This window comes from Camelina sativa, chromosome 9, assembly GCF_030686135.1.
Source record: "Camelina sativa cultivar CO46 ecotype springtype chromosome 9, ASM3068613v1".
Classification (NCBI taxonomy): domain Eukaryota; kingdom Viridiplantae; phylum Streptophyta; class Magnoliopsida; order Brassicales; family Brassicaceae; genus Camelina; species Camelina sativa.
This window is the reverse complement of record NC_141888.1, coordinates 8,684,685-8,756,596: the sequence shown is the minus strand read 5'-3', so window position 1 is coordinate 8,756,596 and position 71,912 is coordinate 8,684,685. Positions and strand designations below refer to the sequence as shown.

Genomic DNA, 71,912 nt, shown 5'->3' with positions numbered 1-71,912 from the left:
CCAAGAATCACACAAAATGAATTAAACTAAATGCAATGTTATTTACAAAGTTTGGATGAATGTGGTACCTCATGGGTTGGTGAAGAAGGAGGTTGCAGCAGCCTCCATACTTGCCAACGTATAGTCAGGGTCGTCTCCGGCTTCAGCAGGTGCTGATGTTTGCTCGTCAGAGAGCTCAGTAATGTGCACGGACAACTTACTCGGACCAGCATCCGAGGTGTTGATCGAGGGTGGGATCGCGTAGCGCATCGGGTAGGGCATCGGGTAGTAGGAAAGAAATGGCGGAAGAGGCCCAGAATGATCATCGGTGTATCCACTTGCAGGGTGCATCGTGTATGGCATCTGGTACGGTGGAGGAAAAAGTGCAGCATAATCACCCGATTGGGTGCTCGATGGGTGCATCGGATAGTGCATCGTGTACTCCATCGGATTGGGTGTCGGGTAAGCGTCAGAGTGGCTTCTCCTCGATGCTTTTGGTTGGGTAATGTCCTCCTCAGCTCGGGGCTCGTACGATGATGCTCTTTGAGGTTCAGGAGGTGGCAGTCCTCGAGTTCCTTCTAGTGGTCCGCTTCTCCCCATCCATGTAGGTGCTTGTGCCGAGGTAGGAGCTGAGGCACAGCTTGCCTTGTCTTGCAACTCCTTGATCTGACCTCCCATTACCTTCACTGAACCGGTAAGATCCTTCACCTTCTTCACTAAGAACTTGTTCATCTTTTTCAACCACCCGATCCTTTTGTGAGCTTCTCTTACTCCAACCGGTTGCTTTTGAGAGCATGCATACTCCTCAAAATCAAACTCCTCCGAGCTATCTCCTTGTCTCTGCCCGGTTTCTTCTCTCTTCTCAGCCTCGGACTCCTCCTCCGGGTTGTGGCAAGTCCTGAAATCCTAAACGTAGCAAAAGTAAACAACCAAATGGCAACGGCACCAAATTGATAGACTAGTTTTCACCAAGGGTATCAATTCCCTATGCAGTTGTAGTACAAAGGGTTATCAATCCAAATGGTTGTTGTGCTAACAGATAGGATGCAATCAGAATCAAGCAAGTCAAGCCAGGCAATAGAGGGGTTTGGTTCTAACAGTCCTAATATGAAAAAGTAAAAGAATATAAACAAGTAAACCACACGACCTAAGCACTCGATGCAAGCAATCGAGTACGGGATCGAGTGGGATGATCGAGTATGCAAGTGAACTATGAACAGCTCGAGGTATTACTCGATGCAAGCAATCGAGTACAGGATCGAGTGGGATGATCGAGTATGCAAGTGAACTATGAACAGCTCGAGGTATTACTCGATGCAGGTTATCGGGTAAGTGGTCGAGTAAGTAAGGAAAATGCAAGAAATGAAATACGAAAGTTCCTAAGGATGGGGGTAATCGAATCCTAAGTGTTCTAGACCAATACGGATGCCTTACATGCCTCAAGCAATTATTTCCTAGACAATGAACCTCTAAAACCTTGTCATCACACTGTCGCACTAGCAACAATCAACCTTGAACATACTACCACACTGTCGCACTAGCAATATGAACAAGCAGGCATTAAGAACAATTCATTTTTGTCAGCATACTTAGACTTATCTGATTTTTTCACTCAAAGTTAAGTATACCTCTAGCATTGACCTAATCAAGCAATTTACCTACTCCTTTCGGCTTGTAGCATTATAAATGCCCTACATCTAATCTCAACCTTTCGGTCTGTTGACCGCATTAAGAACATCAACCTAGAAGGAAATTTATCAATTATAACAATCAACTAAAGCATCCCAACCGATCAAGAACACCTAATCATCTATTCCATCCCTAGAAACTTTGCTACACTACTCGTACATAGAAACGAATGATAAAGCCATAGAAATAAACGAAAATGACATTATTAAAGAGATAGAGTAGAGTAGAAAAGAGTAGGGATAAAAGATCTATGAAAAACTACAAAATAAAAGTACAAAAACAAGAAAAATATGTTGAGTCGCTCAGTTCTCTCACAGAAGCTCTCGCTCTCTGGTTTGAGGGTATGCGGCGTGCTCGTTTGCGAGGTAGGGAAAGAGGGGGTTTATATATGGAAACCCATTTGACCTAGCTTCCCAGACCTGCCCGATGGTCTACTCGATGGGGTACACGAGGCTTGAGTCGGGTAAATCCTTGGGTGGCTCTTCGGGTTGCTCTTCGCGCTCTTGGATCTTCTTCGATCGTGTTGGGGTTCGGACTTGTTCTTGTAGCTCAATGGCTCCTTCGGGTACATGCTCGAGTTGTCCTTGTTTTCCCCCATTTTTGGCTCTTTAGCACCTGTTTTCATCCAATATATGCAAATGCAGAACTGCAACACCCTAAATGCTCTAAAACTTGATTCCTACAGTAAATGGTCTAAAAATGCTAAGTTAGAGGTATGAACAATGCAAAATATGGACAAAAAAAAATGCTAAAAACATGTAAATTAGAGTGTTATCAACCGACACCACCAATGGTGTCAATCGACACCCATCCCTAAAATGTACATTTTGGTTCGCGGATGTTACAAGTACAGATTGGAGAATCGTATCACTAAGTATTTGTTATAGTAATACTTATACAATTCTTTTTATTTTGTAGACTAAAAACGATGTGACCGTAAAATCATGGCAGAGAAAAGAAGATGATTTATAGTCTCGTTTTTTGTTTCCATTGGTTATTGTTTGGTTTAGTTTTGAATTGTCGTTAAAATGCATAATTCATAATTGGATAAGTGTTGGTTATTTCGTTTATTTTGATTCATTTATGATAATTAAAATAGGATTTATGTTGATTTTGAAATATTTTGAATAATCTGTTTATAAAACTGTTGGCAGTCGTATTGGTAAGCTATCATAAAAATGTTAAGCGAATTGAAAGTATGTAAAGAAAAATTGATAAATTAACCCTCGTAAAGATCATTTATATATAAATAAGTAAAGAAATAAAACTACTAAAGTATGTAAAAACCAAATATATGCGTGACTGAGTTTTTTTTATGTAAGATTTGTAATTTGCAAGTGGATTGTTTAGTTTGCTCGACCAGATCGTTTGTTTTCAAGATATGTTTTGTTTCCGAAGTTTTTTTTTTTACAACAAAAGAATCAGCTCAAATGAGTCTATTAGAAGAGAAAATGAGTACAAACAAAATGTGGAGATAGTCGCGCTTAGCGTACCAAAGAATCCGTATTTACATTCGCATTTCGGGAAACTAAAGATAGAGAAAAAAGTAAACTCCGCTTGATCTATCTTGATATCATCGAGGTAAGATGTTAAAGCTGGCCAGTCGTGAGGAGAAAACACCATCTTTACAAAGTCTGAACAGTCCGTATAGAAAGCCACGTCCTGGTAGTCGTGTCCGATCATGCACCGCATAGCCCAAATGAAAGCTTCTACTTCAACATGTAAATAATATTTGTTAACAATTTTTTTGTAAAAGTCCGAAATTTTTTTTGTAAATAATTTTTTTCTGTTTGAATTAACTGTCATGAAATTTTATTTTATTTAACGTATTTATATTTTTTAAAAATATTTAAAATGTTTTTTGCGACTATAATATGCTCCGTACTTAAAATGAATTGTTTAAATCACTCATTTCAATGAACTTAAATTCTTTTAAAATTCCACATAACCACGATTCAAAATTGAATTTTGTAATAGAAAGTTCATTTTGGAGTGAAACGCCAAACATCATATAATATTTTAATAAATCGATAGAACGTTATGGCTGAGGCTGACCATATAAAAAAACTATATATGCAGAAGGATGTTGAAAAATCATGATAACGTCATAAAGACACAATAAAAACTCTGTTGCACTTATTTTCTTCTTCTCTATATAAGAGACGCTAAAGATCCGAACTAATAACTCTTCAAACTTCAAAGGCACACTAAAATGGACATCATTTGGAACGTTTCAATATGTGTTACAGCTTTAGTTGTCGTAGTGATCAGCAGATGGTTGTACCGATGGTCAAACCCCAAGTGCAATGGCAAGTTACCTCCAGGATCCATGGGTTTCCCGATCATCGGAGAGACACTAGACTTCTTTAAATCTTATGGATTCAACGAGACCTCACCCTTTATAACCAAGAGGATGTCCAGGTAAAGTGTTAGAATACTTTAAGTATATCTGCAAATATATGTTTGTAATCTTGTGAACGTTTTAGGTACGGGACAATATTTCGGACCAACGTTTTTGGATCCAACACCGTGGTAGTGACAGATCCTGATGTAATGGTTGAGGTTTTTCGGCAAGAGAACACGGCTTTCATATTTAGCCTTCCGGGTGCGTTTGGCAAAGTCTTAGGAAAAGATGAAGCAATTATCAATCATGGGAAGACCCACAAGCATTTCAAACAAATCACTCTGAACTTTTTTGGCCCTGACGGTTTGAAGAAGAAGTTGCTCGGAAACATCGACCGAGGAACCTGCGAGGGTCTTAGATCAAAGGCTAGCTTGGGGAGCTTCGATATTAAGGAGGCAGCTGGAAACGTATGTAGATCAGTTTTTTATTATTTATTTTTTTGCTATTGATGAATTAAAATTATTTAACAATACTATTGTTGCTACGTTTGTAGTTGATAATAAAGCACTTGATTCCCAAGTTGATAAGTACCCTCGGAGCAGAGGCTGCAGAAAATCTGAAGAACATCTTCATGGCCTTCAATCTTGATTGGTATCAGTCATTCTTTAGTCTTTCTTCCTGGAAAGCGTTGTACAGATCCTGTATGGTAAGTAATTTGTCTTTGATTTTTTAAATATCTTTTATACAGTAAAACTTTAATAAATTAATAACATTAGAATCATGATATTTTCTAAATTTATAAAATTTCGAAATATATTAGTTGGTTCTCAGAAACAATTTAGTCACTAAAAATAATCATATCATATTAATTATCATGTTTAGAAAATATGAAGTCTAACTATTGGTTATTATTTAATAATTTATTTATTCATTATAATTATAGTCAATTTATTATTCTATTTTTGGTGTTTTAAACTTTTTTCTAATTATATATTACATTTAGTTTGATATTTTGTTTAATCTTAGCCGTACGCACTAATCAATCAATCTTAAATTTTCTGCAAGACACATTTCAACCTTTAAAAATCAGTCATTTAAAAATTCTAATACCGCTTAAAACCCTAAAGCATGTTTCGATAAACTATCGCAACCGCAACCGTTGCATTTAAACCCGTGAAACCTTTAATAACATCTTAGGCTTTTTATATATTAAATTACAGTTGGAAAAATACTGATTTTTAAGTGATTAATCAAATCAAATGTGTATTAATTGTTATAATTTTATTTGTTACATATTTTAACTTATGTGCCATAGGAGAGAAACTCCGTTTATTTTATTGTATTGATTAAAATGCAATCAGTTAAGATTTATACATTTAATGTATGCATTGTGAATAAATCAATGGAGCATAGAAATTTGTTGTGGTTGACTATAGTATATTTTGTCGACTTGGCAAGCCTTAACATTTCAATTTTGTAACAAGACTTATTATTCTAGAAATTTTGTTTTAAATGTGTTGAACATTTTTACGCTTTTTTTTTTGTTCATTCAACACATTTTGACGCTAAAAGTCTAAAAATGTCTCTATTAACTGCATACAGGCAAGCAGAGACGCAATGAAGGTGATAAAAAGTGTTCTCTTATCAAGGAAAGAATCGGGAGAAAAACATGACGATATCCTCAATACGATAATAGAAGATGTCGTTTTAGATGACAAATACGTTATTTTCCAAACCTATGCTATTCCGATCGCCGCTAAAGATACTACTTCTGTGGTCATGTCCATGGCAGTAAAGTACATTACAAATAACCCTAAAGTTCTCTTAGAGTTGAAGGTAATATATATCGATACATATCTAACAAGTTTTCACTTATTAAAAGAAAGCAAGAGAAGCATGGATTTGACATTATATGCTTTTAATATGGCAGAGAGAGCATAATGCTATCCTTCAAAACAGAGTTGATAAGAAGTCTGAAGTGAGCTGGGAAGAGTACAAAAACGACATGACATTCACCAACATGGTAAGTTTTAGATATCTTTTAGTAATTTCAATTATAATATGAAGAAGATTAAAAACGAAGCATATATATGTTGCAATGCAGGTGATTAATGAGTCTCTTAGACTGGTAAATCTGGCTCCTGTAATGTTTAGAAAGACTTTAAGAGATGTTGAAATCCAAGGCAAGTATTACTATTAAATTGCAGCCACTTAATTCAAAACGTATTCTCAAAATATTTTCTAAATTGAACGTATTGTGGTGCGAAAACTGGTAAACAGGATATACGATTCCAAAGGGTTGGATGGTGTTTGTTGCAACTTCACTAAGGCATTATGATCCTACGGTATATGAGAACCCTTACGAATTTAATCCTTGGAGATGGGAGGTATATAGTGATTTTAGTCTATGTAAAGCATTGTCGATATCTAATCAAATATATCATCCGAAGAATGTAAAAATTGATGAAAATTTTTGAAACAGGGCAAACAGCTGGTCAATTTTTCTAAGTCGTTCATGGTATTTGGAGGTGGAATGAGGTTGTGTCCTGGTGCAGAATTTGCAAGGCTTCAGATTGCAATGTTTCTTCACCATCTTGTCATCAACTACGATTTCTCGATGGCACATGACAGCGAGGCCACTCGTACACCACTAGTTTCTTTCCCCAATGGCATTCATATGAACATCTCTCCCATCAATTGATTTGGAGATCTTAAAGCTATCTAAATGATATAAGGTTTATTTAATTAAGTACACATGATATCATAAGTTTCATATTCACATTGAGGGTAACTCAATGTCTATCCAAGGTTTATCAAGATTTGTTTAAAATTAAATAAATGTGCGCTCACTTTGAATCTCTTCGCATAATTTTATCGATTAGATTACTTTTTTTTTTTTGACAACAATAGAATAGATTAGCTAAACATAGTCAATGAGGAGGAATATTGTTTACATAGGTAGCTGTATGGGTAACTGTACGAACGCGTCCTGTCAGGTTGTCAGCTTTACCATTCTGAGCGCGGAGAATTAAGACTAATGAGAAAGAGCGGAACTCCTTCCTATCAACTTGTATCTCCTTTAAATAGGGCTTGAAAGCTGGCCATTCGGAAGGCGAAGACACCATTTTCACCAGGTCAGAGCAATCGGTAAGAAAGACAACGTCTTGATTATCTGCACCAATCATACATCGCATCGCCCAGATAAGCGCTTCCATCTCTGCATGAAGAGGTGTAAGACTACGACGAAGGTTGGAAGCTTCCATAGTGGGGAAGTCCTCCACAGAGGAGGTGCAATACCAGCCACGACCAGCATATTTGTCTGTGGCTTTCCAAGACCCATCAATAAAACAAAGGTAACCCGAAGAAGGCCTATCGTCCCCAAACCTGCGACCGTCGCTGTTCGTGACATGCTGAGCACCGACCGACACATCGACCGCTTCATCCAGCTGGGCCGGAACCAGGCATGAGATTCCTCTTCTGCTATTCACAAAATCGCCAGCGGATTTGAATCCAGATTGGTGAAAACTTTATCATTCCGAGATTTCCAAAGATACCAATATCCATGGATAAACATCCGGAGTGGGGCACTGCTAGACCCTCTAAAATAAAAAAAACCCATATTTGTAAAGATGGAAGCAAATGGAAAGCCATCTGGCACCGTTGGGAAAGAAGACAAAGCCCAAACTTGTCTTGCCGGAGGGCATTCAAAGAGAACATGATTAATTGTCTCTACCGAGAAACCACAAAAGGCACATGTTGTATCACAACTCAAACCTCGTTTTTGAAGATTTTGAAGTGACTGCGACACACCCTGTGATGACTTGCCAAAGGAAATGCCTAATTTTAGGAGGACACCGAATTTTCCAAACAGCAGCCTGGAGAGGTATGATGTCTGGACCACAGGGAATCCTGGCCGTTATCATCTGCCGTAAGACATGATATCCGGATTTAACCGTATAAGTACCAGATTTGGTGAAATGCCATCCCATCATTTCCAAAGAAGTTGGCAATCTTAGGGGAATAGCAGATATAATGGCAACATCTTCTGGCACAAAAGTGGCCGAAAGCAAGGCCATATCCCAGGAATTAGTAGTCCTGTCAACGAAAGAGTTAACTCGAAGCGAAGGGTAGAGGGGCAACCCAGAGCTTAGTGCTGGTCTCGGGGATTTAGCAGGTATCCAGGGGTCAGTCTATACTGAAATGGAAGCCCCAGACCCTACCCGTGAAATGAGTCCTTTGTTAAACAGAGAGCGAGCAGACAACATACTCCGCCAGCCATAAGATGGTGAGTAGGATTTAATTGGATCCATAGGATCAGAGTGTCGATAGTAACATCCTTTGAATACCCGAGCAAATAGCGAATCCGGGACCATAATCAAACGCCAAAGCTACTTTGCTAGCAGAGCTGTGTTATAGTCATCCAAGCACCGAAACCCTAAACTCCCTTCTGACTTGCTAAGGCATAGCCTATCCCAAGCCACCCAGTGAAGCCCACGCGACAGATCAGAAGAGCTCCACCAAAAATTAGAAATTGCACTGGTGAGCATCCAACGCGATTAGATTACTTTTTAAAAAAACTATCATTATATGGGCAGTGGTTTCCTAATTTTATAATAAACATATATACTTCCAATATCTTTTATGTTATTCTCAATAAAAATCATATATACGAGACATAACTTGACAAATTAAACAACTCGGGTGCAGTAGTTTATTACAACTAGAGTATGCATGCACACATGACACATGTAGTTTAAGTCTCATATACCATACCAATTGCACCAAACCTGATCGAAGTACGCAATCAATGTACTTACTCAATACACAAGGAATTTAAGAAAAATCAAAAAAGAAGAAGCAAAAGCTATAGAAGTAAACTATTTGCGTACTAACAACAATAAAGGGCTGCACTATGGTACAAAGCAATTAGGATTGATAGATTTCAGAAACTAAGCCACAAGATTCATCTCATAAGAACACGACATAAATCCATTAAACAACTGAATATCTCAAATGGTTTAACATCAGTAAATTATATAAAATTAGATGTGCACTTAGTACAAGATCGAATAGTAAAATCATGAAGAAAAATGAGTTTGCTTGGACTGATTCTTCCACCGTCGTGTGTTTCATCGGCTCGGGCGTGAACACATAGGCCCTGTTTATTTGCATGTCGCTAATTCAGCGACCAGTCATCAGCAACCAGTCGTCAACGACTTTAATTTCAGTTATTACAGAAAAAAAATTGATAACTGATCAAAATTAAAATTAATTAAATAAAAATATAACTATATATAGTTATAATGCCGTTGGTTTCTCCCAGTGAGGTCATTTTTCAGATTGATAACCGGTCATGCTTCAGATTCATCCCCTCCCTCTTCTTCTGTCTATTCTGGTGGTTTCTCCCAGTGAGGTGATTCTTACGAGGTAGCAGCCCTTCAGCACCAAATCTGAGACTTCAAACGTCTTTGTAACTTTTTTTTATCATATGTGGCATGTGTTCCTCTTGAAGTCAATTCCATCATCTCTCTGCTCCTTGGATCTAGATCTCCTCACAAATCGAGTTGCTTGTTCGATTAGAGACAATTAAAGCTCGCAGGCTAGCCTGCCGGGCTTGGTCGATCGGATCTTTCGAGCTCAGCTCGTTCGTACTATAGGGTTATTAGGGCTTAGCCCAATCGGACTCGAACCGGCTTGAAAAGCTTTTAAACAAATATATTTATACTTTTTAAAAAATATTTTTATTTGATTGCAATGATTAATGATTTATTGTAAATAAAGTTTAAAACTCTAGTCATAGTTTTCATATTTACTTAATAATGTTACTTAATACTTTTAAAATCTTTATTTGTGATATTTTATATAATTAAATATAATTTTTTGGTTGAAGTATAAAATTTCATTTGGTTTTAAAAAATTTTCTTTTGAATTAAGTTGGTTTTAGTGAATATAGATGAGTTATTTAATTTTTGATTGATTTGTTTCATATTGCACCTTTAAAAATTGTTTTTTTAAACATGTTATAAACTTATAAGTTTGAATTTTTTTATTTGTATGGTAAATCCAAAAAAATCCGAAGAACCCTGTAATCTTGTTAGAGCCGGACCGTGCCAGGCCCTCTCGGCTATGGAAGTTTGTGAATGTGGCGTCGACTCACCTTGAGCTAGCTTGCGATTTGATGCCCATTTACTCGAATCTCCAATACCTCTTAGACATGATTGTCAATTTATCTATTTTTACCTTTGTTGTTTATGCTTACTATCAAGTCTTTTCTTGCAAAACTTTCACCTTTTGTAATCTTGTTACTTGGTTTGATTAAATGAAAGAATGACTTGTTTGTTCCAAAAAAACAAAAGAAAAAACTCATGTGATTTACTAAATTTGAAATGAATATTTACTATAATAAGATATATGTTGATATGTACATATATTTTGAGCCTATTAAATTACATTTATTATTTTAACTTTTATCTGTTACCTAGCATATATATAAGCATAATGCATACATTTATATAAGCATAAACAAAAGTGGTAAAATATATATATAAGCATAAATAAGATATATATATATATATAGTTTTTTTTCGGACGAAAACAAAATATAGGGTTTGATTGGTGACATTTTTTTAAAGCTTTACAAATATACAGTTTTAATATTTACCAATCACAAAAACTTTACCAAAAGTTTTACCAAAAACTTTACCCTCAGCTTTTCTGTACAGCTTTCATTTACATTTTTTTCTTACAGCTTTGCACTATTCCCTAAAAGCTTACAGCTCCAGCTTACAGCTCCAGCTTACAGCTCCAGCTTACAGCTTTTTTGTATAGCTTTCTATACGTTACCAATCGGATCCATAAAATATAAATAAGAAATAAGTAGTAGTATGTGGAAGGGTGACAAAACCAAGGAAAAAAACTGATACAGTATTTTATTTATGCTTAAGGCTGTACAGATCCACCTATCATGCCCTTAATCTTTTCAGTGTCTACATAATTACAGTTGAGATAGATACGGAATCAAAAATGATATCTCGAATTTATCTAATTTGATGGTACAACAACATAATAATAATATTCATTCGATACAACAACAGAATATAATATACATTATCTTGTTCTTCTTAAGTTCTTATCTTAGTTATTGTTTTTTCTTTCTTTTTGCCAATCGATGACTGAAGGCTTTCATAACGTCAACATTACTCGTTCTGGTTGCTTAATTTGTTGGTTTTGTTTCGTCGGGTTTGAATATGGGATACTTTGGCTTCGGTCATATCTTAGTAACTGAATTCACCATGTTTAGTTGACATTTAAAAAAAAAAAACGGAATTGTTATAATTTATGATTTTAGCTTTGTCTTTTTTTTCTTGCTATTATTGGTTAACCATAAAAATATTCCTTTAATATAAAACTGACAAAATATTTATATGTTCGCTATTCTTTAGTGCAAACAAAAAAAAAAAAAGCAACATACCTATAATATAATCGTAAATGTTAATATTAGTTGATGTCGCATCGTAATCATTAACATTTGTTTATGCATATCCAATAATTGGAGTATTTGATCATATATGACTCTCAACTCTCAAGTTTCGTCATATGATAATCATATATTTGTTTATGAATCTCCAATAATTGGAGTATTTGATCATAATTGACCCAAAATCTTCATCCAATAAAATAATTGATGTGGTTTTGATGTGTATCTATATTAATAGACTAATAGTTTAGTTATATTCATAGTTTAAGATTGTGTAGTTATGTTCAAAGTTAAAGACTTTGTAGTTTTTGTTTTTTATAACTGTATAATTTTGGCCATGTTTTTTGTTTAATAACTAGATAATAACTGCACTGATAGCGCGGAGAATTTTTTTTTATTTTGTTATTTGTTAATATTATGTTTATGTTGTATCATTCATTTACATGTTATATAATATAGTACTATATGGTGAATTTTGATTCATATTAAACTACTAATAGGTAGGCCTGGAACTACTACCGATACCCGTATTGGACCCGTTTTTCAGTTTGTATCCGTCCTGAAAAAGGGTACCCGCAGCTTTAGGGTCGAGTGAAGGGTGTAATATTTTATTATCCATGAATAATGATCGAGTATCGGATATTAATTTAATTTTTGAGCGTCTCGTTACCCGTCTCATTACCCGTTTTATTACCCGACTCATAAATACACGTTAATATTTTGTAGAATAATGTTACCAGCGTGAGGAAATATTTATGTAAATTTGGATTTGTTTGTTACAAAATAATAGTAGAAAATTTATTAATTCTATACATTTTATAAAATCATATATTTAATTTAATTAAGGTCATACTCTGATTTCGACCCGTAGTTGGTACTACTATTTTGGTTTGGTGCAATATCAAATTCGTTAATTATACATTCGGTAAAGCCAAAAAATCCAACAAAATATGTATTGACCCGTGATTTGGTATTACAAATTGATGTGATCGTGTTTAGGGATCTTAATATACCAAATTTACAAATTGAAGTTATTGGTATAACATGTTGTATATTAATTTTATAGGTGAAAATTACAATTAGGTTATGTATATTATCAATATTATACACTTAGTATTGTTTATATAGTGAATATTGTGTATAAACAATTAAGTTTTAGCCAATTAAATAGTTTGTTATTATTTCCTAAGATTTATGAAACAATAAATAGAGTTTTATTATTTTGTAAACAAATCTAAACTTTTCTTTTGTTATTTATTAGAATAGTTAAAATATAATAGCATTTTCGTAATATGTCACATCAGAACTGGTTAAATTTTTAACAACATAGCTTAAATAAGTATATAGATATATTTTTAAAATATAAACAATGTTGTATCCTAATTTTAATATATATTTGTTATTATTAAATAATTTAGATATGTAAATATTTAATCTTAGTTTTATAAATAAATTTAAGTTTTATAATTTTCTAAATAGTTTGTTATTGTTTCCTAAGATTTCTGAAACAATAAATACAATCTGTTTAATTATTTTATTACATAATTTCGAAATAATTTTATTATTATTTTACTAAATAATTTCGAAATTATTTTATTAATGATTTCTTGTAATCTAATAAATTAATAATTACTATTTTTTGGATAATCATTTTCAGGTTACAACAAATTAATATTAAGATTCTGTTATTATATTTTGTATTAAAATACAGTGGCATTTTGTGTAATATTTTACATGGAGTAGAGTTATTTGTTTAAAGGGTTGCTTAAATAAGTATATAAATGAAAATATGGTTGGTAAAAAATTTGAATGTATGAAAAAAAAACAAAAACTTAAATGCATGTGAATTTTATCATACCAAATCATCGAGAAGCAAACCATCGCTTATTCAAGTGTTATCTTGTAACTTTATTATACGATTGTTGATGTTATAATATTCAGAATGATCATCTTTACACACTTGCTTTGTTCCAGCTTTTGACTCCATGTTACTGTATTAAAAATTAGCCCTTCATTAACATATACACCATATACTGAGTAGTATTTTTTTAAACTCTATTCACATTAAAAAAAGAAAAATTAGCCCTTCATTAAGTTATACTTCATTAACATATACTCCATTACTTGTCGGAGTAGTATTTTTTTAACTCGATTCACAAACGCAAATCTTGCATCTATATACTGAACTCTTGTTTATGTTCCCAAAACTGCTTCTAATTAGATTAGGCGATGCATATTAATAAGACACATGTAGATCTTAAGTTGAAGTCAATAGCCTAGAAGCAAACAAAAACTGTAAGACCCCCAATTGTTGACTTTAAGCATTTCGTTATCTCGGGTGATCCATGCAATCTGAATGAGATTCAAGCAATCGGATTTTTTTTTCATTTATTTTTATTTTATATTAAAACTTGTAAAAGGAAGAGTCACATCTTATGGAGAACATTTTAAAGAAAGTTACATCTTACCAACCATCACCAGCACAGTAACAATAAGATAAGAAATAGACATCTTTTGTCATTATGACTCAAAGATTTAGATTAACACACTTGGATTTGGGGAGGCAAAGTCAAGCAGTTCTGTGCTCTGCTCGAACAGTAACATCTCCTCTTGAGGCAGTGTTACCCATGCTTCAACTCCTTGTCCGTCCTTAGAGTCAATTAACACGGTCACATTGTCTAGAATTGGAGAAACATTTCCAGTGACCCAAACCGGAAATCCCCATCCAAAGCAAGCCTTATAAAGAGGAATCTTGCACCAGCTGCTGACAACGTGCATGTCATAAAGCTCGTAGCTAAACTTGGTATCCGCCATTGCACCAAGCAATTTCAAACTTATTGTCAAACCTGATGACCCTTCCTCATGTTGAATCAAATGGGATAACTCCTCGTTTCTTTTTTGTAGTTCCTTAACAATTTCGACACTCTTCATCTGGCCTTTTCCATTCAAGGTCAGGGTGGAGTACAAGGGGTTACCCATTAGGTTTTCCGACAAAAGGGTGGGTATCTTGAACCGCAAGTTATTCGCTTGGTACAGAACTTTCTCACGAACTGTGTCTGTCGATGCAGCCACAACACATTTCCATATAAGTGAAGTCAAACTCTGGACCCGCGTAGGTCGAGGCACGGCATCACTAGAGACTTTGTTCCTGAGCTCTTCGATCTTAGATGCTACAAACACAAATCTCTTCGTGACACTTGTTCGCTTACCTTGCTGATCCTCCCCTGGAATTTTAATGGCCTCATTTGCTGGTGGATAAAGCTTTGTGGAAGAAAAGTCTGGATTGGCCACCGATTCGCTCTCTCCTCGAGCTGTGGCAGCCCAAGACTGGATGAAAGTAGAGAGAGAGGCTGCATCGGCGAGCTTATGGGCGATGCAGATTCCGATGGCCATGCCACCACACTTGAAGTAGGTTGCTTGAACAAGAAGCAATGGCCATGTAGGAATGGGCTCGGCATCTACAGGAAGCAGCTGTTGGAGGGATTTGGTATCTGGGGATCTCAGAAAGTCAGAGAGAGTGCAGTCAACGCGTGCGTCCACAAAGACAGCTCCTTCGTCGCTACTGTCGATGGTGACTCCATTGACTCTTCCAGCGAAAGGGTGGAATTTTGTCAAGGTCTCGGACAGGGAAGTTTTGAGTGTTTGGGAAGTTTGTTCTTGAGAGATTAAATCATCTTTGGTGTAGAAAAGAAATGCAACGGCGTAAACCGGAGGCATTAGGAGATCCATAATAGAGAGTTGAAGAGTTCGGAAATCATTTGGAGTTGGAGTTGATGGCTTTATGATCTCTCTACAAATGGTTTCAACCTTCACTGTATCCATCGGATGATCTTTCTCTTCTTTTCTTTTCTTTTCTTTTCTTTTGCTTGTTTTCCTCTTTGGACGAAGAGAACTGTGTTTCTTATAGAGCATCTGTTATTAGGAGGTCCCACTTGATTAAATTTAGATGAAAAATATATACACTGAAAAACAAAGTATACATACTAGGAGTCTAGGACTCGCGAACTGCATTTTCAAAATTGTTCTCGTTAAACCAGAAAAGGTATAAATTTTATATAGTAGTGTTAGATGATAATTATTATTTGAAAACTCGACTCAAACACTAATAAAGTTTTATACAATATTTATGATATATTTACAAGATATTTTTAGATTTTATATACGTATAAACAGGTACGGATCCAGGAAGAAAATTTTGTATGGGGCACATATAACATTTTATTAAAATAATATTAAATTTACATAATTATTTTTAATAAATATAACTTTCCAGGTTTATTTAAAAATTATTTTTATTTTGGTTAAATATATTTAAATGAAATTATATGTATACATATTATATATACAAATTTAAACTCAATGTTTATTAAGATAAACTAGTAAAGTCATAATATGTTAACTGATTTACTAGTTTTGCAATATCTTTTAAATTTAAATTTAGCCGTTAAAAAGAATAAAGAAGATTTCAATTTTGGTAAATATTAATATGTTAGTAGACATTAATAAGTAATAACTCGTTCAAAGTTTAGAGTTCTCTGTGTTTGAGTTTGGTTTTTGTTATCTCTATCTAGCATCAAAACGACGAGTATCAAACCTCTTACCTAAGATAATGGGTGGGGCACCTCTACCAAATAAGCTAGTAGAACGAAGTATACTTACAAGGATTTGAACCTTTTTAACAATCACCATATAGATCTGCCCCTACTTATAAAGTTAGTTTTTGCTTACTTTTATAAGATTACACACATATTAGCGGGTGAGTGTCGATCGAGACTAGCATAAATGAATGTGTTTGTGTTTCCTGATTGTTATGGTTTGATTGTTATTGTTCAGTATTATTTGTGTACTTAGTTGCTTGTGTGTATAGTTCGTACACATATCTATTTTGTACATGCAAAGAACAAAAATGTGACTGTATGACCATGACAAGAAAGAAAAGATAATCTACTGTCTTGTCTGGTATTGTTTGTTTGTAATTATTCTGATTGTTTTGGTTTATTTCTAGTTTTACATAATGGTTTATAAGGTTATTAGTTAATTAATTAAAAAATGAGTGTGGTCATTTTGGTACCTAATATTTAACTAATCAATTGCAAAGTATACCTTTTTTATTTATTTTCTAATTTTAATTTATAATATTTAATAAATTATATTTCAAATGTACTTTTTTAATAACAATGTATTTCTTTTTTTACAAAATATAATATAATTTAACATTGACTTTATCAAAAAAAATCAAATTTTATACTCTTTGTTTCCAACTTTATAAATTTTTTTCGCTAAACTAAAAGCACTAAATTTAAGAAACTATAAATGTATTTTTATATAATATAATATAATATTATTTAACATTGAATTTTTTAAAACAATTGAATTAAAGACTGCAGAATCTGAATTGTCATAATATACTGAAACTACCCAACCCATTTTTCTTCTTTTTTAATATAATAATTAACTAATAATCTCATAATCATCGTCAACCTAACAGCATTCAAATCAAACATCGGAAAATAACCAACATTAAACCATCAAATTATCCAACAAATACTTAAATAACCAATATTAATATTTAAAGACAAATCCAACAATTTAAAGAATAACATAAACTAAGTAATAGAACAATGAATCAACAAACTAAACAAATGTTCTAAACCACATCGTTCTATTTTAGCAAACCTAACAGCAGCATAAAACAAACAACCGATACTTTATAACATCCTCCTCTTCATCGCCTTGATTCCACGATCACACTTTTTTTTTATCTGCACCATAAACAACAATTAAGATGCATGATTATTATCATAAACACTCAGTGAGGCAATCCTCTCATTTATTGGGCTATACACACAAGCAAAAATATAAACACAATCAATACACAAAGAAACAAGCAAACCAGACAACAATGAACACATGTGTAGCCGCTGCACCATTGCGTCGACCGAAGCACTCCTTGCATCGATCGATGCAACGCTCATCGTCTCCATCAACTCCCTAGCTGCATTGACCGATGAACACCCTGCATCGATCGATGCAATCACGCGAAGCATCGCCGAACACAATCTCCTTCGACTCCTCTTGGCTCCGTGATGCTAGAAATGCCTTCCAAAGGCCACATACACCACACCAAACACTCTCAAACAAGTAAACAAACAATCAACAACCAAAATCACACAAAACACACATCTAATCGCTTAAATCAGTCATAGTCACACACTCACCTTTGAGAATGACGAATCTGATTCTAAAACCCTAGGGCGGACCTAGAAAAAAATATTAGTGGGTGCAGATTGCTCCTAGGTGGAGATGAACCCTTCTCATGTGACCATTTTTTGGGTAAACTCAAACCAATTTGTCACTTGTCTTACTTTGCCTAATGTAAAACTTTTAGGTATTTCTATAGTTATTGGGGGCAACTGCCACCACCAACCTCCTCGTGGGTCCGCCACTGCTAAAACCCAGGAAAATATCCTCCTAGCAAGTTCCTCTCACGTTCTCAGCCTCAGATCTCCACTCCCACAGACACATCTCACAAGAAAATGCTTAGAACTCTTCAAGAACGCTCACATGAACTTTTTAGATGTTTTTTCTCTTTTTTTTTGGAACGACAAAAGTGGCTAACTCTCCAAATCATCGAGTTTCTTCCTTTTATACCCGATCTTAGGGTTTTTCAAAATCCAAAACGCAACAATATATGCGTTTAAATTCAATCGTCCCGCAAAAGTGAACGTTACATCGATCAATGCACATCCAAAACGTTACATATACTAAATAAACATAAATTGTGTATATATATTTTTAAAAACCTGATAAAATGAAATAAAATAAAATCATATAAGATCTAATATATCATAAATTGTTTAAAAAATTCCACGTTAATCCACAAAGAAATATTTACTATTATTTAGTCAACAAGTTAGGTGATCACTGATTTGGTTAAATTATTAAATATAGTTAGCCATGTGACACTTAACCTAAATGAATATTTTTTTCAATTTTTTAAATTTAATTTATTTTAGTATTATATCAAAGGGATGAAATATATTATTTTATTTTCTATCCGCAGGTACATTTGGTAATATAATATTTTATCTGTAGGATTTATATAATTAAATCATTGTCATTTGAAGAAACACCAAAATTTAAAGTTATTATTTGTAATATCCAAAAAAACATATTTAAAATAATTCTAAAAAAAATTAGTATCAATAATTTATATATTTTAAATACTTTTAACTTACTAAAAATAAATAAAGTTTTGCGGAATATGTTATGGAATAAGTTAGAGTTTACATAAATATAATTATATAATATTTTACGGATTTTGGTATATTAAAATACACAAAAAAATTTAGTTTGTTATCAAATAAGTTAACGAAAGATGTTACGTCAATTTTTACCGGTACCAAACACAAATTTAAAACTATAGAATCTAAATATTAATTAAAATTTATCAAAACAAACATAAAAATGGTAGCTTTCTTTACCCAGTAGTTGGTCTAGGGTTCATTAATGGTTCTATACCTGGAGGTCTGGGATTCGAACCCTAGATAATGCAATTTATTAATTGTGCGATTAATGGAGACAAATTACAGATGATCTCCAGTGATATGCAATTATTGCCGTTTGCTGTGATTTTACATATAATTGAAGGTGAACATAGAAAAAAGTGAATCTAATAGAGTTGAAAGGAATTGTCCATAATATAATCATATGTAATAGTTTTCATAATTTGCCATCAATAATAAATCTAGATGATGAAAAAAAACAAACATAAAAATACAATATATATTTTATAATAAATATTAAAATAAAATCAAAATCTTGTTATTTTTATTTAGTCAACAAGATACGTCTAGTTCATATAATGAAGTTTACAGCTGGCCCTCTGCTTCAATAATTAAGGAACTAAAAAATCGTACACGTGATACAAGTGATATGATTGCTGTCAAAGAAAAAAGAATTAAAAATAAAAGAAGATTGATGATACAAAATTTATAGGATGTGATTTAGGGAGGAGAAAAATGTCATTAAAATCTTCAAGTTAGTATTTTCGTTGATTTAAATCACGAAGTCTTCATTTGTTAAAAAAAATCTTCACTTTTTTCTTGACTTCTTTTTAAATCATGAAGTTTTGTTGACCTCACCGTTTGAAGCACAATATTAACTGACCAGACGGAGATATTAAACGGGGTTAATTAGGCGTTGACGAGGTCCGTTAGTTGGTAAAACGACGTCGTTTTCTTCTTTAATTACATCCTCAAATCAAACCCGATTATCAATTCCTCCCAAAATTCCCAAATCACAAACCCTAATTTGAGATTCCTCCTTTCTGCTTCGATTAGATCTTCTTCTTCGAATTCAACTGATGACTCCGGCTCCACAAATACACTTTGATGGCACTCCATGGTCAAACGAAGCTACCACCGATGTCTCTGAGCTTGAACTCATATGTTGAATTCGAAGAAGAAGAGAGAAATCAAAAAAGAAAAGAGATTAGATTATCGATTTCTCAATTTGGGGGAGTTTAGGGTGTTATAAACAGCGTCGTTTTGCTATTAACAGATCTTGTTAACAGATCATTAACCCCGTCTAATTTTTCCGTTTGGCCACATTACGTTGTGCCTCAAATGACCAGGTCAACAAGAGTTTACGAATTATTTGGAAGTCAACAAAAGATTGGTGTTTTTACCTCTAAATTCAGAGTTCATGCTTTAAATCAACGAAAATGCTAACTTGGGGATTTTAATGACATTTTTCCATTTAGGGAAGATTACAATTAGGCTTGCGAGAATTACCCGACCCGAAATTTCTGACCCGTACCGAACCGAGATTTTCGGTTTCGGGTAGGCTTCGGTTAGGAGAGTTGAACCGATCGGAAGCTTTATAGACTACTAGATGTTAGCTCACGCTACGCGTGAGTTCTTACAATATCGTTATTCTATTTTTAAAAAATAATATAAAATAATATGTTATTAATATTTTGTTTTTTAGTGTACATCAAAATTTAAACACTACATAATATGAATTTAACTAATGTAAAGAAATCAAATTTTTTTTGATGATAATATATTTAGTGTAATTAAGTCATATTGTATCTTACATGCCATATGCCATATATTTTTGTAGTTGTAGTCATATTTCAAAATAATTGTGATATATATTTTCATAAAATTTATTTTATGATGTAGTTATGCATATAATTTTATTTAATTATGGTGATAGCTTAAAGAGATTAAAAATAATTAAATTAAAAAAATAATAATAATAAATAGTAGGTTTGCAGTGTCTCATACATATATAACTAAATGAGTCTAACCATAGATTATTAGACTAATAAATTTTCCAGAAAATAAAATAAAAAACAGCAACTACTTTATTAGGTTATTATATTAAAGTCTTTAATTGTATCTGGACTTTGATTTATATGAAATGATAATAATTCATATAGAAAAAATAATTAAACTATATATCATATATTACATGTATATCCTATTAAAATAAACTGAAACTTTTATTAAGTTGAGATATCATTGATTAAATCAAGGAAAAATAATGATATTGTAGATTTATAAAATTTCACTATGAAAATTTTAAAAAATAACTATGAATAGATTAGAAAGGCAAGAAATATAAAAGAAATATATTATTTTATATAAATAAAATAAAAATTGAAAACAATTTTAAATATGTATAGTACTTTCTAAATTAAAATATATAATCAAACTCTTACAACACATATGAGATATAACAACATTTGATATTGGTGGGAGAGGAGGAGAGATTGATTAAATATAAGATGATAATCCAAATAGATAATAGAGATAAATCTTTAAAAATAAGAACAATATAAAATACATATCATGTAGTCTCTAAAATTAAAATTTAGCATTAAAAATTACATTGATATTTTTTTGATTTTTTTTTGTAACCCATACAACAAAAATAAGAAATTGAAAACAAAAAAAAAATGAAAAATAATTTGAGGTATTATGGAAGAGAATGTGAGAAGTGGAAGAGAATGAGAGAATGTGAAAATGAGAAAGTAAAAGAATGCCAATATGAGAGAATGTTTATTTATATGATAAGAATTGATGGAAGTGACATTTAGAATTATGGAGTTACAATAATAATTTATTGTGCTTGAATAAAATTGAATGGTTGAATATGATTAATGCATAATTTATTTTATTTTCAGTTATAATTTTATTTTAATGTGTGAGTTAAATGTATTGTATTAATTAAGTCTTAAATATTGTTTAAAGCAATTAAACAATTAGAAATCAAATAAAAAATAAAAAAAATTAGAAAATATTAAATGAAAATCAATAATTATATATATATATATGATTTCGGTTACCCAAGATTTTTCGGTTCGGTTCGGATACCCGAACGGTTAACAGAAAACATCGTCTTCCTCCACTTCTTTTGTCGGATCTGCTGGTTTCGTATCGGCGACCATCAAATTTCTGTTGATTTTAAGGTTTTGCAAAGGTTACAGATGAATAAAACACAGTGTTTTTTTTTTTTTTTGTCGGCAAACCACTTTCATTAAAATAAGCCCAATAAGGCAATGTGAAAGTGAGATACAAGTGAAAAACGGAGCCCAACAGATAAAACCCACTCGTTAACCTAATATCTATACTATTAAAGCTGAAGTACTCACTAGACTCAAATTGGACCATGACTTTGTTTTGGTACGTTTTTTATTAAAAATGATTAGAGAATCACTTAATTTAATTAAATTATCCTATAGTTTTGATTTCACTAAATGACGAAAATACCCCTTGCTCGCCCATTTAATTACCACCGGGTCGGGACGCGGATCCTCTTTAACCCGGTAATAGAAGAAAATAAATCCGCGGATCTGTTTGTACTCCAAGTTTATAATATTCGGATCCTGTATGTTGTTTGGTTCAAGAATAATTATTCCCGTCACCAAACAGAAGTATAATTCCTATAAATAAGGAAACTGGTATCCGAGTATTTAATGGCTTCGGTAATATCAAATATTAACTACTACCATACTTAATCCCTATAATTATTACGAATATTAATACTTATCGATTGTATTTTTTTTTTGCTTCCAAAATAATCAATAGATTAAATACGAAATTGTATATATATGTAAACTTATTTGATTTGCTTTTATATTGTGAGATATTTAAGGAAACAACAAATCAACTTAATACAATTAAATAAAAACAAATCATCATTTAGTTTATATTTTTTAATATTTCCTTAACGAAATTATAGTAATTAATTATGAGTAGTATAGATGGAAAGAATTAAAAACGCATAAATTATATATATGTGAAATTGTAAACTAATTTACAGAAATGGTGTACTGTATATCCCACATCGACTAAATATTTTGGAATATGGTTCATAATGACTATAAATATATGACAAAAATGTTTTGAGTACAAATGAGCAGGAAGCTTGATTTATCAGGTATCCAAATTTAACAGTTTAATTTGGTTCTATATTTGAGAATATTTATGCTTTTAAAAAGTAAACATATTATAATATATTTATGTTTTTAAAAAAAGTTTTAGATATTATAAATATTTAAATTTTTATAGAATGTTTAAATTATTATAAATATTTGAACTCCGTCGAAAGTTTAAAATATTATAATATATTTAAAGTCTATAAAATATTTAAATAATATTAATATTTTTACTCTTAAAAATTTTAAAATATAAGAAAGTTTGAGTTAAACCTTTTAAAACAGGTATTTTTATCAAACTATAAATTAAGCCATGGAAGCGGGGTGTATCTATCCTCTTACAAAACTACTATCTGATATTGCGGAGTGTCTATTCTCTTAGACAACTACTATCTACTATTTCGATGTGTCTGTTTCCGTGAAAAGCTACATTTTACAAACTACTTACTCTATTAGGATTTCTAATTTACTATATAACCCCAAATATACAAATAAACACTATATAAACAAAGAAAAATGCACTAACATCGAGGTCTCTTCTCCGCAAACTTTCTCCGACGCCGGTGTAGCTCCTGCTCACCGGCGTCGGGATCTCTTGTCTCTCTACCTTCTTCTAATTAATCTTTCTCTCGTTTATTTAAGCTTTTCCCCGTTTTTAGTCTTGTTACAAACCCCCCTGGTCACCTTAGATCCCGGCGAATCTCCGATAGACAGTGACAAAGGGCGACGGTGGCTTCCAGTTAACCCCCGCACCTTTTCTCTGATTGCTTCAACCGGTTTAACAGATCCACAAATATCCGACATGCACAACCTCCGATTGGGATGTCGTTTCACCCCTGGAAAAGCCTCTATTGAGGCACCAAGCTTAGCAGGCGATTCGGTGGAGACGTTGGAGGCACACGACGTCCCCTTTTCCATGTCAAGAACCCATCCCTCCAAAATTGAACTGTCGATGTGGATTCTCGATCCAGCCCCGTATAACAACTCTGGCTTGTTTATGCTGAAGGTTTGTTCACCGGAGATGCTCAGTCTCGTGCATATCTATTCACCCTCTCCGTACAACCGCTGCCGCTCGTTCAATCTCGCTAGGTCAACCATCAAGAGCTTCGGTCTACTTTTGATGGGCCTTTTCCTTATTGTCGGCCCATTAACCTTTCAGCAGTCTAAGCCCATGAGCACAAAACCCAGGTCAAACTTTTTCTACATATTTTCTAAGCCCACTTTCATTGTCTCCTCGTTATTTGGGTGGTAAGGACAAAAGCTCCCTTATACATCGTTTATCGATAACTTTGATGTGGGTCTATGAATGTCAATTGCAATCCCTGGTACAAAGCAACCCGTTGTATATCAATCTTCATCTCAGCGATTGGCTATTGGGAATTCTGCCTTTGTTTTCAAACAACACTAATGGAGGGAGGAATATCGGCATTATGACTCCGCCTCTACGGAGCGGTGGTTACCGAAATTTCCTCAACCCCATGTCTCCATATCCCGTGATCTCTGAGCCTAAGCATGTACAATCTACCAACTTCAGGGATATCTTCCACACAATGGTTGGTCCAGCTCTAAACATCTCTAAGCCCAGGTACGAGAATTTATTTCTCTTGTTGACGCCTAATTTTAACCAATGGTGTGGTCAAGTTTACGAACTCTGTGGATTCCATTTGAGTAGTAAAGCATCATTGTTGTTGTGGCGTCTCTCTCATTCCTTGAGAACCTTGGTTATAATATCCCTTTCGGTTTTGACCCATGAATCCTATTGCTTGATGTTCTTTGGTAATTGGATACTATCTCCATTTTGTCCGAGTTTAGTCTACGACTTTGGTTTGATCAAGGTCAATCTCTACTCTATGGCAACTCTACCAAACATCTTTAAGCCCCAGAGCTCCACAAACCTTGCTCGAAAACTTGTCAAGCTACCACTTCGTGTAGGCTTCCTCAAACCGGAGAGAAGTTTCAGCTTTGACCCCTTTTTTAACGCCAACCAGTCTGATGACAGTGGCAATATCCTCATCCGTTGGCTTGTCCATGGAAGAGCTATCGACAATCTTGATCTCACATGTACCAAAACTCCTTCAAGAATTTGGCTCAAAGCTCTCAAGAACCTATTGCCGATTAATCCTATCTTTTCTTTGTCTCTATGTTGTTTTGGCATTGGGAAATGCCTCCTTATCTTGTATTCTAAGCTTTGTAAGAACCTTGCCTTTTGATCAATGAATGCAAGTTGTTTATCAAAAAAAAAAAAAAAAAAAAAAAAAACAAAGAAAATAAGTCAAAATAAATAACTATATTACAAAAATACAAATTACAAAAAAAGTAACTAACAAAATATATAATCTCGTGCTGTAGCACGGAGTATCACCTAGTTCTAAAACTAAAACAGCTAAGCACAAAGGTTTTGAAAGGGACACGTGTTAACACGAAACACAGTGTTTTATTAAAAACCAAATACTTTTGTTTTTTTTTTCGTTTTAATTTTTGTACTGGGCCTGGCCCAACGTTTTTTTCTTTTTTTCGACAACCACATTTTAAATTTTGGTTTGGTTTGTAGAGACCCGGAACCGAACCAAACCAAAATCAATTTCGATTATCTTTGAACATATTTTTAAAAAACCAAAAATCCGAAAACCCAAAAATCTGAAAAAACCGACCCAACCCGTTTACCCGAACTTGCAGGCTGAATTACAATAGCTAGTTTGGAGCGTAGGAAAATGTGGTTTGTAATGGTCAGATAGCCTTTTTAAAGTGTTTTAAGGAAAACGAAGTTACGAAACATGTCATTATTATAAGAGAGAGAGTATAACAATTTCTTTACTAGATAACTAAATTGTGGTGGATTTATGTGATACTAGATTCTGACCCGCACATACGTGCGGGGTTGATTTCAAAGTAAGTCTAAACTGTATCCTAATAGCTATTCCCTAGTATAATATTTTCTTTACCCGTAAAAGTTCGTCCCTCTAAACCAAAATAGTAAATATCTCTAGTTGCTCAATAAATAATTTTCTCTCATTTATTAAATATATTTCAAGCTAAAATTAATTAATTCTAATAATAAATAGTTTAACCATAAATACAATATGGTTTCAGAAAACTTAAATTTTGATAATTATGTCATATCTATTACAAATTATTATAAGATTTTAATACTATATATTATCTAGATAAGATATATAATTTGATGTTTTGTGTATTTTGAAAAATATAAATATATTTAGTTATCCAAATTTTCAAATTCTCATCTGCTATTCAATCGGAAATAGTTTACAACATGTATTTTAATTTATGAATTACCGTTCACCTCTCATACCGTTAGTTGAAATAAATAGCTCTACGATTTTTTTTGAATATATATTACTATCTCTTCCCTCTTGTATTTCCTAAAAACTTTTGAAGTTATTATAAATCATATGGATGCATTTAATTTACTATGGCAATGTGTGGTATCTAATGGATTATATAGGTTGGTACTTCTTTGGCTTCATCGATTTCTAAATATTATGTATCACAAAATTTTTAAATTTCTAGTGGTTATTTACATTTTTTGACAATTCTTGGTTTCGTCTAGTTTTTTCGCATCCTATTATGTTTCCATTGTACTTTTAACTTGAGACATTAATAAAGTAAAAAAAATTATTTCCAAAATTTTTGTTTTGTTCCCATTCTCGATTTTTTTTATCTCCAATTATTGTGCATGTTTGCTCTATATATAAAATCGATGAAGTGAAATTGATGAAAACGAATCACCTGAGTAAATTCTTTCTAAATTCTTCACGATTAAAAAATATTAAACGATTCTGAAGATGTTTGGAACCATTGTAGTGCGAAGAGCATATATACACTTGTTTACTTAGAAGGTTATGACTACAATTAAAATATCCACCAGAAATTAGCTTATATTATATTCTCTAAACATAAAGGTGTATTAACATAAATAAGAAGACAGTTCTGACTTCTCCTTATAAAAAATTTATATAAAAATAAATTTTATAAAAAAAAAAATTAGAACCCAAAATTAAAAAACATAAGAGAAACCATAAATGAATAAAAAACAATATTTCTAACACCATACATTATAAACATACACTAGGAGTTAAGAATGGAGTTTGATGTTTTGATGATAAATTCTCTCAATTTGGCCAATATTCACAATCTGGAAATAAATAAAAATATTGGATTAGAAAGTATTTGAAAAGAAAACAGATACAAATTAAGTGAAAACATCTATGAAATCTTTATATTTTTTGTGAATGGATCAATAAATCGACTTGTGATCAAGTATTGACCCTGCAACAAAAACAATAAGAATATGTGTAAGAGGTTAGTAGAATTTGGTAATATACATCTGAGAAAGTAAATTAATTGATTTACTTTTAACTTCCCACCTGAAATTAGAAGACAACACCATAGGCTTCTCCAACTATACTTTAAATCCTACATAAACACATCATAAATATTAGCTTATTTATTTAAATTATAACTGAGAATATATAATAATCATAAACTAAAAAGGAAAATAAAAAGAACATCTAAACATATAACAATCTAAAAACAAAATAAAGAACAAATAAATTTTGACGACATAAAATAAGGTTTTTTATAAAGAACCTCTCTGTTTTGGGTGATTGATTTTTTTCGAGTATTGAGTTATTGTGAATTGACTTATTTATAGATACATAGTCGGTTACGTTATTCATAGGTTTGTCAAGTTTTGATAAAAAACTAATCTTAAAATATCTATAAGATTTGATTGTTTTTAATGTTAATTGTTCAATCAAGGAATCTTTTATATACGTTACTCCTTAAAATATGCTACATTGATCATATGTTAACTATCCGAAATTTAGGTGTAAAATGTCAAACTGATCACTTATTAACTATATATTTACTTATAAGAAAGATATTCTAAAACTGGATTTTCCTAATCTTAACAATATAATTTCAATTATGTTATACGTTACATAATGGCATCTGGTGTGCTAATTATGTGGGTAGATTTGTTTAGCTTTAATGGCATCTGCAATATATTATCGTTACAATAGTTTTATTTTCTATATATAGATTTTTTTTAAACCGATTTATTGGGCAAACTTAACACAATTAATACCTGTTTGGTTCCGATTTTGTGGCTATCTGTTTGGCTTCAAGAATTAGACATATTTTTATTCTTATTTGAGTGACATTTAATGTAATAATCTCTTAATCTATGTATACTTATTAAAAATGCTTCCCTTTTAATAGTATAGATAATTACGGAAGAATGATATTGAAACAATCCGACTTTTCTTTTTATAATTAATAATTAAATACAATATATTATTAAGCATTCCATACTACTTAATTAAACAAACCAACCCCCACACACTAACCAACTAATAATAAACCAACATTCAATAACATGCACAACGAAAACATATCAATAATACAAAACCAATACAATAACATTTCTAACCATTCTATCCAGCAACCTAACATAACACTAACCAAGGTTCCAATAACATATCCAATAAATCCAATATCACACAAACGAGATCCTAGATCATCCTCCTCCTCATCGCCATGATTCCACGTCACATACCTGCACACCACAAACAAAAATTGAGATGCGTAAGTATTATCATAAATACTTAGTGAGGCCGTCCTCCCATCTACTAGGTTATACACACAAGCATTTGAGACCCTCATGTTTAAGCAGAACAAACAACACACAACAATACATCAAACCAGAAAAATCAGTCTCGGATGAGACCGGTGTCGACCGACACTAAGCCGGTGTCGATCGATGCTAGGAGCCATGGTGTTGACCGATGCTTGAACGGTCTCGACCGATGCCGACACAAACGGTATCGACCGATGCTCGAACGGTGTCGATCGATGCCATACCTGCAGACGCGAACTGCACGAACATGAACGTCGAATCCCGATGTTGTCCCCAAACTCACCCAAATGACACACAAACCTATGGGAAACTCGAAAACAACACACCCAAGCAAGCAAACACCACAAATAGACAAATAACAGCCAAACAAAAGAGATCTCATGCTTAGATCAACCATGGTCAAGCACTCACCTCTTCTGCAGGAAGATTTGATTGAGAAACGGTGGAAACAACACCACAAGAAGCATCTCCTTCGTTCCCAGAAACTACACTCCCTTCCACAGCAACAGATCTCCCCAAAACCTCCAAGAACAAGCCAAAATCTCTCAAGAACACTCACAAAACTTTCTCTCCTTTTTCTCTTTTTTTTTCTCACTCAATGGCGACCAAACACACCATCAAACCCTTAATTTGTCGCTTCTCCACTTATATACTCGGTTTAGATAACTAAAGCAAACCAACCAAACCAAAATCGCAAATTAAAACAAACCTGACGAACCCATAAATAGTGGTGTCGATCGACACACCCCTGGTGTCGGTCGACACCAATCCCAAAATACAAAAACCGGTTTGCGGATGTTACAATTCTCCCCCACCAATAAGGATTCGTCTTCAAATCCCGCAACACCGTCCATCCGTCAAGGATCTCCGCGCCACCGTCAACACGGCCTGCACGTCCTCCGACCGGACTGAACACCGTTAGCCAAGGTTTCCCGTGCACTGTCGCAACAGCCCGCACACCTCCGACTGAACCATGAGGTCTCCCTCTAGCCAATATACTCACATCCTAGACGCTATTTGCTCACAACTCAGTGCTTCCCCCGTCCGTGGTTGCAACCAACGAATCATACCGGCTCGCTATCAGGCTAACCACCTTAAGCTACGACATCTAGGAAGTCACTCACACTCCCCCCGCTCTCAGGTCGCAACCTTCGAGACATACCGGCTCACTGCCAGGCCATAGCCTACAGCTACGGTATCCAGGGAGTCTCACACGCCCACTCCCCCCGCTCTCGGGTCGCAACCCTCGAGACATACCGGCTCACTGCCGAGCCGCGGCTCACAGCTATGGTATCTAGGGAGTCTCAAAATCCCGCTCTAGGGTCATCAACCTAAAGCGCGCTCTCGGATCGTCATCCGAAGCAAACATACCACTCCCACTCTCTGGCCACAAAGTCCATCGAGCTATCGGTATCACATGAGTTGGGCCCACACGATCTTGAGCAAACAAGTCTGATGTCATCGAGTATCTCCCGCCTAGATCTACCTCAACACTTTTAATTAATAGGCAAGCTTTAACTATTCATAAACTTCCCATTTTTAGAAACTTTCCTTTTATAACGACATTCTATTTATGGAAACTTTCCATTTATAGTAACCTTCTATTTATGGAAATTTTCTATTTATAGAATCCCGAGCTATTTCCTTTCCACATGATACACGAGTCAAAATTCCAAATGAACTCCATTTGCAATACATCCACTGCCACAAGTCACCGCCAACGGTATTTCCCGATACGGGCGTGATCCACCATTTTCCAACAACTTCCAATAGCCAACTGCACCTCCCGCACAAAAGCTAAAAACACTACACAACTAACAACATATAAAACAACTTACCGTGGAATCTCATTGAAAGCTCGAAGAGGATGATACTAGGACTCCATACCACATGCAAATTGACTAACTACTCATAATCAATTCCACCACACAACATCATGCATCAATCAACCGGAAAATAATTTCACCAATTAAATTCCTAAACCACTCTAAACCATTCACTTAACCATCCTAGAACCGTAAGGGCTCTGATACCAAAATGAAACAACCCGACTTTTTTATAATTAATAATTAAATACAATATATTATTAAGCATCCCATACTACTTAATTAAACAAACCAACCCCCACACACTAACCAACCAATAATAAACCAACATCCAATAACATGCACAGCGGAAACATATCAATAATACAAAACCAATACAATAACATTTCTAACCATTCTATCCAGCAACCTAACATAACACTAACCAAGGTTCCAACAACATATCCAATAAATCCAATATCACACAAACGAGACCCTAGATCATCCTCCTCCTCATCGCCATGATTCCACGTCACATACCTGCACACCACAAACAACAATTGAGATGCATAAGTATTATCATAAATACTTAGTGAGGCCGTCCTCCCATCTACTAGGTTATACACACAAGCATCTGAGACCCTCATGTTTAAGCAGAACAAACAACACACAACAATACATCAAACCAGGAAAATCAGTCTCGGATGAGACCGGTGTTGACCGACACTAAGCCGGTGTCGATCGATGCTAGGAGCCATGGTGTCGATCGATGCTTGAACGGTATCGACCGATCAAGAGTTCGTATATTTGGATTAAGATTTATAAAAGCACTTCTTTTATTAGCTTTGAAACTCTCTCAAAACAAAGCCTCTCAATCTCTCTCACAAACTCATAGGTTTACCACACCTTGGTAACTCTATATATATAAAACCTCAAAGACACTTTTCCAAAAACAATTAGGAAACATAACTTATTTAGATATCTCCTATCACACCAATATGTATATTTGAATATCTCTCAAATATACTTGCCTTATCATTGCTCGGTTAGCTTATTCCTCAAGCTTATCCAACATTCTCCCCCATAAGCTTGAAATTCTTCTTCATGACTTCTTGCACACCAACATGAGCTCTCATTTCCTTGAACCTGTTCTTCTCAAGCGCTTTTGTGAGAATGTCTGCCCTCTGCACAACTCCGGGAATGTGTTCAACTGCAATTAATCCATTCTCGATGCACTCTCTTATGAAATGATACCGACGGTGAATGTGCTTACTTTTTCCGTGGAAGACAGGGTTCTTTGTGAGAGCAATTGCAGATTTGTTATCTACTCGAATTATCACTAACTCGCTCTCGGTCCCATTAATCTCTGCAATTAGATCCTGCAACCATATCGCCTGTTTAGCTGCTTCAGTAGCAGCCATGAATTCTGCCTCACACGAGGAGAGAGCTACGACTTGTTGCTTCTGAGAACACCATGTTATCGGACATTCATTAAAGTAAAAGATATGACCGGCTGTACTTCTTCCATCGTCTAAATCCACACTAAGACTGCTATCACTGAAACCCACAAGACCAGTTCTGTTTCCTCGCTTGAAATAAAGACCATGTGAAGTTGTCCCTCGAAGATACCTTAAGAGTTGTTTTAATGCAACTCCATGTGACTCTTTAGGCTCCTGCAGATATCTGCTAAGAACACCAACAGGGTATGATAAATCTGGCCGAGTATGAAGCAAATATCTGAGACATCCGATGGTTCTTCGATAACGTTTCTCATCAATGGACTGTTCATGCTTGGCTTTACAAAGCTCTAAGCCAAACTCCATAGGGATAAGAACAGAATTACATTCACTCATCCTTGTCTCAGCCAGAATTTTCTTCATATAGCTTTCTTGTCGCAACATGATTCCATCCTTCTCTTGAACCACCTCTATACCAAGATAATAGGTAAGCTTCCCTAAGGTACTCATGTCAAACTTCTTAGCCATTTCCCTTTTGAAATCAAGTATGATTTCTAAACTTGAACCAGTAACAAGCAGGTCATCTACATAAACAGCGACAATGAGAAGGTGTTCTCGTTCTTGCTTTCTGTATAAGGAAGGTTCCTTGGAGCATTTTTCAAACTTCAATTCCAACAGAATCCTATTTAGCTTAGTGTTCCAAGCCCTTGGAGCTTGCTTCAGACCATAGAGGGCTTTGTGTAGCTTATAAACCTTCTCTTCCTTCCCTAATGTAACAAAACCCTCTGGCTGACTAACATACACATCCTCTCTTAATTCACCATGAAGAAACGCAGTCTTAACATCCAGATGATGTATCTCCTAACCACTTGTAGCTGCAAGTGAAATAATAAAACGTATCGTTTCTATCCTAGCAACAGGTGCAAACACCTCATCAAAATCAATCCCATGCCTCTGTACATACCCTTTCGCCACTAGCCTCGCTTTGTACTTATTGATGCTGTTATCTGAGTTTCGTTTCACTTTAAACACCCATTTTAAGCCAATAGGCTTACATCCGAATGGAAGATCCACCAAACTCCATGTTTTGTTCTTGTTAATCGATACAATCTCTTCTTGACATGCATCTCTCCAAACTTTCATCTCTATCGCCTCTGTTTCTGCAATCGCTTCTTCCTCTCTGATTCCATTGTTCCCAAAAGTTCCAAAACTGAGAGTAAACATCCCGGAATCCGTAGACGATTCTTCTACATTTCTCCACTTCCAGCTTTGGTCTTCGACAAAAAACACATCCCTACTCACGATGATCTTTCGACTAGTAGGATCAAGAAGCCTATAAGCCTTAGAACCGGGTTCTGTACCGAGATTAACCAACATTCTTGATCTGTCATCTAGTTTCTTAAGATGTGGGGTTTCAGATTTAGCATAACAGATGCAGCCAAACACACGAAGGTGTTCTACATTCGGCTTTTTCTTCTTAAAAGCTTCATAAGGTGTAGTATCTTCCAACACTCGAGTTCCCACTCTGTTAATAAGGTAAGTTGCGTGTCTTACAGCCTCTCCCCATAAGTAATTCGTCATGTTCATGTGTTTTAGGAGACTTCGAGTCATTCCTAACAGTGTCCTGTTCCTTCTCTCTACCACTCCATTCTGTTGAGGCGTGTAAGGTGCAGTAAGGTGTCTAGTGATCCCTTCCTTTTCACAAAATAGTTGAAATTCTTGAGATGTGAACTCCCCTCCTCTGTCTGTTCGCAGTGTTTTGATGATGTTTCCAGTTTCAAGTTCGACTGAAGCTTTAAAACTCTTGAATTTTTCAAACGCCTCGCTTTTCTCCTTGAGAAGGATAGTCCACATATAACGAGAGCAATCATCAATTAACACAAAGATATACCTCCTATGCGCAGCTGTAGTTGGTGAAATTGGTCCACAAAGATCTCCATGAACAAGCTCTAGCACTTGTTTTGCTCGATAAGAAGTTCTTTGAGGGAAAGATTGCCGTGCTTGTTTACCAAACAAGCATGATGCACATGGTTCTCCCCTCTTAGAAGCACTAGAAATTCCGACAACCATCTGCTTTGTAACCATCTTCTGAATCGTTTCAAAATTCACATGTCCAAGACGAGCATGCCACTTGCTTGACTCGTCATAACCTGCAACCTGCAGACATTTAGTGTTTTCAACCTCCAAGTTCACTTTGTACAGTCTGTTCCTTGATCGAATTGCTTTCACTAGTAGGTTTCCTTCTCGATCGTGCAAAGTCAAGAAATCTTCCCTCATACGAACGTCACAACCGGATTCAGTTGCTTGACCGAGACTGATGATATTGCTCTTGAGGTCTGGAATGTAATAAACCTCTGCAAGTATCTTTTGTTCTCCATTCTTGGTTACAAACAATATCGAACCTTTCCCCTTTATATCCACAAGCGAGTCATCACCAAAACGAACTTTTCCTGTGATCCTTGTGTCGATTGTGCGGAACCATGCTCTGTTTCCTGTCATGTGATTGCTGGCCCCGTTATCAAGATACCAAACTCTATCCAGACACGCTGGCTTCACATTCTTCTCATTCAGGTACACCACTTCATGCATTAAGAGTGATTCTGCTTCGTGAGTGTCTTCTTCTTCCTTCTCTTGCAGTTCTTGTAGTTTGATTAATTTGAGTAGTCTATCCGGACACTCAGAGGCATAATGACCTAACTTGTCACACCTAAAGCATGTTATCTTGGACTTATCCCTCGGTTGAAAACCATACTCTCTTGACTGATATCCAAATCTCCCATTATTATTAAACCTTCCGCGACCCCTTCCTCGTCCACGAGCAGATCCTCTACCTCTGCCTCCATCATAGACATCTTGCATCTGCGGAGTTGGAGCTGAAGAGTTTGAGTATAGCAGCTTCCCTTGACCTTCTACTGGAACATTTGTGTTTGAATTTGCAAACAAAAGCTTGCCCTGACCATCTTGTGATTCATCCTCTTCTTTAATTCGTTCCTCATAAGTTTTTAACCTCCCAACTATGTCCTCAAACGTTGTAGTGTTGAGATCAAGGAACTGTTCAAGAGCTGCAATTATATGTATGTATTTTGCTCTAGGTAGGCTCTTGAGAAACTTTTTAACAATCTTTGTCTCCTCGATTGTTTCTCCCAAAGACGCCGACTTACTGGATATTTCAGAGAGCTTACCAACAAAATCATCTATCGTATCAGTATCCTTCATCCTCAATCTATCAAACTCAGCCATCAACGTCTGTAGTCGAGCTACTTTAACTCGATCTGCACCAAGGTTTCTTGACCTAATAGCATCCCAAACTGTTTTGGATTTGTCATGATTTCCAACTTGAAGAAGGAGTGCCTCTGGTATGGATTGGAATAGCAGGGCCTTGGCAAGATCATTCTTCTCGATATCTTCTAGTCCTGGATCAATTGTTTCCCAGACTTTATTGACTCGCAGCACCACCGTCATCTTCATGGCCCAAACAGTATAGTTTGAGCTGTTTAGCATCGGGCATTGCAGAGACGAAGAACCTCCTTCCTTCGTCCCTCCTTCCTTTGTTTTGTTAGCAGTTACAGCTAATTCACTCATATCTTCTTCGAACGGGTCGTAGCAGGTTTTGATTCAAAGAAACGAACCTGAGACGCTCTGATACCAAATCAAGAGTTCGTATATTTGGATTAAGATTTATAAAAGCACTTCTTTTATTAGCTTTGAAACTCTCTCAAAACAAAGCCTCTCAATCTCTCTCACAAACTCATAGGTTTACCACACCTTGGTAACTCTATATATATAAAACCTCAAAGACACTTTTCCAAAAACAATTAGGAAACATAACTTATTTAGATATCTCCTATCACACCAATATGTATATTTGAATATCTCTCAAATATACTTGCCTTATCATTGCTCGGTTAGCTTATTCCTCAAGCTTATCCAACAACCGATGCCGACACAAACGGTGTCGACCGATGCTCGAACGGTGTCGATCGATGCCATACCTGCAGACGGGAACTGCACGAACACGAACGTCGAATCCCGATTCCAATCATCCCAATTTTGTCCCCAAACTCACCCAAATGACACACAAACCTCTGGGAAACTCGAAAACAACACACCCAAGCAAGCAAACACCACAAATAGACAAAGAACAGACAAACAAAAGAGATCTCATGCTTAGATCAACCATGGTCAAGCACTCACCTCTTCTGCAGGAAGATTTGATTGAGAAACGGTGGAAACAACACCATAAGAAGCTTCTCCTTCGTTCCCAGAAACTACACTCCCTTCCACAGCAACAGATCTCCCCAAAACCTCCAAGAACAAGCCAAAATCTCTCAAGAACACTCACAAAACTTTCTCTCCTTTTTCTCTTTTTTTTTCTCACTCAACGGTGACCAAACACACCATCAAACCCTTAATTTTTCGCTTCTCCACTTATATACCCGGTTTTGATAACTAAACCAAACCAACCAAACCAAAATCGCGAATTAAAACAAACCCGACGAACCCATAAATAGTGGTGTCGATCGACACACCCCTGGTGTTGGTCGACACCAACCCTAAAATACAAAAATTGGTTCGCGGATGTTATAGATATACTTCTTTGGGAGAGTTATATATAGTGGTGGTAAAACAATCGGTTAAAATAGTTAATGAATTTTGGTAGAGTTTTCCAATAGAATTTTCGAAGGTACACTTTTTCTTAGTGGTAATAATAGAGTAATGAGAGGTGACAAAGAATTTTGGTAGACTTAGATGTAGTTACAATAGAGTAAAGGGGCATGATAAATTTATATGTCAGAAACAGACTTGTTAACGTATCGACAGACTTATTTGTTAGAATAGAGTTATCAGTGTAGATGTGGCAGAGTTACAGTTTACTAGGCTAAACCTGTAAAAGAGTTTTGAACTCTTGGTAGACTGGTAGTGTTATGAAAAAGGTGACATAGTTGATAGTTATAGACTTATAGTCTTATAGAATTCAATCTAGGTTTAATTAGGCTAAACTTGTCAAAGCCCAATAAACCATATAATTAGGGTTAATTAGGTGACATAGTTATAGAATTCAAAAAGTTATAGAATTCAAAACGAGACACATATATGGCTACGTTCTTTTGAGAGTGTAACCGAAACTTGTAAAAGCCTAATAAACCATATAAGCTGAAGCCCATAAATTTCGATAAAGCCCGAAAGATCTACAAACATAATTAGGGTTTACTTGTGAGTTATATATATAAGCTTCTGTATCACACAGCTTTCGTAAGGACAACAGAAACTTTTGACTTATCTCACTTTCTTCTCCGCCGTTTCTGTCTTCTCCGTTTGTGATTCGTTTTCTGTTTTGTTTAGTTCTGATGATTTCGTTTTTTTGTTTTGAGTATTAAAGAGGCTATGTATGATTTTGCACAAGTACTGGGACATCCCCGTATGAAAAAATTGGGGAATCTGTCTAATAATTTTCTGTGCATATATTAAAATTAGGGATCCGCTTTGCAGCTTATGACTTGACCTGATACAATTCGGGTTTTTTTTCGTGTCTCTGTTGCCAGTAATCTCCTGAAATTTGCTGTTGTCTCTTAAGCCTTGTTATGTCTTTCGTGTTTTTATTGCCAATTTTTTTTATTATTTTTTATGTTTAGATTCTATTGATTTGTTCAACTTAGAATCATAAAAATTGGTTTGAATTTAACCAGTAAAAGTGGATTACGGAGCCAAAAGTATAAATATGTAAAAAAATTGTATTGAACAGGTCATATTTAGAGTAGTACTATCTTCTATTAGACATGTTACAATCTCTAATGACAATCCCAGTTTTATAACATCAAGAAACTGTTGGGAGATTCATAAGGACATCATTATTGAAGAACAATTAAGTTTAAGCTTTCAAATTACATTAGGTCCTATTAAAAGTACCCCGTTAGGTAGGGAATGATCTTAAAACAGACAAAACAACTTCAGTGGAAAAACATCACAAAGACTCAGCGATTTGCATCAATTTGACTGCCTCAGTAACAAAAAGGGCCTTCTCAGGGGCTTTAGTACTTGTTAGTTGTATGATGTATCGTAACACACGCTCCCAAAACGTTCCACCCATAAACTTACTTTTACAAAAAGCTTCAACCAAGTGATCAATGGGATAATCTGCTGTTTCTTGACGTGCAAGTTTCTTCCCAAAATGCCTTAAGGAACATATCCTCTGGGTGGGTTCCTGAAACAATACAAAATCTTACAAGAATGTCTCACGTAATGAGACATGTGAGATGTGCTCAAGAGCCTTGAGAGATGCGGATCTCAACCAAATGGTACCTGATTGTGGAAATTGTGAAGTAAAAAATGTCGGAATATTTTGGCTGGTATCGGCCAACTTCCGTGGAACTCGTACATATTACTCAACACCCAACCTTTCTCTCATGGAAGAGATGACATGACATGAGATCTCTCTGGTTTCTTGTGTCAAATTTTCATCTCTCAAGTAATCAGGAAGTGATGATGATGATCACTTGGTTTTCCTCAATATCGTGTGTAGAATCTTGAAAATAGCCAGAAATCAAAATTTTGATGAGTTGTGAGAAACTTTCCACACTTGGTAGTATATGTCTGCCCTACACAATATTATTTTGAACAATACTTGGGTTCACCCTTAAGGGTAAACCTTTCCATTCACCCCCTAATAAAATAAGGCAATAAAATCTGTATACATTATTATAAAATTAAAAAACTTAAACCGCACTTTAATAAACCCAAACCGACATATATAAAATCTAAACCCTAACCATCTCATTTGTGAACCCAAACCGTATATAATTTCGTTCTACTTATAAAATCTAAACCCTAACCATCTTATTTGTGAACCCAAACCGACATATAATTTCGTTCTAATTGTGAAATCTAAACCCTAACATCTCATTTGTGAACCTAAACCGACATATTATTTTGTTCTACTTGTAAAATCTAAACCCTAACTATCTCATTTGTGAACCCAAACCGATATATAATTTTGTTCTAATTGTAAAATATAAACCCTAACCACCTCATTTGTAAACCCAAACCGACATATAATTTCGTTTTAATTGTAAAATCTAAACCCTAACCACTTCATTTGTAAACTCAAACCAATATAATTTTATTCTAAGTTTAAAAATCTAATCCAAGCCAATATTTAACTTTTCTTAATTAAAAGTATACAGAATTTGTTTCCTTAATTTGGTTTGCTTTTTAATTTAATTTTAATTTATTTTTGAAATAAAATATTAGATGGAAGATTCTGATTGGCTGAGAGAAGAGTGGGTGAATGGAGAGGTTCAGCCCTAAGTATTTTTCTATTATTTTTTAAGTTGGTGTCCTAAGACACATGGAGTGGCATCTCAACTTAGCGCATTGAGAGAAACATTGACCAACTTTTGGTTTTTTAACTAATCTAATCTCTTAAACAATATTTTGTTTTTGTTTCCAATAGATCATTGTTTGGTTTAAAGTGTCTAATATAGGTAATCTGAACTGATTCTATCTAAACAAAATACGACACTAATCTATCCTCTGAAAATTAAAAAGACACAAGCAATGGATTCCATATAGTAAGAGAGTAGTTTCACTCCAATGTTACTTTTTACAAAATGTTACAAGAGTCTTTAAGACACTAGAATCTAAAGCAAACACATACCATATACTGTTAAACCCTATATACCCCACCCTAATGTTTTTTTTCCCCATACTCCAATTTTCGATGTTCCAATTTCCAAATTCAGAAATTCCAAACGTTATCAAGATTCACCGGACCAGTTGAACAAGAAGGACTGTGACGATGCCAAGAACTCGCAGTTAATTCGCTCTCCAATGAACCGGAATTCTCAAGATTCTTCTTAAATTGAGTTTCTTCACTGTCAAGCAACATCTTCAGTATGGAAGAATCGTCTTGCAGAGAAAGATGATCGTAGTCTAACGTAGAAACAATATTTGGCATCAAGTTAGTCGATGTAGAACCAAACCTGGTAGCTTTAGAGTTGTCTTTAAGCTCGTCCACAAGACTCTTGTCATCATAATTTTGGTCGGAGAAACAGGTCACGTGAGAAAACAAACAACCAACGGCGGTTCCAGCCAAAGAGTCTCGTCCTCGGCTCTTTACATATGGAGAAGAATCCATCAACCGAGGTAAACCGACCGGTTCAAATTTGTTAACCCCTGAACCGAACATCCTTAAACCGGATATATGCACCTTTGTACCATCTGCCCGCTTCTGAAACACCCGACTAATAACACATTCGTTCTGTATTCACATCCAACACAAAACAAAACCTCTAAATTAAAGTGTACATATATATATATATATATATATATATCAATCTTTCACAAAAACAGAGAACTCTTACATATGATATATATTACCTTAGCGGTTTTAGGGAGATTATTGATGGCATGTTCGCCTTCTAATCGATACTCATGCATGACCCAATTGGTTTTAACTCCTTTAGGAGCTCTTCCTTTATAGAAAACCAAAGTTTTCTTCATACCCACAAGAGATTTCCCTTTGAAAATCTCTTTATCTTTGCCAGTAGCTTTCCAATAACCAGCTTTGGTAGCCCGGTTCGTCCTTAAACCGGTCGGGTATTTTCGGTCATTGACGCAGAAGAAATACCACTCTTTCTCCCCAATCTTGGCCTTCCCTAAAAAAGAAAACAGAGTGGTTCTAAGTTAAAGAACAGAGAGATTTTTAGAAACCAAGAAAATAAATGACCTAATATAACTTACAAGGCAAGTCCCATGGCTCGACCTTGTTGAGATCAACTTCACCAATGGCTAAAGCAGAGAAGAAGGAGTTTAGAACCTTCGGTCTTAGATAGTGAGTTATGAGTTCTTCATCTGTTGGGTGGAATCTGAAACCAGGTGGCAAATCAATTTTCTCTGAATCTTCTACTTCTTCTCCTTTTACTATCTCCCCAATTCTTGATACCTTGTAATCCATTTGAGCTTTAAGATATTAGTACCAAAAGGTTTCAACGTCCGGCCAAATCTTTTGTTTAATGGTTATACAGAAATAGATTTTTTTTTTTTTAGAGAGGATAAAGTGGTTTGAGCAGCCTAAGTAAGCTCTTATACTAGTTTATATTACTCACCAATAATTTGGTCACTGTTTTGGTATCAAATGATTCTTTTTCTAAAACTATTTAAATCGCTATTATCCAAATGAAAAATATACACATAGAGAGAAATAAAGTTATTATTTAATATTCCTCACTTATTATTTATTATGTATATACAAATATGATGTAGACTCGAACCAACATAAACATCGTTCCAGAAATATATTATAAATATTGAATTTGGTTTAATGCTATATTTAGCTACTGTTACGAAGATGCGTAGTTCAATAGGCAACTTAAGATGTTAATTTTGAAGATATTTTTTCTTTTATTACAAAAGCTTTCTGTTTCAAAAACTTTAATATCTAGCTCAAAGCTTTCATTTTGACCAGAAACATTTCACCTGTGGTTCCCCATCCATTCTGTTGATGGGATAAGAACAATCTTATCACATCACTGATGACGTTTTTTGTCCATTCTTTAAACTAATTATTAATATCTATAAAAAGAATAAAGATAACAATGCTTATTTATATGATTATTGTATCGGTTGAAAAAACATGTTTAGTTCTATATTGGGGAAGAGCTAGAGCTTGAGCTTGGAGCAATAATGACTGAGCCTTATATCTTAATAACATACTACAAGTAGAAGATAACGTCTAGCGTTTGAAGTTTGAACTCTATATCATGTACGTTATGAGTTTTATTTATTAATTTATTAAATAATAATCATTCAAAATTGCATTAAAATACCTTGTGTTTTAGATAATTAGATATGTATTATTTTGTATTCATCGAAAATGAATATAAAAGGAGAAGAAGTAGAAGATTCAAAATGAAAATGAAAATAACCGTAGTGGCAAGTAGCAATCTTCTTCTGATCTGATGGCTGGTATTTACTGTAGAGGGTCAACGTCATGATCTATATAGATGAAAAGCCAGAGACCAAACATCAGACGTTGTTAGTGGTTCTCAACAATGGTCCTCAAATGGTAAGCACTAATCTTTGTTCTTAATTACTAATATAATCAAGTACTTAAAAAGTGGGGTTTGACCCGTTTCCTGGCACGAAACATGAATAAACGATTTGCAATAAGTTACGTGTCGATGTGCTAAAGGATATTAGGCCATATTTATCGGTAAAACGAAGGCCTGATCTTGGGCTTTTTTAAATTGAAAAAAATTGAACAGTGTAAATAAGATCAGGCCTTCTGATCTTAAATAAGATCAGTTCTTCGGGTGATCTTCCGGGCACGTGTCTGAACGAGATTGGTTGGAAATTATTTTGTCTTCGTATCATTTTCTTTCTCTTCACTCGGGTTTTCCTAAATTTTTTTTCTTGTTCTCTCCGAAGAGGCGAAACGGCGAAACTCCGAGACCTTTCTTCGTCTCCGATTCCGGTTGACTAAATTATGACTCGCGATTATGACTCGCGATTGTGTTTTCTGTGTTGATCATACGCAGCGATCTCAAAGGACTCATGTCGGCGTTGCAGAAAATCAGAGAGAAGGCGGACGAGGATGGCCGTAAGAAGAAGGAAGAAAGCATCTCCAGGTGATAATATAATCTCTTGGTTACATGTTCCTCTCCGATTAGGTTATGGAATGTTTAGTTGAATATCACCGTCACCTTAGATTTCAATTTTTTGCTATGAGATCATCGAGAAATTTATGGCGATCGTTTGATTCTATGGAGCGTTTCTTCAATTTGTTACATGAATTAATTAGTCTGGATCTTGTATTGCAAACCTAATTTTATCAACTAGATGTAGGCAGATGAAGCTAAAGGTGTTCGATCATATGCTCAAGCATTTTTATATTGGTTAATCGATCTGTTGTGCAATTGATTATGTGTATTTGATTGATAAGATATCAAGCTCGTTGTACATGGATTAGTCTGGATCTTCTATCGCAGACCAAATTTATCATGTTCTAATGCTCTTTTAAGTGTTGTTAGTTTGTTAGCTGATTCTTGCTTCAATCCTTGTATATTTTTCTGGCAGCATGTCCAATGAGGTTAATTCAAAGATTGAGGAGCTGAAGTCAAAACTTGAGAAAGAAAGGTATGTAGCTGAGGACTAAGATCTGATCCTCCATGTTTTTGTGAGTGTTGGTTTAGAAGATGAGATACAAATGCTGATATATATTCTCTCCTTGATTTACAAACTGCAGACAAAACTTTACCAAAGCACTTTCAAAGAGTTCAAAGGAGGTCTGAACAAAGATCCGAAGATGATCGGAATGGTGTCCATTGGAGATGTGGTCCGAGCTGTGGTGAGTGAGCATCGAGAGGAGCTTCAACGCCTTAATGCGTTTATTCAGGGAGGTTACTAGATCTTGAAGATTGGTAAGACAAGAGTCACCGTTTGTTTCTGGTCTAGTGCGAGTGCCTGCTGAATCTGAAAAGCTTTTAGATCAATGTATATATGCTGTCCTGTTGTTGTTGTTGTTGTGTTCTGTTTGATGTTTGTTGTTTCGTTGTTTAACTTTCAGTTATATTAGAATCCTTCATTAACTTAAAATACAAACAAGAAATCCAAGTCCAATATATAAAACGGACAGATTTTCTAATAATTGTAATCGGTCAAAAATCTGAAACCTCATATATTGATCTTCAAACCTTCATGTGACTAAACTACATAATATTTCGGTAAATAATACTCTTTAACCTCTCTTCTGCTGTTTTCAATCCCTCAAACTTTTCATTAGTAGATGTTTAAACTGGTGTTATCTACTGCATAATATGATTGTCGAAGATGAAAAAGATTCATACACACTTTATGACGAACAAGAATTCCAATAAGCACATCGCAAACTAAAGGAGGATTTGATTGAGAATATTTGGAATAAATTTGGTCATTTGTATTAATTAAATAAAATGTTTGTCTTCTTTAATTAATTAAGTAATAATGTTTTTTTTATAATAAAAGTTGTAATAATTTTCAATTAAAATGTTATTTTATAAATTTTAATAATTGTAATATGTTTAATAAGAAAATTAATAAACATTATATTAAATAGTTTTAAGCATACTTAAATTATATATTAAACATTAATCTTTGTATTTATTCAATATTTTAAAAATTCTATAAGAATATTATATTATTAAATCTTAAGATCTTATACCTGTTCTCCCTATAACTTCCTTCTTAACAAAAGATCTTAAGCCCTGATCTTACAATATTTTTACATTATTTCTCATCTAAGATCACCTCCACATGATTCCCCTATAAATATGCCCTTAGACGATCTCTTTCATTGTTTGTGTTAGGCGACCTACTTTTTTTGTGGATATTCACAAAAAATACCGTTTGTATATCAAGTGTGATTGTTTTGAGATTCTAGAAGGACATAAATCTTGCAACTAAAATTATACTAGAGGGCCAATATGTGTGAAGATCAGCAAACTTCATCTTCCCTGAATTTAACAGCAAGCTTAATCGTTTACGGATGTTCTAGTCGATGTTTTTCCCAAGTCGCTTGGATGGTATAGACGACTGTTTCTTTCTGACCAATGTATGTGTGTGGACTTGTGATTTGAACGGCGTACCTCAAGATCAGCATAGGGTGCGATTTTAAGTTGGGCTTGTAATGAATGATGTAGTTTGGTGCTAGTATGTTGTGAACTTGTCTTTAAAGGATCTTTTAGGTAAACAAAATTTGACGATGATGTCTTTTTAAAAAGTATTCCAAAAATAAAAATTAATACTTCTAAGTAAAAAGATTATTTCTGAAAATCTTCTATTGTCAAACAATTGAATAAATAATATTTATATCCAACTGAACCATATTAATTATTTAATCATTATGATCTCCCTTTCATTTTTGTTTGATTATTTTTAATAATAAGAAAATAATCGTCCACATATTTTTTTTTAAGTAATTTATTTCACAAAAACATGATAACGTTTTTGACATCACATTTAATTGGTATATTTCTTACTCCTTTGTAATATGTAAATTATTGACGGGTCAAAAAAATTTAGACAGAATAAACACAACTTACTTTTTACATAACGACAATCTTTTAAATCTTACTATATTAATTTTGGAGTACCATTATTATACTATTGTAAACATGAAACATTAGCAAAACTTCAACTCTGGCCACTTGTTTGTTTATAACAAATAGTAATTAAAATATAATAGTTTTGGATCTATACCGACCACTTACTCTTCTATAAGAGAGTTGACTTTTCTGTCTATCAAAAGGCCTCAAAGCATCCCCAAAAGACCACATTTTGTCTCCATCATTAACTTATAATAACAGCAAATCACAACACACAACCAAACCCACATCATAGAATCATAAATCAGAATCTCTCCATTCATCAAAGAATCCTAAAAATGGTTAGAGAAAGAAGAAAGACGGAGAAAGTAGAAGAGAAGCAAGAACAAGATATTGTAGATCAAGAAGAGAAGGTGAAGCCAAGGCAAAGAAGCGTGAGCAGAAGAAACATGCAATCTTTGGTGATCGGGCTCGTTGGAGCTGCGTTGACTCTTGGTGCTTATTCTCAGACGTATGTTGATCCTGGCAAATCTCTTGGTGCTGGCCTCTTCGTCCTCTTCTTTGGTTTGCTTGTCAGCGAAGGTTTCATCTCTCTTTGAAAACAATGTTTCGATATCAGCAAATCATTTTTTTTGGGTTTATGTATGTTGCAAAAATACATATCTATGAGCATCTCGTTTCATTTTTATTTTGTTTCAATTGTTGGGATCTTGTACTTTTTAATTAATGTGACGAACCCCAGATTGCTTTTTACGATCTTTTTTTTTTGTCTTGTAATTAAGAATATATATGTTTTGATCTTTGAGAACAGATTTGAGAAGAAAATGCACCATACATAATTTTAATCCTATATGATATGTATGTCTTAATGTCTCTCTACACACAAGCAATATGAACGGAATGATACTTTTCGACATGTTGGGCTAAAGAGTTGACTTTGATTTGTAGTTTTGTAATTTGTTTTTTGATAGGAACTTTGACTTGTAGTTGTTATAACTTAGCTATAAATTAAAAATTAAGGGGAAACAACAAAAGCAAAAATCTCAAAATAATAAAAAAGATTGAAAACATTGGACGAAAATAAATTTGGATCTTGAACAAATGAACCAAGCTATATCTAAAATTTATTCACATGTTACACTAAGATATATATAGACCAAAATATATATATACTAAGATTTACCCCGTGGTACACCACGGGTCTATTTCTTTTATTTTTTTGTTTGTTTTATAAATCAATAATCCCGTGCATTTTGAAAAAAAATTAAAAGTCAAATATTTATAACAAATAGATCAAAATTTAAGTTATATTTATGTGTTAGTTTTGTTTAGTGTAAGATTATATAATTGTATTTGACTGTTAATTATATGATTTAACCCACAGTTTACTGCAAAATAATTTGTTCTCTACATTATTATAAATTAATCAAGTTAATATATCTAATATTCTAATATTGATAATGTTAGCAAAATAATGAAATGATAAATTATCTGTGTAACACCAAATTAATGATAATTAAATTTATATTCATATTGATCCAAATCGTTCGCACAATATAATTTCATTGCGTGTTATTTTAAATTTCAATTGTAAATATTAATTATATATTAAAATAACTCAAATGTAAAATAATATATATCTGGAAATACTTGTTTGGTTACAAAAATCCTAAAACAATTTTTAAAATATATATCTGTTTATAAAAATTCAAATCACATCATATGCTGAAAAAAATCTAAAATTTTATTAACTTTATGTATTAAATAGTAATTCAAATAATTAAATATAAGATTAAAAGGGAAAGGAGAATCTTATTTTAATATAATATATTACTTTAAATTAGGTAGATAGATTTTAGAAAATTAAAATTATCAAATAAGGAAATGATTATGTTTGGTTATAAGGATTGTAGATAATTTAGTTGGAACATTGTTTGGATACAAAGATAACAGAGGACGATACAAAAAAGTACTTAAAAAATGTTAAGATAGATATATATATATATTATCGAAATGAAACACGACAACACAAAAGATTGTGAAGAAAAATGTCCGGGCCGTAGATCATTTTGGGTTAACTAGACTAATTATTGGGCCGCCTAGTTATAATTCTATTGTATTTATATGAACACATATTCCCTATATAATCAAACAGATTACACAACTTTTTTTAGACTATATTTATAAGTTAGTTACAAAATAGGTTATAAATTAAATATAGATTGATTATAAAAAAATTATTATAGATTAATTGGTCAGTTATAAATTAAATATAGATTGATTATAAAAAAATTATTATAGATTAATTGGTCAATCTATGAGCTATATGAATACACTTAAAAATATCCGAAATAATCTTTTTAAAGAGAATATTCTAATGATTTATACAATTTCCAAAAGAAAATATTTAGTATTCCATGTATTGTAACAAAATATATACTGTTAGGCTAAATATACTGTTAGACATAAAAAGAAATAAAAATTTGGCAATTTATTACACTTAATCGTGATTTCCAAGATCTTATTATGCAGTTGAAAATAAAATCTTACCTAAGCACGGGTTATATTATAAACTTTCACCAAACATGTTCAAAAATTAAAAAAAAAAACAAACAACAAACATAACCAATTCTCATACATAAAATTACATAATTTTTTTCAAGCCATCATATTTAGCATATGATTTTATTGCATAATGTTTTATCAAAAAAAACTTTTAAAAACAATCATATAAATTATATATTTTTCTAAAATTATAATATAAATAAAAAAGATTTCAACCCGTGCTCTAGTCCGGGTCCTAATCTAGTTATTTTTTTAATTTCATCACACTTGTCTTTTTAAACATGCATATCTCCTCATGTTTATATGCCATCATATTATTCTCATAGCATAAGGATTTTTTAAACATCATCTTTATAAGCTGTGTTTGAACTATAAAATTGTTGACTTTCAAATTGTGGAAAAGTATTAGTATATTTTCAAAGTATTGGTTGAAGAACATAGATAAAGTAACGAGAGGAGCTTGAAGATTAAGATAAACTAAAAAGAGAGAAAATACGTATAATTTGTGTGTATTTTTTTGTTTAGTAACAACACTTTTTTTTTCTTTTGAAAATTTGTGAATTTTCATTAATGAAATGGATTGTAGAATCTACAATATGAAATACAGTAGGTAGTCCTCACCCAAAAAAAGTAAAAAATTGAGGCCTAGCTAGAAGTGAAAAACATCAGAATAATACATTAAAGGGTTCTTAGCCAATCTTTTAACAGGTTCTTGAAATTCTTCCGATGAACCTTTGCTAGGATTGCGTCCCTGACTTGCCTGTCCAGAATCTTGAACTGCACTTGAGGTGGAGTTGAGACATTGTTGTGAAGGCGATTGTTTCTTTCCGACCAAAGGGTGTAAATTACAGCCTGGGATACAAGTCTTTTCAGAATCTTGGAGGACACAAAGTCGGTGATGTTAAGCCATGTAGCAAAAGCGTCCCACGTATGAAACACAAAAGGAGAGTAGCCGAGTCTCCTAGTGGCTTCATTCAATAGGTCTTCACTATACTCACAGTATATGAAAAGGTGGTCTCGGGATTCAGGAAACCGGGCACAGATGCAGCATGAAGGTTCCACAGGCATTCCCCAGGTTAGCAATCTTGTTCTAGTTGGTAACCTGTCAAGATGAGTGAGCCAAAAGAGAAAAGCATGCCGTGGTATTGCTCCTTTGTATCAAACATTTTGAGTCCATGGTAAAACTTCTTGTCTGTGACGAAGAACCTCCCATGTTTGCTTTACATTGAAAGTTTCTGCCTGCATTCCTTCGATGGTCCACATGAATGAGTCGGGTCAATCTGAAGCTTCCGGAGGTTTTATCGTGGTCAGGTGAATTTGTAGAAGTTCCGCTTGGGGTGATCTTGCTGGCCGTACTAACCAGTTTGAAGAAGAGCAAGCCATAGATATAGTATTGTTTAGTGGGATCCCCGTTTGTGATGGTCCTGAAGGCCCCAAGAAGGAGACAAGAGGTCCAAAGGGGGTCCACCAGTCGTACCAGAAGCTAACTGTCTTACCATTCCCAAGTTGACTTCTCAGGAAACGAGCTGCAAGAGGACGAAGATAAAAGAGAGTTTTCCAGGTCCAAGAGTTCTGCTTTTTCTCATCAATTTGCCAAAACACCCCATCCTTGATTTTATTGTTTTGTATCCATTTGGCCCACAGCGAGTCATCAGCAGAGAAGAGCCGCCATATCAGCTTGAGACATAGTGTTTTATTCCATATTGAGAAGCAGCGGAACCCCAAAACACCTTCTTCCTTTGGAAATAGACTTCCAAGAAACCATTGCGTTTGGTTGTTTTGTTATGTCTCCGGACCAGAGGCTCTTGATGTTCTTAGACAGGTTTTCGGCAGGATAAAAGCGGAGGCCCAAAAGTTTACCGTACCATATATGACTGTGGAGATTAGTTCCTTTCTCCCTGCATAAGAGAGTGCCCTGGCAGACCATGTGGTGAATCGAGAAGTGATCTTATCAATTAGTGGCCCATACTCAGATACTCACAGCTTTCTGTGCATTAAAGGCAAGCCTAGATAGCGGATGGGTAGTGAACCGAAACTGAAACCAAGAGTAGATAGCCCAGAGGTTTCAGTTTGGTTCACTCCCGCAACAAATAGCTCAATCTTGGCTTTATTCATGGAGAGACCCGATATTTCAGCAAAACCCTGTAAGACTCTTGTAACATTGTCCAGAGAGTTTTGTTTTCCATCAAAAAATATCATGATGTCGTCAGCAAAGGCCAAATGTGTTACCTGAGGGTTTGTGGCGTTTGGATGGTGCCCGATAAGGCCACCGTTTAAAGAGCTGTTGAGCATCTGGGAGAAAACCTCCATAGCCAGTGTGAACAGGTATGGAGATAAGGAATCTCCTTGTCTAAAACCTTTCGCACCCTTGAAGAAACCGCATGATTAACCGTTCACTGCCACTGAGAATCGAGATGTTGAAATACATTCCCAGATCATATTTACAAAATGTGTCGGGAAGTTCATAGCCTTTAGGGTGTTAATGACAAAGCCCCAATGCACTGAGTCAAACGCCTTCTTGAGGTCAACAACACCAGAATAATACATTAGAGGGTTCTTAGCCACTCCTTTAACAGGTTCTTGAAATTATTCCGATGAACCTTTGCTAGGATTGCGTCCCTGACTTGCCTGTCCAGAATCTTGAACTGCACTTGAGGTGGAGTTGAGACATTGTTGTGAAGGCGATTGTTTCTTTCCGACCGAAGGGTGTAAATTACAGCCTGTGCTACAAGTCTTTTAAGAGTCTTGGAGGATACAGAGTCGGTGATGTTCAGCCATGTAGGGAAAGCGTCCCACTTATGAAACACAAAAGGAGAGTAGCCGAGTCTCCTAGTGGCTTCATTCCATAGGTCTTCACTATACTCACAGTATATGAAAAGGTGGTCTCGGGATTCAGGAAACCGGGTACAGATGCATCATGAAGGTTCCACAGGCATTCCCCAGGTTAGCAATCTTGTTCTAGTTGGTAACCTGTCAAGATGAGTGAGCCAAAAGAGAAAAGCATGCCGTGGTATTGCTCCTTTGTATCAAACATTTTGAGTCCATGGTAAAACTTCTTGTCTGTGACGATGAACCTCCCATGTTTGCTTTACATTGAAAGTTTCTGCCTGCATTCCTTCGATGGTCCACATGAATGAGTCGGGTCAATCTGAAGCTTCCGGAGGTTTTATCGTGGTCAGGTGAATTTGTAGAAGTTCCGCTTGGGGTGATCTTGCTGGCCGTATTAACCAGTTTGAAGAAGAGCACGCCATAGATATAGTATTGTTTAGTGGGATCCCCGTTTGTGATGGTCCTGAAGGCCCCAAGAAGGAGACAAGAGGTCCAAAGGGGGTCCACCAGTCGTACCAGAAGCTAACTGTCTCACCATTCCCAAGTTGACTTCTCAGGAAACGAGCTGCAAGAGGACGAAGATAAAAGAGAGTTTTCCAGGTCCAAGAGTTCTGCTTTTTCTCATCAATTTGCCAAAACACCCCATCCTTGATTTTATTGTTTCGTATCCATTTGGCCCACATCAAGTCATCAGCAGAGAAGAGCCGCCATATCAGCTTGAGACATAGTGTTTTATTCCATATTGAGAAGCAGCGGAACCCCAAAACACCTTCTTCCTTTGGCAGGCAAATAGACTTCCAAGAAACCCTTGCGTTTGGTTGTTTTGTTATGTCTCCGGACCAGAGGCTCTTGATGTGCTTTAAACAGGTTTTCGGCAGGATAAAAGCGGAGGCCCAAAAGTTTACCGTACCATATATGACTGTGGAGATTAGTTCCTTTTCCCTGCATAAGAGGGTGCCCTGGCAGACCATGTGGTGAATCGAGAAGTGATCTTATCAATTAGTGGCCCATACTCAGATACTCGCAGCTTTCTGTGCATTAAAGGCAAGCCTAGATAGCGGATTGGTAGTGAACCGAAACTGAAACCAAGAGTAGATAGCTCAGAGGTTTCAGTTTGGTTCACTCCCGCAACAAATAGCTCAATCTTGGCTTTATTCATGCAGAGACTCGATATTTCGGCAAAACCCTGTAAGACTCTTTTAACATTGTCCAGAGAGTTTTGTTTTCCATCAAAAAATATCATGATGTCGTCAGCAAAGGCCAAATGTGTTACCTGAGGGTTTGTGGCGTTTGGATGGTGCCCGATAAGGCCACTGTTGAAAAAGCTGTTGAGCATCTGGGAGAAAACCTCCATAGCCAGTGTGAACAGGTATGGAGATAAGGAATCTCCTTGTCTAAAACCTTTCGCACCCTTGAAGAAACCGCATGATTCACCGTTCACTGCCACTGAGAATTGAGATGTTGAAATACATTCCGAGATCATATTTACAAAATGTGTCGGGAAGTTCATAGCCTTCAGGGTGTTAATGACAAAGCCCCAATGCACTGAGTCAAACGCCTTCTTGAGGTCAACAACACCAGAATAATACATTAGAGGGTTCTTAGCCAATCCTTTAACAGGTTCTTGAAATTCTTCCGATGAACCTTTGCTAGGATTGCGTCCCTGACTTGCCTGTCCAGAATCTTGAACTGCACTTGAGGTGGAGTTGAGACATTGTTGTGAAGGCGATTGTTTCTTTCCGACCAAAGGGTGTAAATTACAGCCTGTGCTACAAGTCTTTTCAGAGTCTTGGAGGATACAGAGTCGGTGATTTTCAGCCATGTAGCGAAAGCGTCCCACGTATGAAACACAAAAGGAGAGTAGCCGAGTCTCCTAGTGGCTTCATTCCATAGGTCTTCACTATACTCACAGTATATGAAAAGGTGGTCTCGGGATTCAGGAAACCGGGCACAGATGCAGCATGAAGGTTCCACAGGCATTCCCCAGGTTAGCAATCTTGTTCTAGTTGGTAACCTGTCAAGATGAGTGAGCCAAAAGAGAAAAGCATGCCGTGGTATTGCTCCTTTGTATCAAACATTTTGAGTCCATGGTAAAACTTCTTATCTGTGACGAATAACCTCCCATGTTTGCTTTACATTGAAAGTTTCTGCCTGCATTCCTTTGATGGTCCACATGAATGAGTTGGGTCCATCTGAAGCTTCCGGAGGTTTTATCGTGGTCAGGTGAATTTGTAGAAGTTCCGCTTGGGGTGATCTTGCTGGCCGTATTAACCAGTTTGAAGAAGAGCACGCCATAGATATAGTATTGTTTAGTGGGATCCCCGTTTGTGATGGTCCTGAAGGCCCCAAGAAGGAGACAAGAGGTCCAAAGGGGGTCCACCAGTCGTACCAGAAGCTAACTGTCTCACCATTCCCAAGTTGACTTCTCAGGAAATGAGCTGCAAGAGGACAAAGATAAAAGAGAGTTTTCCAGGTCCAAGAGTTCTACTTTTTCTGATCAATTTGCCAAAACACCCCATCCTTGATTTTATTGTTTCGTATCCATTTGGCCCACAGCGAGTCATCAGCAGAGAAGAGCCGTCATACCAGCTTGAGACATAGTGTTTTATTCCACATTGAGAAGCAGCGGAACCCCAAAACACCTTCTTCCTTTGGTAGGTAAATATACTTCCAAGCAACCCTTGCTTTTGGTTGTTTTGTTATGTCTCCGGACCAGAGGCTCTCGATGTGCTTTAAACAGGTTTTCGGCAGGATAAAAGCGGAGGCCCAAAAGTTTACCGTACCATATATGACTGTGGAGATTAGTTCCTTTCTCCCTGCATAAGAGAGTGCCCTGGCAGACCATGTGGTGAATCGAGAAGTGATCTTATCAATTAGTGGCCCATACTCAGATATTCGCAGCTTTCTGTGCATTAAAGGCAAGCCTAGATAGCGGCTGGGTAGTGAACCAAAACTGAAACCAAGAGTAGATAGCCCGGAGGTTTCAGTTTGGTTCACTCCCGCAACAAATAGCTCAGTCTTGGCTTTATTCATGGAGAGACCCGATATTTCAGCAAAACCGTGTAAGACTCTTGTAACATTGTCCAGAGAGTTTTGTTTTCTATCAAAAAATATCATGATGTCGTCAGCAAAGGCCAAATGTGTTACCTGAGGGTTTGTGGCGTTTGGATGGTGCCCGATAAGCCCACCGTTGAAAGAGCTGTTGAGCATCTGGGAGAAAACCTCCATAGCCAGTGTGAACAGGTATGGAGATAAGGAATTTCCTTGTCTAAGACCTTTCGCACCCTTGAAGAAACCGCATGATTCACCATTCACTGCCACGGAGAATCGAGGTGTTGAAATACATTCCTAGATCATATTTACAAAATGTGTCCGGAAGTTCATAGCCTTCAGGGTGTTAATGACAAAGCCCCAATGCACTGAGTCAAACGCCTTCTTGAGGTCAACAACACCAGAATAATACATTAGAGGATTCTTAGCCAATCCTTTAACAGGTTCTTGAAATTATTCCGATGAACCTTTGCTAGGATTGCGTCCGTGACTTGCCTGTCCAGAATCTTGAACTGCACTTGAGGTGGAGTTGAGACATTGTTGTGAAGGCGATTGTTTCTTTCCGACCAAAGGGTATAAATTACAGCCTGTGCTACAAGTCTTTTCAGAGTGTTGGAGGATACAGAGTCGGTGATGTTCAGCTATGTAGCGAAAGCGTCCCACGTATGAAACACAAAAGGAGAGTAGCCAAGTCTCCTAGTGGCTTCATTCCATAGGTCTTCACTATACTCACAGTATATGAAAAGGTGGTCTCGGGATTCAGGAAACCGGGCACAGATGCAGCATGAAGGTCCCACAGGCATTCCCCAGGTTAGCAATCTTGTTCTAGTTGGTAACCTGTCAAGATGAGTGAGCCAAAAGAGAAAAGCATGCCGTGGTATTGCTCCTTTGTATCAAACATTTTGAGTCCATGGTAAAACTTCTTGTCTGTGACGAAGAACCTCCCATGTTTGCTTTACATTGAAAGTTTCTACCTGCATTCCTTTGATGGTCCACATGAATGAGTCGGGTCCATCTAAAGCTTCCGGAGGTTTTATCGTGGTCAGGTGAATTTGTAGAAGTTCTTCTTGGGTGATCTTGCTGGCCGTTTTAACCAGTTTGAAGAAGAGCACGCCATAGATACAGTATTGTTTAGTCTGATCCCTGTTTGTGATGGTCCTAAAGGCCCCAAGAAGGAGACAAGAGGTCCAAAGGGGGTCCACCAGTTGTACCAGAAGCTAACTGTCTCACCATTCCCAAGTTGACTTCTCAGGAAACGAGCTGCAAGAGGACGAAGATACAAGAGAGTTTTCCAGGTCCAAGAGTTCTGCTTTTTCTCATCAATTTGCCAAAGCACCTTATCCTTGATTTTATTGTTTCGTATCCATTTGGCCCACAGCGAGTCATCAGCAGAGAAGAGCCGCCATATCAGCTTGAGACATTGTTTTATTCCACATTGAGAAGCTGCAGAACCCCAAAACAGCTTCTTTCTTTGGCAGGCAAATAGACTTCCAAGCAACCCTTGCGTTTGGTTGTTTTGTTATGTCTCCGGACCAAACGCTCTCGATGTGTTTTAAACAGGTTTTCGGCAGGATAAAAGCGGAGGCCCAAAAGTTTAACGTACCATATATGACTGTGGAGATTAGTTCCTTTCTTCCTGCATAAGAGAGTGCCCTGGCAGACCATGTGGTGAATCAAGAAGTGATCTTATCAATTAGTGGCCCATACTCAGATACTCGCAGCTTTTTGTGCATTAAAGGCAAGCCTAGATAGCGGATGGTAGTGAACCAAAACTGAAACCAAGAGTAGATAGCCCAGAGGTTTCAGTTTGGTTCACTCCCGCGACAAATAGCTCAGTCTTGGCTTTATTCATGGAGAGACCCGATATTTCAGCAAAACCCTGTAAGACTCCTGTAACATTGTCCAGAGAGTTTTGTTTTCCATCAAAAATATCATGATGTCGTCAGCAAAGGCCAAATGTGTTACCTGAGGGTTTGTGGCGTTTGGATGGTGCTCGATAAGGCCACCGTTGATAGAGCTGTTGATCATCTGGGAGAAAATCTCCATAGCCAGCGTGAACAGGTATGGAGATAAGGAATCTCCTTGTCTAAGACCTTTTGCACCCTTGAAGAAACCGCATGATTCACCATTCACTGTCAATGAGAATCGAGGTGTTGAAATACATTCCCAGATCATATTTACAAAATGTGTCGGGAAGTTCATAGCCTTCAGGGTCTTAATGACAAAGCCCTAATGCATTGAGTCAAACGCATTCTTGAGGTCAACAACACCAGAATAATACATTAGAGGGTTCTTAGCCAATCCTTTAACAGGTTCTTGAAATTCTTCCGATGAACCTTTGCTAGGATTGCGTCCCTGACTTGCCTGTCCAAAATCTTGAACTGCACTTGAGGTGGAGTTGAGACATTGTTGTGAAGGCGATTGTTTCTTTCCGACCAAAGGGTATAAATTACAGCCTGTGCTACAAGTCTTTTCAGAGTCTTGGAGGATACAGAGTCGGTGATGTTCAGCTATGTAGCGAAAGCGTCCCACGTATGAAACACAAAAGGAGAGTAGCCAAGTCTCCTAGTGGCTTCATTCCATAGGTCTTCACTATACTCACAGTATATGAAAAGGTGGTCTCGGGATTCAGGAAACCGGGCACAGATGCAGCATGAAGGTTCCACAGGCATTTCCCAGGTAAGCAATCTTGTTCTAGTTGGTAATCTGTCAAGATGAGTGAGCCAAAAGAGAAAAGCATGCCGTGGTATTGCTCCTTTGTATCAAACATTTTGAGTCCATGGTAAAACTTCTTGTCTGTGACGAAGAACCTCCCATGTTTGCTTTACATTGAAAGTTCCTGCCTGCATTCCTTCGATGGTCCACATGAATGAGTCGGGTCCATCTGAAGCTTCCGGAGGTTTTATCGTGGTCAGGTGAATTTGTAGAAGTTCCGCTTGGGGTGATCTTGCTGGCCGTATTAACCAGTTTGAAGAAGAGCACGCCACAGATACAATATTGTTTAGTGGGATCCCCGTTTGTGATGGTCCTGAAGGCCCCAAGAAGGAGACAAGAGGTCCAAAGGGGGTCCACCAGTCGTACCAGAAGCTTACTGTCTCACCATTCCCAAGTTGACTTGTCAGGAAACGAGCTGCATGAGAACGAAGATACAAGAGAGTTTTCCAGGTCCAAGAGTTCTGCTTTCTCTCATCAATTTGCCAAAACACTCCATCCTTGATTTTATTGTTTCGTATCCATTTGGCCCACAGCGAGTCATCAGTAGAGAAGAGCCACCATATCAGCTTGAGACATAGTGTTTTATTCCACATTGAGAAGCAGCGGAACCCCAAAACACCTTCTTCCTTTGGCAGGCAAATATACTTCCAAGCAACCCTTGCGTTTGGTTATTTTGTTATGTCTCCGGACCAGAGGCTCTCGATGTGCTTTAAACAGGTTTTCGGCAGGATAAAAGCGGAGCTCTAAAAGTTTACCGTACCATATATGACTGTGGAGATTAGTTCCTTTCTCCCTGCATAAGAGAGTGCCCTGGCAGACCATGTGGTGATTCGAGAGGTGATCTTATCAATTAGTGGCCCATACTCAGATACTCGCAGCTTTCTGTGCATTAAAGGCAAGCCTAGATAGCGGATGGGTAGTGAGCCAAAACTGAAACCAAGTGTAGATAGCCCAGAGGTTTCAGATTGGTTCACTCCTGCAACAAATAGCTCAGTCTTGGCTTTATTCATGGAGAGACCCAATATTTCAGCAAAACCCTGTAAGTCTCTTGTAACATTGTCCAGAGATTTTGTTTTCCATCAAAAAATATCATGATGTCGTCAGCAAAGGCCAAATGTGTTACCTGAGGGTTTGTGGCGTTTGGATGGTGCCCGATAAGGCCACCGTTGAAAGAGCTGTTGAGCATCTGGGAGAAAACCTCCATAGCCAGTGTGAACAGGTATGGAGATAAGGAATCTCCTTGTCTAAGACCTTTCGCACCCTTGAAGAAACCGCATGATTCACCATTCACTGCCACTGAGAATCGAGGTGTTGAAATACATTCCCAGATCATATTTACAAAATGTGTCGGGAAGTTCATAGCCTTCAGGGTGTTAATGACAAAGCCCCAATGCACTGAGTCAACCGCCTTTTTCTTGAGGTCAACTTTCAGCATTCCCCTTGATGATATGTTTTTCTGGTTGTAACCTTGAACGAGTTCCGTGGCCAAGAGCACATTTTCCACTAGAAGACGTCCCAAAATGAAAGCAGATTGCGAGTTGGATATGAGCTCCAACATAACCGACTTGAGCCTATTTGCTTGCAGCTTTGAAACCACCTTGTACATTATGTTACAACAAGCAATAGGCCTAAAATCAGACATTTTAGAAGCGTTTTGTGTTTTTGGGATGAGCATAAGCAGCGTGGAGTTCCATTGTTGCAGCAATCTGCCTGATCGAAAGAACTCTAAAACTGCATCCGTTAAATCTTGACCAATCACTTCCCAATGACCTGTGAAGAATTCTACGCAGTAACCATCAGGCCCAGGTGCTTTGTTTTTGGGGAGAGAGATAACAACAGCCTTGATCTCCGCAGGAGTAATGGGAGCAGAGAGTGCCTGTATTGCAGAGGTTGAGCACCTTTGAGGCAGAAAACTGGCCAGCTCTTAAGCGGACAATGGTGTTGCAGAAGACTGTGCGCTAGGGTTTGCTTGAAGAAGTCTACTGTTAACTGTTGGATACCCTCCTTTGAGTCAACAATTATATCATTTGCATTGGTGAGAAATAGGATTTGGTTCTGAGCTTAACGAGACAAGACGACTCTGTGAAAAAATTTGGAGTTTTTATCTCCTTCCTCCAACCAACATATCCTAGATTTTTGCCTTAGGTAAGATTCTTCAGCCTTGGCTAGAAGACACCAAATATGGTGAGCCTGTTTTTCCTCCTCAAGAGCTTGTGGAGAGGGGGAATTGAGTAGATTATGTTGACAGGCTTGAAGAACTTCAAAAGCTGCAGTAACCCTTTTTTCAATACCAGAATAGTTGTCTTTCCTGAAGTCATTGATAATACTTTTAAGCTCCTTCAGCTTTTTGGAGAATAGCAACATCTTTGAACAATCGAATTTTAGAGCAGTCCACCAAAGCTTTATTAACGGTGCAAAATCCGGATGTTGGTTTAACACTGTCAGAAACTTGAATGGCAGTTTCTGCTTTTGCTTGTTGATGTCTAGGAAAACGCATCATGGGCTATGATCTGAGAAACCTGGATCCTCAAAGACTCCGAGTGAGTTTGGAAAAGAGAGAAGCCATACATCATTGACAAGGATACGATCCAGCTTTTTTGTGATTAGACCGACGTCTTGCTTGTTCGACCATGTGAACGAGTTACCACAATAAGGCAGATCAGAGAGGCATGAGTTAATCAAGCACTGACTGAAGTCTTTCATTCCTCTGGTCAGCGTGTTATTAGAGATGACTGACTGTTCATGGGGATGCAATATTTGATTAAAGTCCCCCAGAACAAGCCATGGTTTACCCATCACTGCAGGTGTAGAAGCGAGTGCCTGTAACTCTGCCCAAAGGAGCTTTCTCTCGTCACTGGAGGTTGAGGAAGCGTAGACGATAGAGATTACCAACTCCTGATGCACAATAGGCAACTGAACCAGGCAAGCAATCATTTGGAGGGACTTAGACAAAATGGACACCTTAACAGAAGGGTGCCAGATTACCCAGATTTTCCCAAGATCTGAGCATTCATAATTCTTCGCTGATAACCATCCGGGAGATATACTAGACCGTATATATTGGGCCTTCACATGACTCACATGAGTTTCTATGATGCCACCAAAAATTGGATTATATAACTTTAGCCATTTCCGCATACTCCTACGTTTAATCGTTTAGACCTCTTACATTACGACAAAAAATATCCATAAAAAAAATATAGATTTAGAGGTTTGAAGGGCCTCCAGCCCTTGCTCTCGGATTTTTTTTTCTTCTTAAGACGCTTGGAGATCACCTTGAAAAATCTGTCAGAGTCTTCATCAGGGTTATCATCGTCACCTGAGAGGATATCAGGATCAGATTCCTCTTGTTGGCTAGCTTCCTGGTCTACAGATGGAGATAAATGAGTGAAAAGGTTCGCAGTCAGGTCAACACAGAGCTGTCCTTCATCAATACTCATCTTGTAGTCCTTTGATAGGTGATGAGATAGATGGTGTTTCGCAACAGGGGAGGATCGCTGTCGGGCACTAGTTTCGCCTTCCTCTCGAACACCAGAACCGAGCTTTGCAGACGGTGTTATTGGTTGAGGCATAGAGACCTTAGCAGGGGACTTTGTGGTGGTGGAAATAGGAGCAACGGCTGTGTTTACTGCTTTTGCTATAGTAACTTCTACCACAGGTAGTTAACTTTGGATGGGAGCCTTTCCCGTTTTCTTTTCCTTCTTTGCTCGTGGACAAGATGACACCACATATTTCACTGAGCCGCAAAGAATACAGGTGGGAGGGGCGCTTGTGCACCGGGATATGGTGTGTCCCACCTTTTTACAATGGGTACACAAAGAGGGAAGCCACGGGCTTGATACCCGGATTCTCTTAATCTGTCCTGACTCGAAGCGAGCATTGACAGTCTCAGGCAAGGGTTTCCGTGGGTCAAGTTAGTAACAACACTTAACTTGCATCCTTTACCTTCACAAATTGGTGTTGTTTGACTATATACAGCTATCATTGTGGTTTTCTCTTGGTCAGTAGTAGTACATAAACAACATAAATAGCAAAATATTCACGTTTTTAATATGATTCGAAGATTGCTTTAGGTTCTGGCGTACGATCATAGTTAGTATATACATAATTTTTATTAGAATTAAATCTAGCTTAAGCTTTGGTGATATTTGAACAATTTTATTTTGGCACCGACATAATTAGCTGAAAAAGCGTCATGTCAAAGTCAATACTTCCCAACCACCGTGCTTCATACATGTGAGAATGGGGTACTAGTGTTCTACCAAATTTGAGTATAGGATTAAGACTTCATTCGCATATTGGTAAAACGTGCAAAAACATTTGCATGTCGTATTTTACATGATACTGTTTACTAACAGTCAATAAAAGCGCCAATATATTTTAAAGATCTTCTTCGTCAAATATGTTTATGATCCATATTGTATTACACTTTTCTAATTGAAAATGTTAAAAGAGTTTTCGTAACGTTACCAGAAACTTCTTTTTTGTAATTAAATATTTTTTTAAACTCAGAGATCAAAGAGATTCAACTTCTTCAAAACATGTAAATCAATACTCAACCAAACAAGATGTTCGAAACCAAAACTTCTTAATAAAATGGGTCCATTGATTGACCATTTGATATCTTTAACACTATATGTACTGAAAATTTTATGTTATCTTTAAAATGGTCTCACCATATTAGAAAAATAGTTATGATCAGTTTCGCCGATGGGAGGTCCAAACTCCAAACGCAGAATAATTTTAAAAATAAAACCTTAGGCAAATATACCCAAAGTGTAATATTCAGCCGCATTATGTTTAATGTTTCTTCGGTATGCACATGTTTGATATTAAAACGTATTTGCGCTTGCGCCAATTGAATCTTTTGGTTAGATGGAAATCACTATTAATTGGCTTGTAATTTCTATTTACGTTATCAAGTACGTACGTTATATTATTTAATTTCTTTACGTAAGAGATGTTAGTACCAGTTAATATTAACTAGCTCAACATATTCGAGTAGTCCTACGCTTCGGTTAACCAAATCGAACCGAGTCAGTTTTTTATAAGGGAGATTTACATTGAGACATACTAAAAGTATGTTCATATCACACAAAAGGCATTTTTTGACTAATTTTTCTACTGTTCACATGATTTATATATTATTTTAGCTCTGATCATGTAAACAGATGTGTAACTAGAGAAAAAAAAAGTAGTTGTATTAAGATCCATCCGATTCTAACTAAGGATTTGATCCGACGGCTAGAGATGAACGTGTATTATTAAATGAGAGTTTTGTGTGAATAAGAAAGAAAAAAAAAAACAAAAAGTAAAAGTAGATAATTGGTTGCATCCTAGACCATTCGATTTCAACTACTAATTTGGATCTAATGGCTTAGAATGGTTGCAAAAAACACAGCAGAAATTTGCATCTCTGTCTCCTCTTCTTCTTCTTTCTTCTTCACTTTTTTCTCTTTCTTTTTGTAATCATTTTATTAAATTATTATGACATATGTTTTCGATTTTATTTTTATGATTCATTATAATTTTATTTTTTCTACATTTAAGACCCATTTTACTATATTTAAAGTAAATAATTATAATACGTATTATCCAATTATAGTTGAATATTTGTTAATTGTTATGTGGATGCAAAAATATCTTATTATGTGGATACTTATTTGTGGATACTAATAGTTTCAATCGAATGGTTCTTATTATTTGTGACAAATCCATAAAAGATTTCATGTCCATAAAATCAAGTCCACATGGAAGATGAGTTATACTTGTGTTTTGGTGAAGTAGTCATTGTTAACTATCAAACAACTTTAACCTCATCATATCCCTTAAAAATCTAAACATGAAACCATTCATTATATCCTATACTAAACCCTAAACCCTAAACCTCTAAACCTTAAACCCTAAACCTTAAACTCTAAACTCTAAATCCTAAACCCTAAAGCCTAGATCCTAAACTTTAGACCTTAACTTTAGATCATAAACCATATTCACAAATTTAATTTCATAGCAATTTTGACAAGTGTAGCCAAATCTGAAGATCTTTTACTAGAAAACATGAAATTGACCTACCCCAACCAGTAAACCCTAAACCTTAAATTAGGCCAAATTTTGGACTTCTTGCATTAAATTCTTTATAAATTTCCAAATTCATTGATGTTGTTCGCTATTATGTGGATGGTTAACATTCATAGATGGATACTTATTTTTGGATGATCAGAAAAATATATGAATACCTAAATAATTAAACTACTTGTGGTTTGGTAAAGTAGTCATGGTTAACTATCAAACGATGATAATCTTTTATGTCCATAAAATCAATTTCACATGGACGATAAGTTATACACGTCTACTAAAAATTACTTGTGTTTTGGTGGAATAGTCATTGTTAACTATCAAACAATTTTAACATCATCATATCTCCTAAAAACATAAACATGAAACTGTTCATTATATCCTATACTAAATCATTAACCCTAAACCCTAAACCCTAGATCCTAAACTTTAGATCATAAACCATAATCATAAATTTAATTGGTTTTTGTGCTAGAAACACTTGGAAAAAGCAGAAATATTGAAACTCTCTAACCAAATGTTAACTAGAATTGTCCACTTTTTTTCTACTCTTCACTTTTTTTTTTTTTCAACCATTGGGCCACAACTGGCCGGCCCATTAGCCAAATTCCTACATTCGTAGGAGCCGAGACTTGATCCCAGGTGTGATGGTGTCTTCTACAAATGAACTTACCTTCTGCCACTGCACTAAGATCACTTCACTATTCTTCACTTTAAACTTTTCTTCTTTATCTATTTCTCTCTTTGTAATCATTTTATTTAATTATTATGACATATATTTTTAATTTTGTTTTTATGATTCATTATAATTTTATTTTATTTCTACATTTTAAGATCCATTTTACTATATTTAAAATGATAATTATATTACATATTATCCAATTATAGTTGAATATTTGTAAATTATTTCATGGATACTTATTTGTGGATATTTTTTTATTGATAATTATTTGTGGATACGTTTTTGTGAATATTTTTTTGTGATACATAAGAATGTCTAATTAACATAACAGTGCCTTATTAATGCATTGTTTCCAATAAGAATGTTTCTCTAATGGTGTCCATTATGTATTGTTTATGTGGACAACATTCTTTACAAAATTGGTGTCCATTAATTTGTATGGAGCGGATTGTATTTGTATCTTAATCCAATTTCTTGTTTTTTTAATTTTTCATATTCATATAAAATTTTCCATTGCAACAAATGCTTAAAACATCATATATACATTTATATGGACTAATTATTATTGAAACATCTTTTTTGACGTCAACTTGGATTTTTATGGATAAAATATTTTTAAGATTATCGTTAGACTCGCATGTTTTAATTAATACACTAGTTTGGTAGATATAAAAGCAATTACTATTAATTTAGATATCCATAATAATATCCATAATAACGTATTCACTTAAAATTTTCTATATGGAATTTTCTTTGAAATTTAAGTGGTTAAATGTGTTTTAATTTTTAATATATGGATGTTTTATTAGGATTAAAAGAAAAAGGAAAAAAAGAAAGAGTAAAAGTGTGTGAGTAAAAAGGTGTTTTAAAAATAAGGAATGAATTAGTTATAAGTAAAATGTTTAGTCCAGGGTGTTTTAGACATTACAGATCAAAAAAATGTGTCATGGTTGAGAAGTGTGTTAGAATTAGCTAGCTAGAATGCTATTTTTCCTTTTTATAATTTTTTTTTTTAAATGGTTACCAAAATTAAACTATAAATAAATTTGGTTTGGTTTGGTTCACTTCTAGACGGTTGATTTTGAAATCAAATTCTAATAAATTTTGATTAAATTTTTCAAAATACAATTATAATTATTAAATTTGGAATTTTTCTGTTATTTTCAATAATTATATTCAGTATTAGAGAAAACCGATTTACTTTTGGTATAAATCGTTCAAATATTAGTATAATCTGGTCTTAAAAAAACAATAGTCTGAGATCGATCGGTTTTGCTAGAACCGGATCGAACCAAAAAATTTTGATAACCGACTCATATTAAAAATATGACAATCTCTTCAGCCGAGACCGAGAGCACCAAAAATTATGAATGTTGGTTCAGTTGGATTGAGTTTGGTGTTCTTGGTTCGTATCAAAATCGTAATGCTATATTCGACTATTCATAATTAAGGTTAATTGCTTCACCAATCATATTTAAAATATTTTAGAAACTTTTCGGTCTTTGCAATTGCTTCTCAATTCTGATGTATCTTAAACTAGATTTGAATACGCAACAAAGATTGCAAAATTTTCTTGTGATGGTGTAAAGCTAGCGTGCCTTTTTGAAAGTAAGATAATTGTTTTAATAAAGTTGTTCTACTGGTGAGCGCAATATATCTTTTAGTTACAAGTAACTGTTAAAACGAACGTAAAATACATCTTTGGATTTTTTGTAGGCCTGGGCGTTCAGATATCAGATCGGATTCAGTTCAGATTTTTTGGATTTCGGATTTTTTGGATATTGAATCTAACATCCATTCGGATATTTATAAAATTCGGATCGGTTTCAGTTTGGATAATTCGGATTTTAGATCGGATATGATTATTGATAACCAAAATTAAACCAAAAGTTATTAGAAAATGTTTTATGCGAATAGTTTTTGATCTTATTGTACCTAAATAACCATACTAATGGAGTATTAAAACAAAACAAAAAAAATATAAATTAAGTAAATGATAAGGTTCTCACAGAACCATACAAATACATAAAAGATATGAAGCATATCTATAGGAATATCAAACTAATTCTTATATGTTCGGTTATATTCGGATATCTATTGGATATCGGTTCGGATCGGATAATATCCGATATCCAAAATAATGAAAGCCAAGATCCGATCGGTTATTTCTTTAATATCGGTTTGGTTTTAATCCGCTTATTTTGGTTTGGATACGGTTCGGATTTTCGGATTCGGATTTTATGCCCAGGCCTAATTTTTTGAAACATAAACAATAATATAAAATCATATTAAAAATATATGGTATAGTCGTATAGACTAACCAAGAAAATCTTCAACAACTAGAAGAATACACTGACTTGGTTTTATTGAGAAAAAACATGATTCCGATCAAGATGAAGAATGAATAACTTTGCATGTGCGCATCATGTTATGTGACCACGCAGCAAATTGAAAGTTATATATGTAATTCAAAAAGTTGGGTTTTGAGACAATTTAATAACCCAATTTAGAAAAACAAAATTGGCGTGCCATGTTGATGACTTCAATACGTGGGCTTAAAACTGTCTAGACAAAATGTTATCACCAAATTTATTACAATTTTTACGCGTAGGTCTCCTTTTTATTTTTTCTCTTTTTTTTTCCTTTTAAATTTATTGTGATTTTATTTCATTGTGGCCTACTCAAATAGTGATGTTGTGAATCAAAGCTAACCAAAAAAATATTGCGCACCAAATGTCTAAGAGTATTTTTGTCAAATGTATATATAAATTCCACGTACAAATGATATATGGACATACAAAATATATATATCAATTCCACTTAAAATTGGCGTACAAAATTTCATGATTTATTTCATCTAAAATTATAATTTGTCTATGGGGTTACCAGTCCACAATTAACTGTCTAAAATTATAATTTATCTTTTACTTTAAAAGGCCACACGATTGCAGCAAGTGCACAATTATAATCATTTCAAAATTTCATGATTTATTTTATCTAAAACTATAATTTCTTTTATTTTTTTTAAAAATCAGTTGTAGTATTTATGTAAACTTTTACTTGTTAAAAAATAGTATGTAACTTTTAAAAATGAATCAATTACGTGAAAGCCATTTTCTTGTATGGCATGTACATGTTTAGCCATTTTGGAACGGTTTGTTGATTTGCCATTCGTTGTCCATGGGAGAAGACAACTTTGCTCCGCTCACATAATTACGTGATTTGCAATTTTTTTGTAAGAAAACAAGAATTGGAGAGTCCGGAGAAAGAGAAAAAAATACTTTGTCATCTTCAATTCGTCTTCGGCTTTGATAATTCCTTTAAGCATGCTCGAGTAGTTTATTTATTGGATTCAAAAAGATAATAAAAAATGAGGGAGATGATCGGTGGCAATTCTAGAATTTATTAGATTCATGTTTAGTTTTCACTTTACTTTAATTATAATTTTTTTTTAATGCATTAAGTTAGTCTTATGAATTAACTATGATCACAAGTATGTATGTTTCGCTAGCCACTTGCATATATACTCGAATCCAGTTTAGATGTGTGTCGTGTCATAAAAAGCATTTACCATTTACTTATGAAAATTTATAGATAATAATCAAACCTAATTTAAATGTTTTGACCTATACGTCGTGTATGAGTAAGTTGAGTAACAAAATATAAAGATTATAGATGGTTGACTTATGAACTATATAAGTTAATTGTTTTTAGTAGTAAACAAACTAACCTTAAGATTTCCTAAATAGATAAATCTAAGCAATCTTGACACACCAACAATATTTAGTTCTAGCCATACTTACTTCTGATGGATTCATAAAACAACGTATTAGCTTTTTTTTTGGTGGAATCGATCCTTAAATACTACAACCGATTAACTGTGCACTTGCAGCAGTTGTGTGTTCTTTTGAGGTAAAAGTTTTGAAGCGAAAACCCACGCACATCACTTACGTTCATAGATGATAGAAAGACAAAACTTCCATAGTCATATGCTAAGTCACAAATTAAGTAAATATTAAATTGTGAATTAGTAACGTACAAAGCAAGAAAAAAGAAAAAAACATCAATAAAATTATTTTTATCACCTAAGACCCAATATAAGTCGTCATCCTAATAACAAGCTTCCTAATGACGCGTTTAGAAAACCATGATTCCAACTTCCAAGTTTGGATCAATTCTCCAAAGTCGATTATAAGAACTACTTTTGCTTTATGAGTTTCTTTGTGGAGGTCTGTTACGATTCACAACTTCCAAGTTTGGATCAATTCTCCAAAGTTGATTATAAGAACTACTTTTGCTTTATGAGCTTCTTTGTGGAGGTGAAACCTATTGTTTTCTATGGTTAACCTATGAATGAATGGATGATAACATACAAACAAACATAGGCTATGATGATCAGATGGTATGCAAAGGGTTTCAGTTCCCTTATGTTGTTGTAATATAATAGATGTCAATCCATAAAGGGTGATATGCAAATACTCAAGATATGAACACTTATTCAAGTTAAGCCAGATATGATTATGGTTCAGTTACTAAACAATCCTAATGACAGAAATGTAAATGCATTGAACTGACAACTTAAACAGTACTAGATGCAATAAGAACTGAGATAAACAATGCATAGACTATACTAAAACAGAAACAAGAACTAAACAAGTGCAATGAAATGAAACTACAGAGATGCAAAGCATAAACAGAATGTAAAGCAAGCAACCCAGATGGTGCTCGATCAAGCACTCGACCGAGCTCAGTAAGAGTGTGGTCGAGTGGCTAGGTCGAGTGACTTAAAACGAAGAACAGAGACTAAATAAACAACCTAGAATGCAACCAAACAAGACAGAGAACAACTATGATGCAATAAACAGACAATCAATAAACAAAATAGGTCCTAGAGATGGATTCATTGGCTGACCTTAAGCTATGACTACCTACACTGATCAAAAAGCCTCAATCAATATGAGCTATCCTTAGACAATGATCTCTTATACTTACTAATCCATTTTCATGACAATAGTAATCAGGTTTAAACACTCTTAGACCTAGTTCTCACTAGCTAAGACATGAATAAACATGCATTAAAGATTCAAATCATTCTTTGTCAAAAACCACCCTAGACAACTAATTTCTTAGGCTAGGCACAATAATCTCCAGTATTAGTCTACTCTAGCAACCTAAACATCTTTTGAATGAAAGGAAACCTGAGATCTATCCTTAACTTCTCAGAACAAAGATAGCATAGAGAACACCTAGTCTAGAAAGGATTTATAAAGAAACAAACTTGATCAATCTAGATAATCATAACCCTAAACCAGCCTAATCCATCTCTAAGAGCATAGCTCACTACTCAGATTCACAAATCATGATGATGAACTCAAACCCATAAAATGATGAAACAAACATGATCAGATATATAAAAGAGAGATCTTCAACTTAATACAAAGAAGCAAGATTAAAATCCAAACAGATCAAAATTTATGTAGATTACAAGATTCTGAAAATCTGGGTAAAGATAAGAAAAAGTGGATAATGATGCAATAAAGTAAAAGTATCCCAAAAAGGGATAAGACTAGGTTATTCTGACTCTCTAGGACTCCTAAGATATTTTCTGACTTGGTGGGCGGTTGTAGGTACAAGGGGTATATATAGTGGGTGATGGAAGTCCTGATTAGCTAGGAGACAAAAGACTAAGGCTGTTAGCCAAATACTCGACCATGTGCTCGGTCGAGTGCATGGTCGAGTGCCTTCTTCTACTGGTTGCCTCTTGGTTGAGTCCTTCTCTCCACACGGTCGAGTGTCTGGTCGAGTGTGGTGGTCGAGTGGCCTCGAGACTTTGGCTTTCTTCCATTCCAACTTTGATCTGCTCCATTGGATGTATCCTCTTCTTCCTCAGCTCATTTCCATGCTCCAAAGGACCCAAATCACCTGTTTATGCAAGCAAACATGCAAATGCCATGCAATTTCTAGCCTAATGCACAAACATAAGCTAAACTACACAAAAATGACAAAACTAGCTAGTACACATGACAAAAGAAAAGAATAAACTATGCTTAAACAGGATAAAATATATGTACATCAGGAGGACTATTACGATTACGACTACTAAACTGAAAGAGGCCAAAAATATCATCAAAATGCTTAAGTTTAAGAATTTAATGATATCATGTCAATTGATTAAAAATTGCGGATAATTGTCAAATTTTCACTCGATTTGGAGATGAGAAGTGAAAAATATGTACAGTCTCATCTGAACTACACAGAAAGAGATCACGATTAAATACAAGAACATCCGTGAATAAGTTAAATCACATTTTGAGGAAAATGATGATCAGAGCTGAAGATACACATATCAACTTCCAACACTGTAACAAAATGCTGAAGGGTTAGATTGAGGATAAACAAGCATATCTCAAATTGACAAGAATCAAAACAAAAAAAATTAAATACTTAAGTAAATAATACTATAGGCTTTTTTATAAGACATTTTTTTAACCATATATAGCAATTGATATATACCATTTTTAAGAAAAAATATGAAAAAATAAGATATTAAACTCAGGTAATATACATGATATATATATTTATGTCATATATAATTATTTCTTCCACCATTTGTACAACTGTACTACTTCAACTGCACCTATCATTCCAAGTATATATTTAAACATCTGTCATTTTTCCTATTTGTAAGAAAAACAATATTTATTACAAATTTTTTGAATGTGTAATAGTTTGTCGTTGTGAAACTGGTTATGATTTTTGTAGTACTCATCGCATGCATGCATGGACAAATTTCTCGTCTTAAGCAGTTTGAAATTGAAAGACTAATGTCACACACCAATGAACAATGATGTAATACACCAGTGTGTTACGATCGTACTTTCTTTGCAAAATTTGAATATTTACAAAGATTAATAAATAACTAATTCTTAACAATACATGTAATCATTTTAATTCCCACACTAATTTTGTTTTCCATATTCAAGAGTCAATAGTAATTTGATTTTATAAAAAAAATCATAAAACAATAATATAATTTCTAGATAAAAGACAAATTATTATGGAATAGAAAAACCAAAATTATGAGTGGCCAGCTTTTTCGATATTTTCAAAGGAAATCTAGTGTGATATGAGAAAATTCACTTCTTTCTTTTTATCTTTAATTTTTCATCAAATTAATGTTATATGTAAACAGTGTTTCTCAGAATTGGCTCTTCCGACCTATTAATCTAAAAAGGCTGTTAATAAAAAGGATAATTTACCTGTGATTTCCGGTTTTATTGACTTATTGTGAGTTATGAAAAAAATATATTAAGCATATAAAACTCACCTTTGACAAAAAAAAAAGCATATAAAACTCACAATAATTCAATACAAAATTTCATCAAACAGCTGTACCCATTTTTGTCCAATGACATATCTACAGTTTTATGAAGAGTCTCAACCGTTCTTCATCAGTTCTGCTACGAATACAAATGTAGCTCCAATTTATATAACAAATCAAGAAAAGTAATAAGAACCAAGACATAAAATAAATATATGTAATAAAATAAAATTGTTAGCAGTAAAACTGGACCATAATAAGATAATGCATATAAATTCTCACATTATTATCCAGATAATATTATTTATTGAGCTCTAAATCGTCTGTCTCAAACACTCAAACCCTCATCACTTATCAAATGTAAATGCTATTGCAAATCGTGTCTCCGTATGATTACTCTTTGACCTTTAAATATAATAAATACTTTCTCATACTATACCAAAAAAAAAAATCTATAATGTTACAGTATCACTATCACATCTACTAATATCTGATACGCATTTATTTCAATTTCTTGAGTGACCTTTACGATAGATTCCTTCCTACTCATTTTTGACAATTTTTTTCTTTGATCCAACTCTTAAATTTGACATTCACCACTCCTTTTTTAAGTTTTCGTCGGTTCTTCTAAATATGTTAAAAAACCTTTAAAAAAAGAAACTAAAATTAAAAGAGTATTAGTGAAAGACCAATAAGCAGTTGCATGGACCCTGATTGATTCATTACCGCTAATACTTTGTCTGAATCCTCCATTCCTATTTATACCACTCTCTTCTTCTTCTCCAGTTTCATCACACACAGTCACACACTATAAACTTCTCACATCTCCATCTTGACGAAATCACCCTTCTGCTTCTCTCTCTCTCCTTTGCATGTTGTGATTTGCTTTGCTTCACAACATGGGTGTTTTAGTAATCTCCGTTCTTGTGGTTCAGCTCCTAGTGTTTTCCGTTTGCGTTCAAGGCGCTTACCGTCGTGGCGGCCACATGGGACCTTGGACCAATGCTCATGCCACTTTTTACGGCGGCGGTGATGCTTCCGGCACTATGGGTACCTCATCGATATCTCCAATAAAAATTTCGTTTCATTTATTACTTGGATAACAGTAATCATCCTCTTATTAACATGCAAACAATTATAACGGCTAATGATGAAATTATTTACAAGATACTATAATAGATAAACAAAACTCGATTTTAAATCTAAATTTGTATGCTTCCACTTGCACATTAGATTTTTCCATATGATTTTAAGTCTCAATTGTTTCAAATGTCCATTTTCATAGCAAAAAAATAAAAATAATAATGTCCCTGTTAATGATTAGAAACATTAATTTAGCATAATGGAACTAATCTAGGTGGAGCGTGCGGGTACGGGAATCTATACAGCCAAGGTTACGGACTAGAGACGGCGGCGCTGAGCACGTCGTTATTCGATCAGGGACTTAGCTGTGGAGCGTGTTTCGAGCTGATGTGTGTCAACGATCCTCAATGGTGCATAAAAGGCCGATCCATTGTGGTCACCGCCACTAACTTTTGTCCTCCTGGTGGTGCATGCGACCCTCCCAACCACCATTTCGATCTTTCTCAGCCGATCTACGAGAAAATTGCTCTGTACAAGTCCGGAATCATTCCTGTTATGTACAGAAGGTACTAATTCTATTTAAACACTCACAATTTGATGTTTATGTACAGAACTGAACTATACGTGTAGTGGTTTATGAATATTACACATTG

At 35.1% G+C, this 71,912-nt stretch overlaps 7 protein-coding genes, 2 long non-coding RNA genes and 1 pseudogene across 10 annotated transcripts in view; 5 read left to right on the top strand and 5 right to left on the bottom strand.

Moving 5' to 3' along the window:
• The first annotated feature begins 3,708 nt into the window (after positions 1-3,708).
• LOC104710750 (cytochrome P450 708A2-like) lies at positions 3,709-6,868 on the top strand. Its single transcript, XM_019230414.2, has 8 exons — positions 3,709-4,089; positions 4,155-4,479; positions 4,566-4,718; positions 5,615-5,848; positions 5,943-6,035; positions 6,117-6,195; positions 6,293-6,399; positions 6,495-6,868. The coding sequence occupies exons 1-8, from the start codon at positions 3,881-3,883 to the stop codon at positions 6,711-6,713; spliced, it is 1,419 nt and encodes a 472-aa protein (XP_019085959.2). The 5' UTR covers positions 3,709-3,880; the 3' UTR covers positions 6,714-6,868.
• A 74-nt stretch (positions 6,869-6,942) lies between these two features.
• LOC147937933 (uncharacterized) lies at positions 6,943-8,088 on the bottom strand. Its single transcript, XM_087465363.1, has 2 exons — positions 7,787-8,088; positions 6,943-7,537 (listed from the first exon to the last, which is right to left on the bottom strand). Exons 1-2 carry the CDS (start codon positions 8,086-8,088, stop codon positions 6,943-6,945), a joined length of 897 nt encoding a protein of 298 aa, XP_087321489.1.
• Positions 8,089-13,846: 5,758 nt separating this feature from the next.
• Positions 13,847-15,511, bottom strand: LOC104710747 (BAHD acyltransferase BIA1 pseudogene; annotated as a pseudogene). Its single transcript, XR_015567358.1, has one exon. The product of XR_015567358.1 is annotated as a BAHD acyltransferase BIA1 pseudogene (transcript).
• A 1,511-nt stretch (positions 15,512-17,022) lies between these two features.
• Positions 17,023-17,621, bottom strand: LOC147937932 (uncharacterized). The gene is made up of 2 exons (XR_015565546.1): positions 17,383-17,621; positions 17,023-17,251 (listed from the first exon to the last, which is right to left on the bottom strand). It is a non-coding gene; the product is annotated as an uncharacterized LOC147937932 (long non-coding RNA).
• Positions 17,622-24,230: 6,609 nt separating this feature from the next.
• Positions 24,231-25,148, top strand: LOC147937931 (uncharacterized). The gene has a single exon (XM_087465362.1). It carries the CDS (start codon positions 24,231-24,233, stop codon positions 25,146-25,148), a length of 918 nt encoding a protein of 305 aa, XP_087321488.1.
• A 14,255-nt stretch (positions 25,149-39,403) lies between these two features.
• Positions 39,404-41,031, bottom strand: LOC104710746 (NAC domain-containing protein 59-like). The gene is made up of 3 exons (XM_010427396.3): positions 40,599-41,031; positions 40,236-40,513; positions 39,404-40,116 (listed from the first exon to the last, which is right to left on the bottom strand). The coding sequence occupies exons 1-3, from the start codon at positions 40,810-40,812 to the stop codon at positions 39,595-39,597; spliced, it is 1,014 nt and encodes a 337-aa protein (XP_010425698.1). The 5' UTR covers positions 40,813-41,031; the 3' UTR covers positions 39,404-39,594.
• Positions 41,032-42,179: 1,148 nt separating this feature from the next.
• Positions 42,180-43,503, top strand: LOC104710745 (uncharacterized). Its single transcript, XR_755065.3, has 3 exons — positions 42,180-42,484; positions 42,933-42,992; positions 43,102-43,503. It is a non-coding gene; the product is annotated as an uncharacterized LOC104710745 (long non-coding RNA).
• Positions 43,504-45,135: 1,632 nt separating this feature from the next.
• On the top strand, positions 45,136-45,696 carry LOC109126532 (uncharacterized). Its single transcript, XM_019230195.2, has one exon. It carries the CDS (start codon positions 45,277-45,279, stop codon positions 45,535-45,537), a length of 261 nt encoding a protein of 86 aa, XP_019085740.1. The 5' UTR covers positions 45,136-45,276; the 3' UTR covers positions 45,538-45,696.
• Positions 45,697-48,181: 2,485 nt separating this feature from the next.
• Positions 48,182-49,813, bottom strand: LOC147937930 (uncharacterized). The gene is made up of 4 exons (XM_087465361.1): positions 49,485-49,813; positions 49,266-49,401; positions 48,864-49,180; positions 48,182-48,605 (listed from the first exon to the last, which is right to left on the bottom strand). Exons 1-4 carry the CDS (start codon positions 49,811-49,813, stop codon positions 48,182-48,184), a joined length of 1,206 nt encoding a protein of 401 aa, XP_087321487.1.
• A 20,879-nt stretch (positions 49,814-70,692) lies between these two features.
• LOC104710744 (expansin-A5) overlaps positions 70,693-71,912 on the top strand; it is a 2,369-nt gene continuing 1,149 nt past the window's right edge. The window contains exons 1-2 of the mRNA XM_010427394.3: positions 70,693-71,226; positions 71,534-71,825. Coding sequence (XP_010425696.2) covers positions 71,076-71,226; positions 71,534-71,825 — 443 coding nt within the window. The 5' untranslated portion in view covers positions 70,693-71,075. The remainder of the gene's footprint in view (positions 71,227-71,533; positions 71,826-71,912) is intronic.

What these genes read in the sequence shown, in the direction of transcription:
- LOC104710750 (XM_019230414.2), top strand. Translation starts at nt 3,881, where the DNA reads ATGGACATCATTTGGAACGTTTCAATATGTGTTACAGCTTTAGTTGTC. An exon ending in ATAACCAAGAGGATGTCCAG is followed by an intron (nt 4,090 to 4,154) that starts GTAAAGTGTTAG and finishes TGAACGTTTTAG; the next exon opens with GTACGGGACAATATTTCGGA. An exon ending in AAGAGATGTTGAAATCCAAG is followed by an intron (nt 6,196 to 6,292) that starts GCAAGTATTACT and finishes ACTGGTAAACAG; the next exon opens with GATATACGATTCCAAAGGGT.
- LOC147937933 (XM_087465363.1), bottom strand. Translation starts at nt 8,088, where the DNA reads ATGGCCTTGCTTTCGGCCACTTTTGTGCCAGAAGATGTTGCCATTATA. An exon ending in TCAAAATCTTCAAAAACGAG is followed by an intron (nt 7,538 to 7,786) that starts GTTTGAGTTGTG and finishes GGAATGATAAAG; the next exon opens with TTTTCACCAATCTGGATTCA.
- LOC147937931 (XM_087465362.1), top strand. Translation starts at nt 24,231, where the DNA reads ATGTGGGTCTATGAATGTCAATTGCAATCCCTGGTACAAAGCAACCCG.
- LOC104710746 (XM_010427396.3), bottom strand. Translation starts at nt 40,812, where the DNA reads ATGGATTACAAGGTATCAAGAATTGGGGAGATAGTAAAAGGAGAAGAA. An exon ending in CGAGCCATGGGACTTGCCTT is followed by an intron (nt 40,514 to 40,598) that starts GTAAGTTATATT and finishes TTTCTTTTTTAG; the next exon opens with GGAAGGCCAAGATTGGGGAG. An exon ending in ATCTCCCTAAAACCGCTAAG is followed by an intron (nt 40,117 to 40,235) that starts GTAATATATATC and finishes ATGTGAATACAG; the next exon opens with AACGAATGTGTTATTAGTCG.
- LOC109126532 (XM_019230195.2), top strand. Translation starts at nt 45,277, where the DNA reads ATGGTTAGAGAAAGAAGAAAGACGGAGAAAGTAGAAGAGAAGCAAGAA.
- LOC147937930 (XM_087465361.1), bottom strand. Translation starts at nt 49,813, where the DNA reads ATGGAGGTTTTCTCCCAGATGCTCAACAGCTCTTTAAACGGTGGCCTT. An exon ending in CCTTTAATGCACAGAAAGCT is followed by an intron (nt 49,402 to 49,484) that starts GTGAGTATCTGA and finishes TCTCTTATGCAG; the next exon opens with GGAGAAAGGAACTAATCTCC. An exon ending in GCTTGCTCTTCTTCAAACTG is followed by an intron (nt 48,606 to 48,863) that starts GTTAGTACGGCC and finishes TCATCTTGACAG; the next exon opens with GTTACCAACTAGAACAAGAT.